Source organism: Simochromis diagramma, unplaced genomic scaffold, assembly GCF_900408965.1.
Source record: "Simochromis diagramma unplaced genomic scaffold, fSimDia1.1 OVJJ01000628.1, whole genome shotgun sequence".
NCBI lineage: Eukaryota > Metazoa > Chordata > Actinopteri > Cichliformes > Cichlidae > Simochromis > Simochromis diagramma.
This window is the reverse complement of record NW_024387431.1, coordinates 1-53,842: the sequence shown is the minus strand read 5'-3', so window position 1 is coordinate 53,842 and position 53,842 is coordinate 1. Positions and strand designations below refer to the sequence as shown.

Genomic DNA, 53,842 nt, shown 5'->3' with positions numbered 1-53,842 from the left:
AGCTGTTTTACAGAGAAATGATTCCCGAAGACAAAATTATTATATCATCTTTATTTCTCCAGGTGAAAATTTAATTGAGATAAAATGTTGTTTTCAGAGGAGACCTGGCATCATGGCAGAAAGAGTCAGAAATACATCATAATTCAAACAAATACAAAATAGGAAAACATCCTACATAAACTATAAAGTTTCATTAACAAACTTTGAACAATGGACTTCAAACTTCCCCCCAAAACAACAGAAACACATTTGAAGATAATGAATGACATTTATCCCTCTAAAGAAGGACTTAGACTACGATTAATATGAATGAGAACATGTCATAAATGGATGCAACCAAAGATTTCATCAATCCCTGATTTAGAGACAACAGAACATTTGGTTTGATTTCACAAGATAAGAATGACGACTGAGTTGGAAGATTGTTTTACGTTTAGTCAAATCTTTCCTACATAAAGTCGGATTACAAAATCATCCCCTAAGTTTGTTGTTTTATTCAAGGAATTGAAATATGAGAAAACTGTGAGAATGACTTAAAGAAAACAAACCACAAAAACTCTATGATGCTCTAAACCCCCTGGTTTAGGTCGGCTAAACTTCGCTAGAGCCGCCCCTGCACAGTTACCAGCTGTCAGCTACTTAGAAAAGGATCCTGGTGTTATTTGTCTCTCAGACACAGCTCATAACTTCCCTTCAACTCATTCATGTCACCTAAAAGGTAAACCTTTTTCTCCATCACCTGCTCAGCTCTGATGATTCATTTGTGGCTTTAATGTAGTGTTACATCCTGTTTGTTTGCTTCCATCTGTATACATGTCCAGATTCACTGTTATGTTTCTATTCTTACATTGCTGTGTGATCACTGTTCCCTCTGCTGACTGATGTGACCTTTTGTATCTCACACTGATACTTGTCATATTTGTATCTGCGCCTAAAAGATAAAAAGTTTTCCATGCTAAAACACAGCTCCACCTCCTGCAGTTCTCCCTCTGAACCACTAGATGTCTCTGTTATCTAAATGAAGACGTGCAGCACAGCAACCACAGCAGCGCTCAGATCACACGTGTCCTGTTATTATGTATAAAAGCATGAAACAGGTGAGACAGGTGGGATCAATATTAATGTTGTGGAAATAATGAAAAAGCAACAGAAGAGTGAAAACATTTCGTGTTTCTAGAAAGATCTTTCAGCTCATAGCTGCTCACAGACTGTATTTACAAGTGACAAACTGCAACTCTACAGACATCTACAGTATATATCAAATATATCTGTATTCAAATCTATTGAGTGATGTTTGAAAGTCTTTCCAGGTGAGTTTGATCCAGGAGGGTCTGAAGCCAGAGTCAGACAGAGACTGTGCAGAGACTGTAGAAGGACAGAGCAGCAGCAGAGCAGTCCAGATACACTGATGATCCTGTCAGATCCAGAGGGACACACAGGGATGATGCTGGACTCTACATTGTGTCTGACAGTGGAGCTGTTCTCAGAGCAGTTCACTCTGCAGCACTGACAGTCATCTGCACTTCTTCTCATTCTCTGTCAGTCACTGCTGGATGAGAGCTCTCCTCTCCACCTCCCAGTAACATGGCCCGTCAGAGCGTCTCTACACACAAGCTGCTGCTGCTTCAACCTCTCTGGATCATCAGGACACAGCTCCTCCTCCTCAGCACACACACCGTCCTGTTTACCATCACCAGCTCCACCTAGAGAGAAGAAGGAAGAGCAGAGGAGATAAACGAGTGTTTCCAGAGACTCTTCATCAGCTGTCAGTCGTGATGCAGCACATCCGGTAAAGAGCAGCAGGGACTTCAGTGCTGGGACTGTACTAGGACTCATTGTTGCTTCACTTTTTTCTAATCTTTGGATTTTTATTGAAGTTGATGAAAATGTTTTTCCTCCTAGTTTGAGTTTGGACTTTCATTCATTAGAAGAACCTTGTGTGTCCACTCTGAGCTCTGTAGGAACCCCAACAACAAGCCCAACAATCCAGATGGACGGTTCCAGCTGTTAACTGGAGGAATTCCATCCAAACATCTGCTCTCACTAAATTCTTCCTCACCTACAGACTGTGTTCTTCACTGCTTTAAACTTGGAAATGAATGCAGTCATTGGTCGGCGTGCTGCTTGTTCAAGAGCTGATTGGCTGTTGACAGTGTTTGAAAAACCTTCTTCTGAAACTCTTGTTACATTTCTTGTTTATTGTTTGCTGGTTTTAGAAAAATGTCATCGTCTCTGTGTGAACTTAAACTCTACATGTGGTGTCAGCTATAAACGAGCTCTAGAGTCTAATAACGATGCTTTTATTATTGTCTGGTATCCAACCTAACCCTGGGCCTCTGGCTGAATGTGAAACACCAGCAGATGTTAAAAACTGTCTGGGTTACACGTGCATCACGTCGTGTGCTTCCTAACATGGATATGATTGGAATCTGGGCTGTTCAAGCGGTGCTGGTATCATTGTTGTTTCTGAGACTTTCCAAATCTTTACTGGATAAAAACGTAGCAACTGATGGATTTAACATTTAGCACTCAGACTGTCCCAGAAAAGGCGGAGGTCTGGAAGTTTATGTGAAGGTCTGTCTTGCTGCTCAAGTCTTGTTCTCTCCATCTGCACCTCAGCCATTTGAAATCTTGGCCTTAACTATTGATCTGTTTGGAAATCAGACTGTTGTTGGCTGCTATCAGCCTCCACCTGCTTCCCCCAGCACATCACCGTCTCTGGTTCAACTTTTATCTGAGCTGCATTTTAATGACGTCTTTCAGATGGATGGTTTTCATTGGGACTGGCTTTCTTCTGTGTCTGATGATTTTAAGGCACGCTGCTTGTTTTTAAAACTGACTCAAATTATTTAAAGCCTCACACGCCTTGATCCTAAACACCCAGATAAATCTGCTCTTATTGACCTTTTTTAACTAATATGCTGTGTAAGTTTTCCACATCTGCAGTTTTTGCCAACGACCTGAGTGATCACTGCATAGTTGGTGCTGTGAGAAACACTAAAATCTCACGCTCCGAGCCCCGCATCAGTTTGAACTGGGGTCGTATTAAACAGGCTGACAATGTCAGTTTGGGAACATTTACAGGAGAGTTGTGTCTACTTTGTGGACAGACACGCCCCTTTTTGCCAGGTCAGGGTGAAAGGTCGGGACAGGCCTGGTTTGGTTCAGTACCGGCCGATCTCCTACATGAGAGAAACCAGGCCTGGGCAGGAAGTCTGGCTCTGATGCTGATTGGCTACGTTTTCATTAGCTGTGTAATCGGATTACTGCCTCCATCATCAAGATCCAATGTAACTATTTTTTACTTTAACGACTGACAGTCCAAACGACCGTAGGAGGTTTTGGCAAACTATAAAGTGTCTCTGCCAGCTGTGACTCCTCAGAGCTTCCTCCTCACTTAAATATCGACTCCACTCCTGTGTCAGACAAAACTGAAATGTTGCTTTAACAAACACTTTGTTGCTTCTTGTTCTTTGTTCAGCACAGTATCTGATGGTAAACCTCTTGCACACAACTCTGCTCGTAGTTCCTGGTTACTGATACCTTTTCCTTCACACCTGTCACAGTAGAAGAGGTTTGTAAGGCTTTGAATAGCCCCAACACCAGAAACTCGTCCTCACAATCGTTCTCCTTCCTTCTTGCACTTGGCTGCAAATATCATAGCTGAGCCAGTGTCTTATATTTTTAATCTTTCTCTACAACAGAAGGCTTTACCACAGATGTGGAAGTGTGCCTCTGTACTCCCCCACTGAAAGCTGGTGATTCTTCAACAGTTAGTAATTACAGGCCAATTTCCAAACTCTGTGTCTTATCTAAGGTTCTTCAAAGGCTGGTAAATAATCAACTTCAAAGTTATCTGGATGAAAATATGATTTTATCTCCCTTCCAGTCTGGTTTTAGGAAACTGCACAGTACTGGAACTGCTTCGATAAAAGTTCTCTCTATGAAGCGCTGGATGCAAAGAACTACTGTGCAGCTCTTTTTATTGATCTATCAAAAGCCTTTGACACTGTTGACCACAACAAAAACTCTTCTGGCACAACTTCACCTACTTCCAAGCTGCGTGGAGAGGATGAGGATCTAACAGCACAGGAACTCCAGCAACACTCAGCAGCAGCTGCTCCCAGTCCCTTGGTGTATGAGCTGAGCTGCTGACCACAGCATTTTATGTCATAGATTACTGGAAATAGGCCTTTCAGACCGAGCAGCTGGCTGCTTCTCTAATGTTCTTTTGGACATCAGCAGTGCGTTCAGCTCAATGGTCTCTCTTCCAGCTTTTTAAATGTCACTAAACGAGTGCACAGGGTTCTGTCCTGGGCTACTTATGTCAACGGTGTGGCACAAAATCTAGATGCATCTGTTCATTTTATACCATCAACATAGTTTTCAAACCATTACAGCAGCTGTTGATAGTATTCAGTCTCAGCTGGCTCAGACTGGCTTTAAATGTAGAAAAAACCAAAGTCATGTTGTTCACAAACAGAAAGAGGGTCCGGCTTTATTTCCTTCTCCTGTATCTGCTCAAAGTATTTCTATTGAAACTGTGGCCTCGTACACATACCTCGGTATTGTGACTGATGACAGTCGTTCCTATAAGCCACACATTGAACATCTAATAAAGACACTGAGGCTGAAGTTGGGCTTCTCTTCCAGGAACAGATCATGTTTCACAGGAAAAAGCTTGTTGCTGCCACCTTTTTTTTACCTGCCCTGGATTACAGTGACATGATTTATATGAATGACTCTGCTCGCTCTCTTCATCTGTTGGATTTTGTCCATCATGGGGCATTAAGATTTATAACTGTCTGTAAACCTTTAACACACCACTGTACTCTGTGTTCTCTGGTTAACTGGTCCTCATTGGTCTTACACAGGATGGTCCATTAGTATCATTTTATCTATCAATCTGTTTCTGGGTTACTGCCTCCTATTATCAGAGTACATGTTAGGCAAACAGTTTAGTCACAGCCTGCAGTCTCAGGACATCATTACATCCACTGCTCCATCAGTTCATGCAGAGCTTGGGAAGAAGGCGTTCTCCTTTTCTGCTCCGTCTTCATGGAAAACATAACCGAAGGATTTAAGGCTCTCAGTTGATTTCACTTGCAGACTTCAAAAGACGTACACATGTTTTTGTGAAACCATCTCTGGGAACTTGTTCTCGTTTTTAATGTGACTGAGTACATTACACAAACTTTTCTTTTATTGTTGTAATTTTAATATGTTTGTCTGGAACAGGTCTCTCTTGTAAATGAGACATTGAGTCTCAATGAGCCGACCTGTATAAATAAAGCTTCAATTACAAAGTCCTTTGTTTAAAAGTTCCTTCAGCTGCCAGTGGGACGTGCTGTGGCTCTATCGGTTTCTGAGCCTTTATATTGTTAGTTAGAAACTACAAATATAATGGCTCACTGTATTTCAGAATCAGAGAAACTTTATTAATCCAGGAGGGAAACTGAGTTGTCATAGCAGCAAATATACAAGAAACAACAAGCACTCATATAAAGTGAGTGTAGAAACAGTTATGATAGATAAATATTCAGATAAATAGAGAAATACAGAAATATAGGTATAAATTGTTACGAAATCAGTTTTACTCCGGTTCTTTTATTCGTCGAGGCATCCAGAGACGGCACCAGAACTAAGTAGTTATTTCACAAAACCTTTATTCATCTTCATTTAAGAATAAGAATCTTTACTCTTTAATGTCGCAAATTCCTCTTTGTATGTAACATAACAACATACATGATACAGCTGCAGCAACTGAGGCAAGGAGAGAGGCAGCAACAAGAAAACTGGAAGAAGGAGACCAACAACACCACCTGTGGAAATCTTTCCCCAATCAAGCGTCATCATATCAGCATTTCGTCAAAAGCACACATGCTCCGACCTGACAATGCAGAGGTGTGGCAAAATCATTAAAATCATTTATTAAACAAATGAGTGCATCAAAAATAAGAGTGGAGCTGCAATGAAAGAGAAGTGAACTTTCTTCAGTTAACACAAAGTTTTCCCTCACAGGTGACATTTAATTAAAGTGACTTTATTACCACACACACATTCAGAGGCAGTCTACAGGAGCAGAGCTGCAGCTATTCAGCAAATGTCTCCCTGCAATCCTCACTGCAACACCTACATGTGAAAATGAAACCACCTCTACTGTTCACACATGAAACGTCGTGTGAAGAACCAGTTTTCCTCAGATCTCTGTTTTAGTAACTCTGAAGTCTGAACTTTTGATTTTTGCATTCTGTTTGTACTGATAACTGTCAGTGGATGATTTTGATCCCAAAGAAATCTTTAACACACATGTAGTGATGGGACGTGTGCACTGAAACAATGGTTAGGAAACAGAAATCGCCTGAGAATCTGCTCATGTTTAAGATTTCTTCTTTACAAACATTTTCTATGGCTGTTCCCAGTATGACCAGTGACACAAAGCATGGGAAGTGGGGATTAGTTCATTCAGACAAATACACCTTTTAAAATGTAAAAATAAAGAAATGAATCAATAAAATAAAAAGTCAAAGAAATAAAAAATAAGGGTCTGAGGCATCTGTCTCACTGTATCCATGGCAACAATTGACTTCCTGTTCCTTCATATCAGAACCACATCTTTGAAATCAAAAACATTTAAGATTCAAATTCAACCACAGATGTGTTCAATTAAATATTACATGAAGCAGTGCAATGTTTTTATCACTATCCAAGTTTGAACTCTAAGTAGAAGATTTAAAAAAGCAACACACACACACACACACACACACACACACACACAGTATGCAGACATGATTTAGGTGATGATAATATAACGACTGCACATACCCGTGGGATGATTCATGTCCTTTTTCTTACTCATCATTCTTATGCAATGATGAACTTCTTGCTTCAGGACCTTCTTGATGAATTTGTTTTCTAATCCACAGTTTTCTACCTGATCTGTGTGTTTGAAGTAAAATGTGTTGCTTCAAATGTAAAAGTTAAACAGACAGAAAGCATCAACATGGATTTCAGTGTTTTGTGTTCATACAGGTCAGCTGTTGCACACAGAGGTCCTGGATTTACACTGTGCCCTGGTTCCTGTGTTTCTGTATGTAGTTTAGTCTAAAGTGGATCCTCCTCATGTACAGACTGAATTATCTGTTCAACAATCAGCATTTCTGATTCATGGATTTCATTTGTTTTTGCTAGTTTTGACTGAGATTTCAACATATCTGTGGTGGCATCTGTTCAGTGTTGTGGAAGTTTTACAGCACTAATCTCACTTCACTCTGTAACATAACAGTGAACAATATTACTATTAGAAAGATTATTAGAGAAGCCACAATCAGATGATCCCCTATGAGGTGTCCTTGGTTATAGTGTGAAGTCATCTGAGGGGAGAGAAGAAAGAAACACTTCAGTGTTAATGAAAAAGTCATTTTCTCTACATGTCTGTCTGAACCAGTTGGAGTCCTGCTTCCTCTCACATCAACCAGAACTTCTCTCAAACTGATTCCAGCTGCATGTCCATAAGAAATCATCAGTCCATGAGTCCACACATGTGAGATTTATGTTCAGTGTGTTTTATATGCGTAAAACCATGTTTTCTCCACATAAATAGCATAAAACTTTCTTATAAAATCTGAAAAACATTCATAAAATAACATTCAAACAATCTACTGAAAGCAGCACACGGTGACAGTGTGGAGGAAGAACAGGAAGAGACCTCCACCAGACCAAGACAGGTAACCATCCAACACGTTCTCATCCCAAAACCTGACATACCGATGCCATGTGACAAATCGATGGTATGTTACGCTTTGGGAGTGAAAATGGTCCCAACCATCTGAGGGGAAACAGAAGAGAGACAAGCCTGTTTCTGATGACTAAAACTGATTTTTCTATCATTTTTCTTTTTCTCAGGTTCTGTGTAATCTTGCAGTTTAGCAATAAAGCTGCAGAGAGTTCAGCTCTGCATCTGTGCTCTGTAGGTTTGGCTCCAGGACTCTGTCTGCCAAACATCAACACTATGAGTCCAGCTCTGTACTTTTCTCCAGAGAAGAATCATAAGTTCTGAATGTTTGATTAAAAATATATTAAATATCAATCATTATGTACAGCGGGTAAAATAAGTATTGAACATATCACCAATTTAAATATATTTCTAAATGTGCTGTTGACATGAAATTATCACTAGATGGTGGTAACACTGTCCAATCATCAAATGCAAAGAAATCAAACCACAGATGTTTATAAATGATGTGTAATACTGAGAAATGACAGAGGGAAAACGATTAAACACTTTTCAGCTTTGTGAACAGTATTTAATACTTCATACTAAATTTTCAAGACACCTCCTGTTTGGAGACACTAGTTATGTGTATTGATCAGGTGTGATTTTGGCTTGTTCTTCCTGTAGCGAGTAAAAGCCACCGAGTAACCCCTAAGGGCCTCTATACTACTTGTGCAAACTTTCAGGCCCAAAGTTCTTACAGGAACGAGCCCAGAATAAACGGGACAAGAGGGTCAATATCAGTCAGATACGTTAAAATTTATTATTTTAAAAGAACACAAAGGGTTTGCAAAAGGCCTAAAACATCAAAATGGGAAAGGTCACTAACGACCACAAGATAGTCTTATTGGTGCAACCTGCCAGCAATGCAGCTATCACCTGAGGGCTTGCTCTACCCCGGTGGTCCCAGATGCTCGCTGCTTTAAAAGAAACAAATCCACCCCAAATAAATACGAGCCCAACAGAACACTTATCGCATGCACTGAGTGTTTTAGTTCAGGCAATAATCGGTGGCACTAAAATCACTCTTAATAAAACTTATTCACTGCAAATCCACACGGAGCACCTCTAAAAAGACCTACTTCCCCTAAGGTAAGAGCCCAGCTCAGGGATTGCACACTGCCTGACTAATAATGCACCAGCCCAGTACACTGTAAAAAAAATATTCCGTAGAAAAACAGAAAATGTCCTGGTAATTTTCTGCCAGTACATTTTCTGTTTTTTTACGGAGGTTTGACGGACGTTTCTGTAAATGATAAAACGGAAAATTCTGTAGATTTACAGTATACTCTCTGTACTATTTACGGACATTTCCTTCAGCTATAAAACAGAAAATTCCGTTTATTCACAGTATATTTTCTGTATCATTAACTGATATTTTCCGTTAATAGAAAAATTGAAATTTCTGTTTATATTACTATTTCCAAGCACTTCTTTTCACTGTAACTCATTAAATATAGTTCTTTATATCCTTAAACGTACATTTCTATGCAATTACAACCTAGTACACCATGTGCTCAAAAATTCATAAATTAAAACTTAAATTAATTTGTGCTTTATACACAACAACATTGGTACAGTTAATGTTAAATATTCTTTTATTCTCCTCAACTCTAAAACTATACTAAAATATAATGACAGCATCCATCTTGTCATAAAACTACTAAACAGCTGATACATGAACAAAGTAACTCACAAACTTTCAAATTTGAGCATTTTTATTTCCTTGAAATCAGGTTGCCCTCATGTAAATGTGTTTATTTACATTCATTCAAGTGGCTACCAAGTGTTTTCTTCAAACAGGACACCTGACAAACAAAAAATTTCATATTTAACGATATGTTCACAATTAATAATATCCAGAGTACCTTTTAGTTAGAATGTTACGGATTCAAATATTGGGGATGGACACAAGAGGAAAAACCACAATAACAACACTGGTCCGGCCGGGTTAAGTCAAACGATGATTTTAATGATCACACGCGTGGGAGATGGACACTGATGCAGACAGCATCAGATCTCAAAATGGTGGAGCATTGATCAAACTTTTATAGCCTCTGGTGCCCCCACCTTATCATAAAAGCCTAAACATTCACATTCTTTCTCTCACACGGCGCCTAAGCTACGACCTTGGCTCCCTGTTTATCTGCTCCTGCTGAGATGGGGCAGAAAACTCCAGCATGTTCTGTTCTCTTCTAATCAGACAAATAAGGCGATGACTTTCTGCAAACAGTATTTCTTATAACTCAGCAGTATAATGCATCATAAAACAATATCATTCATCCACAATAAATCAGCAGTCTAATGTAATGCAAATCAGTTTAACAAATGCAATAGTTATCACCTTCTTCTAATTCAGGAGAATAATGCAAACTAAAACTACATAATAATTCACAATCTTTAATTAGGGGTATAACATGGCATAAAATAATATTATAATCTAACACTCCCCCTGATGAGCTCATTAGAATAATGAGCTCACCTACACCCTGTAATCCAGTGTGACCGGGTTCATCTCTTCTCACTCCTGAGGTCCTTTGTCCCCCTGATGGGCGAACCATATGTGAGATGACCTCTGTGTTTGCGCAGTTCAGATGCAAGAAAAACTATTATTACAACAGTAGCAGGTCCAGATGACACTCCCCAGTTCTCCCACAGCTTTATTTGGTGCTACCTTATACCCTTCAGACGTACTCAGACTAGAACCTCTGAGCTTTTAGCCTTTATTTTATTGCTGCAGCCACCAGTGTCGTCCAGTTGGGTGATACTCTGCTCTTCTTTCTTCAACCTCAGGGGTTAGACAACCCTTCAGTCGTGGCACAGATCAGGGGATTATTCTGCCCCGATTTTCGAACAACGATCTGTGTATCCTCGGGTCCTGTGTCTCCTGTGTATCCCCCAGAGAAAGGAACAGGAACTCGTCCCCCTTTTGACCAAGAGCCTCTCGAACCTCGTTGGTCTGGTGTTCCCGGATTTCCGCCAACCCCTCCATGGTTATTGCTGTGTTTATGGGATCCATCCTTTTGAGGTGACTACCCGGAGCCCAAACGCCATGACCCTTGGACCCAGTTGGTGTCTCGGCAGTCACCGTATCTGTCTCTGCTGCGAAGGATCCTCGTATCTCTGTGACCTCGTCTGGTGTCTGTTCCTTTCTCTGTAAGAGACAGAAAACCAAAACACCTCTCTGCCTAGCCCTAATAATCTAATGTTTTTCTCTACTGATCTTCTGGTGATTCAGAATTGGTCTAAAATATTCAGAATGTCCCAGGGACTTATTCTAATCATATCCTATGTGTGTGTAAGCGTGTTTGCATTTAGCCCTCTGCACTCAAAGTCAATACCTGCAATATATCAGTCCGGACCATCACGCCGAACGAAGCTTATGACCTTCAAAAGACCGAGTGCCAACTCATTATAAGCACATTTGCAAGGTGTGTCTGAAAATTATTAAAACCACTCATTTTAACAAAAGACATCAAAAACAAATTAGCCATTTATAACTCTCACATTTGCCCCCCCCCCCCCCCGTTTTCACAAAATCATGTGTTTGCTTCCGCCTACTGTCCCACGGTTTCCTCTCCAGTGTGGTACTCAGCTTCTCATGAACACAGGCATTTTATCTTCTAAACGCTATTCAGTTCATTTCAATGATCAATGCTTAAACATGGAAATAATGATCTATGCTTCTCACTGATTCTCTAAAAAAGTCCGGAAACCTTTCGGGTCACTATTAGCTTAAGCTTTACCATACCTAAGTTATTAAAGACACAAATCAAGTTATAAAATGTTCAAATAATCCTTGTTTGATGTTAAAACTCAACTTCCCCCCTTTTTGACACATTCCAATGTGTCAAATCAACAAAGTTAGAAAATTAAAAGAAAAGGTTAGACCGCTACAAGGTTTCCCAGATTGTTAAATTGATCTGCGTGTAACGTTCTGACTCAGGTATTTAATATTTTAATGAATGTCGTTTAATTAACTGCCACTACTTAAACTTAGCAAAAGACATAATTGAATAAAAGACCACAAAGAATAATATGATATCAGTGTTATGTAAGCGCGTGCGGCCTTCTATGCTCTAAGTCACTCCAGTCCATCGATCAGCCAATCATCGCGCTGACTGTAGCTTTTAACCCTTATTAACTTGAGCACAACTCTATAATGAGCAACAAACTACAATATGTATAAAAATAATCATGGTTACACCTGCAAAGAAAGATTATACAATTATCCTAACACTTGTAAATAGAAGATTAATCTGAGGTTATAACAATCACAGGAACGCAAATGTTAGTATAATATCAAAAACTTCAATAAATGATGATCAATGCAATGCTTGTTGCATGATTCTCATGCAATAATAATGCGGATGTTAAAATAACAATAAAACACCCCCTTTTATCCCGTTTAACTTGACACATAAACGTTTATAGATGGCTCTCTTAAATTTGACTTTCCCCTGGTTTTTCCTTCACTGACCACAGCAGGGGAAACTCTGCTATGAGTCAGCCATGAATGCAGCTCACCTAATTAATCACCGAGCCCCACCGTCACTGGCGTCTGACAGGGCGGCGCTGCACACTCTTCCTTTAATATGTCTATTTTCAATCTGTTAATTAGAGTGTTTAAACCTGAAGTCGACTACGTCCACAACAAGTCAATACAGCTGTAAATGTGGCCAATTATCAATCTATTACCAATCAATAACAACAGATAGCTTTTATTTTATACATGCTTTCAGTCAACCACTCACCCAGAGGACCTCCAATCCCAGAAAATTCCTTCTCCTCATTTAATGAGTCTGTCCTTCTTCCATGGCCTGGTAACTGGTCCATCCAGAGCCATATGACCTCAAAATATACATACAACAAGCCAAACCACACCTTGGTCACACCAACCCTCTTCCGCCCTGAAGATGTTCAACGCCATCTTAGTCTGGACTGCCAAAGGTGACTTTAACGCTGACTGTTCCGACAATCCATCTTATAACATTTCCTGGTCAGATTAGCCAATCTCTGCACCAGGGTTTTAATCGTTTTACCATTTTCATTAGTTTTTATTTTTATTTAGCTTCGATTCCAGATTTTCAATAGTCCTCAGTCCTCATGTTTATACCAGTTGTAATTAGTTTTTACCAATTCTTTGCTAGTTTAGTCTAGTTTTTATTTTCTGAAAATCCTTAGTTTCAGTTTACTTTTGATTAGTGTCAGTTATAGTTTTAGTTGTGTTTTGCAAAAATTAAGTGTAACCAAATCCCAGTTCCATCATATCAGTCATGCTCTTCTGGTTATCCTTGGGTATTGAGACTATTAACTCTTGCCGCACCGGGTGTTCCTAATTTTGGTTCAAGTTAATTGATAAACTTTTTGAAGGCGATTGACTCACACAATTATTTAGATGTCCCAGTCCTGTTGTCTCGGGACGCATCACGCTGCCTTATCTGGGGTTAGCTGTTTTCTGGGGACGCGGGTTGAGTGGGGGGAGCTCTTCAAGGAGGGGGAGTGTGCTCCCCCTGATGAGCTCTTCAAGGTAAGCTAGGTTAACCTTCTTGTGTGAGCTTTTCAAGTGCACTTCAAGGTTTGTGGGAATTTTCGTGTTATAAATGTCCCTCATAACCCCCTGATGACCCAGTATTTCATTTTTGTGCACTGTAGTACACATTTAGTTTTTGCTTGTAGCTCTCATAGTCTACTTGCCACTCATCTAAGTCCTGATGTTTCTTAGAGAGGACAACAGTACCTTTAACATTATATCACATGTGTGGGGGTGTGGCCTTGCCAATTGTTGTTTTTTTTTCTCTCCAAAATGCCTGGCATGCCCACAAGCACATTTTATGGAAGAAAGAAAGGTAAGCATGATATTTACATTTAAAATGTTTTTTAAACTCAGATTTTGATTAATTTTCAAAAATAAACATCTAGTAAATAATTTGAGGGGTCTTTAAGAATTAAGCTTATTTAGTTTCACAGAGGAAATGACTAATTTATTAATGTGTACTCTAGTGCACGTCGGGACTTTGTACTTATATTTATTTCACTTTTTCCTAGTAGACAACTCTTTGACAAAGGCAGAGAGAATTCTTAACAGAATAATTGAGCGAGATTCAAACATGGATTTTTCAGAAGATGAGTCATGTGAGCCAGATAGGAGAGGGTGAGAACCCAGGAGGAGCCACACAAAGATTATCGAGATGCAGTGGCAGATGTAATAGAGAAAAACACAGGGCCACCTGAAATCTGTCATCCTATCTGGTCCAAAACCAACATGTAGGAGAATCTGGAATTTTTATTTTGAGTTAAAAATAAAATATGGGTAAAATGCAGAAATGTTTTCCAGTAAAGTAAAAAATAAGAGTCGCAATTATAGCTGAATCCATGACACCTGATTGTTTCTACAAGATCACGTCGTTGCTGAACGTTATCAATCACCTGAATAATACCAGTAATGAAGAGTTCTCTCCAAAAATCAAGAAAAGGAAGCCCCAATCTGATGAGAGTGTAGCAAAATATGGTTCACTCCACTTGCCTGAAATGGTTAACAGTCCAAGGCATTTCAGTTGTAGAATGGTTGGGTGCAACAGTAAAACATATGTGAGATGTGGGAAGTGCCAAATGTTCCTTTGTGTCTCCAAATAAAAAAAAAAAATCACAGTACTTCCTCAGATATCATACATGAATTGACTTTTGTGAAATAGAAAGCCCAGTGCAATCACTTGTTCCCGAACCAATGGCTTACAGCTAGTGAAGGTGTCAGTGACTTCTAAGTTGATCCCTGATCTACACTTTTATGATATTGTTATATAAATAAGTTTTAATCTCCTGCTTACAAAAATTTCAGTGGAATATTTAATTTTCTTAAATAGCTCTTGAATGTTGTTAGTTTCACATTCGTGATCAATGAACTCCCCTTGTGCACTGTAGTGCACCTGTTGTAAAATTTAAATAAAATTAGTTAAAAACAATTTTGTTTTTGTAATGTGTTTTTTTTACCGTCCCAACACTCTTGATTTATCTGACAGAAAAGAAAAAAGAAAAAGAAAAAAAATCAAAATACTTTTTTTCTTTTTTTCTTCGTCTTCCTGGGTCTCAGGAGGACATTGTGTCTCTTTCCACTACAAGACTCTTGCTATATCTAAAAAACAGTCATATTCAAAGTAATCCCAAATTGGACTCTGGCGCTTTCTCCCGACTTTTCCTGAGATGATTCTGCGCGTGGACGGAGCAGCAACACAGACGACTCGACAAACTTACTGCGTTGACTTCTATTATAGGGCACGCACACATCAATGAAACTAAACACATTTTGCTATAAATCCAGTTAATTTTAGTTAGTTTTGTGAACATTCATTACAGTTTTAGTCAGTTTTCCTCTCTTTTTGTTTTGATTTTATTTTCCGTTAACGCAAATGTTTTTCCACTTCTAGTTTTCGTTATTTCATTTGTTTTCTCTAATAATAATAATCTTGCTCTGCACACTGGAATAAACATAATCAACATGATCAACATTTTACTGCTTGTCAATTCACCATCTTATCGATTCAAACACTCCATCCTTGTGTGGTTTGTGACATTATGTTTATCTAAATCTCCACTCTGTCTCTAAATGTTTGAAGTCAAATTTTGAGAATTTGACCATAAGTGAAAGTTATGGTGTCATCACCCCCTTTGGGGCTTACCTTTCCCAGTTTTGATGATATTCCTCCCTATTCTTTGCAAGTACCCCCTTTCGGTGGCGAGAAACTGTTGGTGTGGTCAAGTGGGTGCTGTAAAAACAAAAGCTCAGGACAGAACAGTCACCAGTCATGTACTTCATACAAAATTAGCATATATCGAACTTCATATTGATCCTCTGAGTGTAATGGTACATTTTAATTTGAATTTCTCAAAGCTAAACACAATATTTTACTTTATCTTGCTCTTGTTCTTGTGCAGCACCACCCCTCAGCACATGCCCCTGTCGGTTCTATCTTACTTTTAAATTGCTGACTATTTCAAGAAAGCACCCAAAAGGCGGGGACCAGTGTTTATCATTACATATCTCCATTTTGAGTGTGGCAAGTCTATCATTCCCCTGTTATTCATAGACCTCAGTGGAGGGGTTTTTTTTTGTTTTGTTTTTTTACCTCTATAAAAGTTAATTGACTCTTTACAGTGGCCTGCTATGGTTAATAATAACATGTTCAGTCATGAATGGAATCAAACCTTTTCTTCACTTTAGCATTTAACATTCCCAACAATATAATGTGATACATTAATCGAAACACAGCTACTAAAACACAATTTTCTTAATGCAAACATCAGTGACTCAACATTAGCAACCAAAGGGTTCAGTCTGCAGCTCACACTCATGTGAAGCTACAGCCTCCCCCTTTAGTCTCTGTCATCCTTCTGCTCCTGCAAAAACAAAGCAAGACAAAACCTCCACCCTTCTTCTACAGGCTGGGTGAATTGTTTGTAAACATTCACTAATCCTAAAGTTGGCACCGTTTTTGTCTCAGTATCAAGTCAGTCAAAGCTTTTAGTCGTCAGTCCGTCACAGTCCAGTCACATGCATACATCCACACACATTCATACCAGATATTGCTGATAATGGAGTCTCACGCGCAACCTATTCGAGGCTCCATCACCAGCAAGATGACGTCATCATTTTAAAGGAAACAGTTCCTTGTTTGTTTTTTTCCTTTTTTGGACTGGATTGACTCGCTGCAATCCTTTTGGGTTCAGGACTTCTTATGTGATCAGTGTCCCATATAAGTGAATTTCTCCCAAGCCCATTATAATCATGGAGAAAAACACTTTGCGACTGTTTCCAGTAAGAATATTTTATAGCGCTTTAAAGTTCAACCTCTCAGGCCTGGATTAAAGAGCTGATTTGTTAAATCAGGAACTCACAAAATACCAAAATATCACCACCGGTGGATCACACCTCTCTGATGTTCTTATCTCAGTGCACTGTAACAAAAGCAAAAACAAACGTAAACAATAAAACACTCAGAGATCAGCTGAGCCTCCCATCATGGGGAGGCTCGCGGCTCTCCAACGGGAGATCGAGAGACCAGTGTCAGAGTGCTAAATTCGCTGCTCGCATAAAGGAGAAACTCACACCGTTAATTCATCATTTTCACTCTGTGCCACTGCTCCTTATCAGGCTGTGTGAAGCACAATAAACAATTCAGTGGAGGCCTTAAGCCATAAACAGACATCACGCACAGACATTGTTTTCATAACCCAACTGCTTTAGACCCTGTCCCCCAAATCTACACAGATGCCCTCTGTGTGGCATGAAATGCATTTAACCAATAAACAATCAATGGGTTCTTGTTGTTGTAACAGATTCTGTATTTGGATGTTTGTGTGCAGCATTTGTTAGTAAAGCATTCTTCATTGCATCAGCGTGTGTGTGTATCACTCTTCATTGAACAAGCTTGTGAATGTGTGTGTGTGTGGATCACTTCTCAGTGAATTGAATCAGCATTTCGATTTTTTGCACGTGTGTGTGTCATTTCTCACTCAATCAACGAGTGCATATGTGTTCATATGTGTGTTTCACTTCATTCTGAGTCAGTGCATGTAGATGTGTGTGTTTGTGTTCATCACTTTCCTGTTCTGGTGTTCTGGGTAAACCACGGCCTGAAGCGTGCCCTGGGGTCCTGCCCTCCTCCTTTTCAGTCCGTTTGCATCCGTTGGTGCTGCTGCTCAAAGTTCTGTCCATACTGGTTCTGGCCCCAATTGAGGCAGTGCTTTTCTCCAGTGTCCTGCATCTTCTCCTTGTCCAGCTCCTCCTTAACTTGACCCTTTTGCTTCTGTAGCTCCTTCAGGGTTTGCTCCTGCTGTTGGAGCTTTTTCGTCAGGTTTGGCGACCTCCTGCTCCAGCAAGCTCCGGCCTGATTCCAAGTCCTGTGTCTGGGACTCCAAGCCTGACTGATGGGTTTGATTATCAGCCAGCTCCTCCTGAGCCATGCTCAGTTCCTGCTCTGATGCCTTGAGCTCTTACTGAGGGCAGAAACCTCAGAGTCTTTTCCGTACACATCAGATTGAAGTCCATTGATGTTTCCCTTGCTTTGCTCCACGGCCTTCTGCAGCTCTGCTGTTCGGCTCTTCTCAGAGGTCAGCTCCTGGCCGAGCCCCGACACCTGTGCCTTCAGCTTATTTTCTCCTGGTGCTTTTGTCCATTCTGAGGTGCCTCCTGACCTCAGTTACTCCTCCTGTCTCTGGCACGCCCTTTTTGCTGCCCGATCATCCGTGTTGGTCCGTCACTGTCCTGCACAGTTTTAATGCAGAGTTGTTAAGGTCAGCATTGTTTTGCTCGGCCTCACTTTTCCTACCGGGCTTAATGGGCGTCTCGTCACAGCTCTGTCAGCTGAAGCTGTCTGGAAATCTCCCCCGTGTAGTGAAACGGGCCTTGGATTTAACGCTCTCCGTCTCCGCTGCATGAGATCGTTTTCCTGCAGCACTGTTGACATTTTCAGGTTGTTGTTGTGGGTCCAGCTGCTGTAGCATTTGGTCAGGGTCACATCAAAGATGGTAGAGGAGAGAGCAAAGATGGTAGGGGGGAGAGCAGGAGTCCAGGGTCAGCCTCGGCTTTCCGGGCCGACAAAGCAGCCTGTAATCAAGCATAAAGAGAAAAAACAAAACAAACACAAAACAAAAACAAACGAACAGGAAAATCATGTTGTATTGGCTGTGTTATTCAGAGAGGGGAGAAACAACGGGACCAGGCCCTGTGTCAGCCTTCTCTCCCCCTTTTTTTGTTTTTTCTCACCATATAATCCACTCATGACCCGCCAAGCTGACAGGACAACACAGGTACATGTTAAAATTCTTAAGATCATGTTTAAAAGCACAAAAATGGAATTTTCTTTCATTTAGTAATTACTTGTATTAATCAATCAACAGAAAACATGTCACAGTTTGAATCTTTTAACCACTAAATTTGTCGTGTTATCACTGGTTGGTCAGACCAGTGTCTTTTTTTTTTTTTTTTTTTTTGAAGTTAAGTTGTTGTCCTGCAACCCAGAGAGTTTATTTGTTAGTAGTGAATAAACTTTATTATTTAACAACACGTGTATGTTAAGCTTCGCTGCTTTAAACTTGCTGGAAAATCTTCACGTGTTCATGAATGTGAGCTGTTTCTTCATTGCGTGTGTGTGCGTTTGTAGGTGGGTTAATTGAACTTTTTTTTTTTTCTTAAACGAGGCATTTCTCTAACACGTGCCTCTCTCTCACATTACTCTGCTTGTGTGTGTTTTTGTTTCACCTTTTTGTTGTGATGCTCCGGACGCCTTCCCAACCTCCACAAGTCTGTTGGCCCCAATTTTATGTGTTAAAACTTCTCTTAATTTCTCCTCTAATTCTCTCCTCGCTGCTGTCTGTTTCACAGCTGCTGATTCTTGCTGAGTGTGGTTTCCATTACTATAATTTTGCTTCGGCCGCTGTGCTTGTGGGGGCAGTTGGTCCAGGCCCGTAGCCACCTGTATCAACACACTGAGAGATTTATTTAATATCATTTTCATCACTGTTAAATAGACCAGCAGGCAACACGCCCACCTTTACAGTGCAGACTACATGCCAGTCTCCCAACACACTCCTCTCTCTACGTCAGTTTTAAAACCCAACATATTTCACACCACAAAACTGAAACAAATCACCCCCGTATTTATCACACAATCTTACTCTGCCGGCTGACGTGCTGGTCTAAATCATGCACGATTTGTCTCTGCTATATCAAAACCCAGCCAAACATCAAACATTCACCGTAGTCATTCAAAACCTTAATTGTAATATTATAATCAGCAAAGTCAGCGTTTTAATTACAGGCATGTATCATTGTTTGCAAACCATAATTATAAAACTCAATAAGACGCTAAACAGGAAGCAAAAATCCTCTGTGCACCTCACAGCTCATTTGCATGTTCACACACCGTCTAAAAATAGCTCGCAGCGCTGCAGCTGCACGTCACACACAGGGTCAGACAAAGCTCAGACAAAACTCTCTTATTCTATATTACAAAGACGTCTTATATTTACAAACACTGACAGGCCCGACAGCTTTAGCGCCTACACAATTTCGACAAATTTAAGTTAACGGGTCCAACCGAAGAAAGTTAACTTTTTTGTAATCAATTAACCAGTATCAGACTAACTGTATCTGGCCTAATCCCTAAAGTCCCTAACTCAATTTAACAGTGTCCAAAAAAGCACAGATACCGTTTCAAACGGTGAGGAGACTCTAACTCCTAGCTTATTCCAGGATGCCCTGTACCCCACAGTTAAGCCAAACTGAACTAACCCTGTTCGCCGACAGGTCAAGGTCGCGTGTCCACGGCCAGGAGGGAGCGTAACCTCCGGGCTATGCGCTTCTTAGCAGACTCTAACTGCCGTCCTATAATAATTTATAACACTTTGAAACAACAGTCAACACCCTAAAGCAAGAGTCTGACTAAGGCAAGTGCAACCTAGAGGTCAATGGAGCCTTTCCCTCACTTATAATCACACAGGTCCACACTTATAACCAATTTGGACTCTAACCAACAAAATGACCAATTCCCTACCAAACTACCTGAGCCTCTAACTCAATTTCTTAGCAGCCTTTAACTGCATTAAACACTTAGCAGCCTCTAACTGCATTAAACTCATGAGATTTTTTCATCAAAATCAAAACAGACACCTACCAGTAATTTCAGTGAGTAGACTTTTAATTTAATCATGTCCAATTTGGCACACTTTGGAAATAATTCAACAGGTAGTGCCTTACCTTTGTATAAGCCGGCTTATGCCCACTCACGTCAGACCACTGGCTCGTGCCTGTCCGTTCAACAACCTCGGACCGTCCAAACCTCCAACTTCCACCCCAATACCACAGGACGAGCCCCCAAACTGTTACGGATTCAAATATTGGGGATGGACACAAGAGGAAAAACCCAAAGAACAACACTGGTCCGGCCGGGTTGAGTCAAACAATGATTTTAATGATCACACGCGTGGGAGATGGACACCGTACGCAGACAGCATCAGATCTCAAAATGGTGGAGCATTGATCAAACTCTTATAGCCTCTGGTGCCTCCACCTTATCATAAAAGCCTAAACATTCACATTCTTTTCTCTCACACGGCGCCTAAGCTACGACCTTGGCTCCCTGTTTATCTGCTCCTGCTGAGATGGGGCAGAAAACTCCAGCATGTTCTGTTCTCTTCTAATCAGACAAATAAGGCGATGACTTTCTGCGAACAGTATTTCTTATAACTCAGCAGTATAATGCATTCACATTTAATAATATCCAGAGTACCTTTTAGTTAGAATCACTGCCTTGTGGTAGTTTTGCCTCAGCCAAATGGTTAAGGTGTGGTTTACATCCATGTCTGTCCACTTATGATACAGTATACACATGTAGTCAGTTATAGCCAAACACCTTTGATTACTGAATTACATTCACTTCATTAATGAAGTGAATGTAATTCACATTTGTGTGAACATTTGTCTGAGAATAACTCTTTGGGCTCTTTACCTTACAATATAACATACTTGAGTCAAAATTTGTTGACTGTTTAAGTGGTGCCACATGAATACAACTGAACAGATCTAAAGAAGATGTTCCTGAACTTTGGGTTTATTCGAACAGGACGGATGGATAACCACAGGACTTTTCCCCATATGATAACTAAAACACAAAATCAATTAAGACAGATTACTGTCCCAAACTTAAAGATAAAAGTGTATTTACTGGACTTGTTTTGTCAGTGAGGAGCAAAGTACAATTAGAAGTGCTTGTTCTGATGAAAAGTTAAACTGTAAACAGCAGCATAGTGAATAAGGATCTGTGTCCACGAATCCTCAGCAGTGACAACACTTAAACATCATAGTTCAAAATCCTTAATGCACACCTTTTTCTCCACGGTGTTCAAATGCTCTTAGCTGTTTAAGTAGAGGAAAAAGTCTGACATATTTCATGACCATTAAATGTTAGACAAGACTCTGAAAACGAGGTTATGGTTACAAACAAAAACCTCTGCTTGTGCGCACAGACCCTAAATCACAACAAATAAGACAATAGTAAGACAAATTACTACAAAGCCTTGTTACCACTCTTCATATAACAGTGTGACAAAGTCCTGAATGCAGCCTGCAAGTTAGTACATCAAGGTCCATCTGAGCTTTAAATAAACTACACTCAGCTTTTCCTTGGATTTTAAGAGTTGCTCAGTTCATACAGGAACTGCAGCAGTCGGAGTTAACGTGTCGCTGTGTTGCTCCTCCATCTCAGCCATTGAGACTAGTCGCAATTTATTCTGAGGAAAAAAAGAGAAACAACAAGACATTTTTAAAAAGTTTGTATTTTTATAATAATAATAATTATATATATATAATAATTATAATATAATAATTTTTATACAATTTTTTTTTTACCTAGAACGTAAACAAAAAAAGGATTAGGGCTGTGCGATATGACGATATATATATCAGATGAAGATATAAAAATGTCTATCGTTTCATATTATACACTATTGTTTGTTTTGTTGTGTTGCAAAATAAACTGTTTACGGCAATATTTTTGTCATGATTTTGATGGTCACTGTAGTTGCTATATTATTTCTTAAAGTTCTCTCCTTCTCTTATACTTACAATAACCACACTATGGACGGACAAGTGACTGTTTTTACACGTACTTTCGTTACCAACAATGAGGATAAAACCATCGTGTGGCTCTGCCGTCTGCTTGTTTATTTTCCACATAAACCTTTCACAATAAAGCTCAAGTTTCTGTTGAGACTTTTCAAACTAAACTGAAATGATATACATTATTCTCAAACATAAAATTTCAGAATATGCATCAAACTTTCTTTACAAATCCTACCATGTGGATTCATGGATTTTTTTTTTCACATTCTGTCTCTCACAGTTGAAGTGTACCTCTGGTGCAAATTACTGACCTCTGTCATCATTTTAGGTGGGGGAACTTGCACAATCAGTGGCTGACTAAATACTCTTAATTTTTTTTTCTCCCATGTCTCCTCCGGGGCTCTGTAAAAACGCAACAAAAAGGAGAAGGAGGAAAAAACGGTGACAAATTCACATGTCCAGCCTGCCCTCCAGCAGACAACTGTGCTTGCTGCACACCTGGCTTATCTTGGCTCATCTTCTAAAATCACTACTCGAACCTCTGCTGTAGAGGTTTAAAACAACTGTTTGTGTAGCAGACAATAGTGATGTGACGTTCTGTATCGAGGCTTCAAAGCTTGTGTCGAGTAATTGAGGGGGCGTTTCCGCGATGCGCGTATCGAGGCTTGCTTCATTTATGGGAGGAGCTGAAAATGATGACGTCCGAAGCCTCGCTTCCCGGCTGTACCACGTGACTGGTTCATGAAGTGGTTCGAACTGTGCCGCGAGATATGACAGAAATATAAACCCCTCAGACTTCATTCAAAATGTGGGTGTTTGATGGAGAGTTGCGGTTAGTGAGAGTTTGGAGACAGTTTGGAGGTTTATGAGAGTGAGGAGAAAGTCAGGAGAGAATGGAGCCAGCTAAGAAGAGGAGGATGTCCTCCCCTGTGTGGGAACATTGTGATTTTATTCCTCCCAACAAGGTATGTAAATTTCTACAGAAGATGTATTTTCATGATACTGATGGTGCAATACAATTTATGTTAAGCGGCTTTACTTTTGTACAAGGTGAAGTGTTTGCTATGTGCCAGGGAGCTGGGATATAACAACACCTCATCCATGCTTAGGCACTACAGAGCTTTGCATGAGAATAAGGGGAACACCGATTGTGGAGCAAGACCAGGTGAGCCATCAAATGTCATGATAATATAGCATGCAGTAATGTTACTAAATGATATAACAATATTATACAGCTGTAATAAGTTACGTGTGTGATATTTATATTTGTGCTTTATCTTTATTGTCTTCCCTCAGGAGAACAATCTCAAATAGATGAAAACCTGGTTAGCATGGTGATTGAGGACTCACAGCCATTTAGCATTGTGGAGGACAAAGGATTCAAAAGATTTGTTAAATCATTAAATCCTAGCTATGTTCTCCCCACTAAAGGTCATAAAAGCAGTGAAAATTTAGTTTTTACAGAATAAAATGTGAACAGGCAGGACTGAGGCTCAGTGTGTAGCTGTCCATACCTCAATGTTACAAAAGCACAACCACTGTCCACACCCCAACCACACCTCACCTCACAGTAAATGATCATTTCCATTTTAAGCATTTCCAAATGATCATTTTCCATACTGCCAGTATAAATATACACAGTATACTGCATCACTACAATATAGATGTTTTACACACTCCTTTAGTTGTTGACATTCACAGGCTGTGTGCAAAAGGCCACACTCTTCAAATTCATGCCAACTAATATTTTTACGTCCAGTAGGTGTCCTACTAGAGCAAATGAAGCTTCAAGAAGCTTTGCGCTGGGGTGAACCAATTGGAGGAAAAGCTTCAGTGCTTCATGAAGCTTCATCTGCCCATCACTAGCAGACAATTAAAACTTCTCAGGCTCTTCACCTACTTACACAACCATTGTTCACAGCTGCTCGTCAGTGGAAAAGAAGAGCACCTGCTGCTACTTCCTCTTTTATACCCTCCATTGGGTCCCCTGGGTCCTAAAGCCTTCCCCATTACATTCCTAAAGCTTCTGTGGTCTCCTTCTATGATTTCTGAGCTTTAATTCTTTCCATAGATTTTCAGTTCGATTCAGGTCAGGTGATTGGCTGGACCATTCTAGCAGCTAGCATGCTCAGATGAAGCCTCGTCTAAACCTGAAGCTTTCAATCAGATTGGTTTAATAAAGGTTTCACTTCTTAAAGCTTCATGTGCACACAAACCCACCTGCAGGTCAAAACCTTTGTTGTAAATTGCAACTATCTGTGATGGCCTCTGGACTGTCTTGCAGCACTTTCAGGATGGGAACGATCACTGCCAGGATCAGAAATAAAGACACCCTGATTTGATTTTGTGTGGCTCATTCATTCATCTAACTTATTTTTAATTGATGTATGGGTGTTGGTAATAGAGGTCTATCAAACAAAACCAACATCAAGAAGCTTATGTGTAAGTTCAAGAAGGAACATCTATGGTCTCACATCTGTCCATCCCCAGCTGTTGGAGGCTAAATCTCAGCTTCACATCACTCCCACTTTCTGACGCTGTCCAGCTGTTTGTGACATCACTGGTCTAGTCCAATCACCTTCTTCCGGCCTTCTCCAGGCCAATCAGCACTCATACCACATACGTTTAATCTCACTCTGCATCTGTCATTCTCCTTTGCAGACACCTTTGTGCAGCCCACCTTCTCCCCATCGCCATTTCTCCTCCCTCAGGCTACATTCAAGCCACCATCTTCATCTCCACCACCGTCTGGGCTCCGGGGGTTCCTGCTCTGATCCCTTTCACAGGTGGGGTTCCTTTTCACCAAGCTGGCCCATCAGAGTCTAACCGCAAAACACCTTTATCTAAATTCTGATCACCATTAAATCATGTTCATTTTTTCTAATGATCTCTCCTTATTGAAATTATTTCAGTCGATGTTTGAATAAATCCAACAGGATGTGAGAAATTAAAACTGTTGCAGTGTTTTCAAAGATGGGGCAGTGATTGTGCAACATCTTTGGATGCAAGCTGCTGTTAAAAATGACAGAAGAAGAAGTTTGCTTGATCATTCCTCAGCTCGTCTGTGTGAAGCTGAGTGTAAAGAGGCTCCTGCTGTCAGAGAAACACTCTGACTGTTTAACAGAGTCAGACATGTTCAGACTCAATCTCAGTCAGAAACTCAGCATCACACTGATGAAGCTGCAGATTAATTGTGGTTAATTTCTGATTAATTTCTTTGCTACCAGCTGAAATTTAAATGTAATTTAAAAGAAGGATTCAAGGTTATTGGGTTTTTGAACGTAGATCACATGAACGTATATGAATTGTATGATATGTCTCTTCTATTTTTCTATGATCATATTTTGATGTTGATTGTGATTGGTTTTATTTGTTTCTTCGGCGGTTGTAGTATTTTAATATTTAGTCATTTTTCCATGAATAAAAGTTACACTCAAATGCTTTCAGTGTTGCTGTGTTGAGTGTTTGCATGTTTAATGTTTGTATGGAAGACACAGAAAGACATGTGACTAAAGAAATCTGTGCTAGAGTGACATTTAAAAAAATAAATAAATAGTAGAAAACAAAACAGATGTTGAATTCTTTAGAAAATTTTCTAAAAATCTTTTTCTTTCTAAACAGAATTCAGAATATTAATGTTTGACATGGAAGCTGTTTCTACAGGATCCTGATGGACACTCAGAGGTTTACAAAATGTTCTCTTTAGTTGTTTACAGCAGAAAATCAACCGATGTGAACCAAAACAACAGAAATGCACAAGTGGTGTGTGAGACTAGAAATGATAGAATCAGTGCTACTGATTTCATTACTCTGAACTTTCAAAGGCAGGTTTTGTATCTGAGAGCAGGGACACTTGCTGTGTTCAGTGTGACTGTAAGTTCAGGCTACCCTTGATTTAGTTGCTAGATGTTTTTAAACTGTGTTTATTTTATAAGGCTCATTAAAAGCCATCTGAACTAGAGATGGACCGAGCCGATGTTGCGTATCAGTATTGGATCGTATATAAGTAATAAATAAAAAAAGATGTAATCTGATCTACTAAATATCACAAAAGCACCTCAGAAAACTTGCGACATGGCGTAACCCAACACATGACCACATAGGAGCAGTATGTGTCACGTGATAGAGCGGCTGTGGTGTGCGAGACCTGTCGGCGGTCTGGTGGAGCATTTGGAGCCTCGCGACGTGCTTCCAAACCGGCCGACGTGGTGTCTTACGGACTCATCTCAGACCCAAGACTTTGAAGGCTCGCCGGCTGTAAATCGTCTGTAATGAGACGCTTTGCATGTCTGAGCTGAAGTTTGTTATCAGTGTTTAAAAAGGCTGCATCTCTGGTGGTTGGCATTAGATCAGTGCCTATGGAATTGGCACCTTGCACATTTGGAAAGGAACCAAGACTGAATTATATACACAGGTTTTAGAGCAACATGTGCTCCCATGGAGATGATGTCTTTTACATATTTAAGGAGGATGTTGTGAAGCTGCACACTACAGCAGGGCTTTGTAGTGGAAGACCGCAAGTCCTGAACCGGCCTGTCTGTGGTGCAGATATTTGTGACATCATGAGATGAAAGTACGGCGGCAGGACTGTTGAGCAGCTCTGTCCCTTATATCAGACAAAAATGATGCTCTCCCAAAAGTCCAGCACCTGTCTCCTCAGTTCCCAGGTGTTTATAGCAAGGAGACATTGAACAGATGTTGATTTTCCATCTGAACCATCAGAATCGTCAGGATTGAAATGTCAACACAAAACCAATGTTGAAACAACATTGAAATACTGATGAAACCTGACACTGACATTGAAATAACATTGATTCACTGTTGTTCTGTCATCGTTGATTGTTGATCTATTTATAGTTGACAAGGTGACAACAATCACGTTGAAAAACCATCGATTTATTGTTGAGCGGGAAATTATAGCTGCTACCACTTGGACTATTCCATTGCACCCCCTCACAGTGGTACATCCCTCCAGGTAACCATTGTCTTGTACAGTAGAGCGGGACGTTAGATTTGACCGGAGAAGTTTCGGATAAAATGTGGGAGCCCGAAATTGTGTCTACTTTCATCTTACAATCCGGCAACAAATAAATTGCACTGCAAACAAAGTCTATCAACAAAGAAAACATTTTCGTTTCATACTTTTCCGTTATATTCCCTTACAAAGCTAGCTTTAACGCTTCGAGGGTTCCTTTGTTCTTGCCGTCGCCTCGGCGCTTGACCCAGACTTTCGCTCTGTAGTTGCTTTTTAGCATAGTAACTTTACGTTGCGCGCTCACCTAACTTTACGTTGCGCGCTCACCTAACTTTACGTTGCGCGCTCACCTACCTTGAGTTTGCACCTTTTGTCCACACGTAAACTGCGTTTTATTATTTATATATTAGTTTTTTGCCTCTCACTGCTTAAGCCATTAATCTTTCTAGAATTGTTTTTTTGTTTTTTATTTTAAACAGATGCGACCTCACAAAAGATATTAACTATGCTGTCAGACCTGACGAGAGCTGTGAACGAACTGCGTGATGAGGTCAGAGCCATCCGCAATACCAGCTGCAATGAATCATTAGATGCTGGGGTACTGCTGCTGGATTTGCCCTTGCACAACATGGAGGAGCTAAACAATGCAGAGGCAGCTCTTCAATCACAAGAGGCAAATAAGGCAATAGTAAGTATATAAAGTTTATGTACACTTTGTAACTATAAAGTGTAATAGCTGTCAGATGTGATTTAAATACATAACAACGGCCTGTTGATTAAACACACAAGCACTTGCATACACATTTAAGACATGAGACATGCTAATTCCATCTCTTAAAATGTGTCTATAGGTGAGACGCTTTGCCTTGATTGGTGCTGCGGGACCACACTGGAGGTGCGAGTCCACCGTGTAATGGCTTATGCCATTACAAACGAGCTGGCCTCGGTACTCAACTGGGCAGGGAAAAAAACCAAGGACCAGACAAAGCAAAAAAGGGCATTTAAAGATACAGCGCTCTGCAAATGCATATTTGGTAAGTTTTACTGTTTATTTGCTATATTACTTTGTCTTTCTTAATAACAAGACTTTCATGTCTGGTTAATCTGGAGATTGAGTCTTTGGTCTTTGGCTTGTTTAGTCCTCGGGTTGTAGTTTGTACAGCCCGAGGACCCCATGTTTATTTTGTTTTAAAGGATACACGGCACACTATGCTAAGACTTATCACCTTTTCCGCTCATAGCTCTTTAGGAATCAAATGCGGCAGTTTGCAGATTTACGCCTGGTGACTTTCATGTTTATCAGCCTAGGAGTTTACATACTTTCTCCCCGCTGAAGACAGTTAACAAGAGCTTATTCATGTGCTCTAATTCACTTTTTTTGTTTGTGTGTGTGTGTGTGTGTGTGTGTGTGTGTGTGTGTGTGTGTGTGTGTGTGTGTGTGTGTGTGTGTGTGTGTGTATTTTTGTCCTAGATGGCCTGACGCAGCAGTTAGGGGCAAACTCTATGTCCGAGTTTGTCTTTGCACAAGCAGTGCAAAGACAAACTCGGACATAGAGTTTGTCTTTGCACAAGCAGTGCAGAAATGGCTCCGATACGCCCCAGATCGTTTGGGTGGTGCAGGACGCACATCATGTATCCCCATCCCGGAGTAAAAAATTACAAACTCCTGTGAAACATATAAATGTAAACAGGAAACTGTCTTTTAATAAAGTATTTAGCAAACAAAACATGCCTATTGACCTTTTTTTGTTTATTTTTTCTCTGTTACATCACATGCAATGCTTTCTTATTTTAGGATATTAATATTGACATGATACATTGTGAGACATTTGGGGTTTTTTTTTATAAAGGGTGTCCAATTTGAGGAATAAGTACAATTATGTGTTTAGGTGGTTTAAGTATTGATGGAAACATGCAGTAGTTTAGTATTGGTTAAAATACCTATAAAGAAAGGTAGATTTCCAGTCATGATTTAACTGTTGTTTTAATAAAAAGCAACTGTGCGAAAGAGGTGGAAAATCAACACCATAGCTCAACAGTGTTTCAATATCAGAATCTGACATTGTTTCAATGTCAACAGTATTAGAAAATATAACGTTGTTTCAATGTCAGGTTTCAACATTGATTCAACATCAAAACCTGACGTTGTTTCAACGTTAAAAAAGGGTGCAAGAGTGACGTTAGGTCAACGTCACACTTCAACGTTGATTCAATGACATCGCCTGATATTGACTCAACATTGTTTCAATGTTTCCTTGCTATCTGGGTAATAAACAGAGCCAGTGTGACTAAGTGGAGCTTGTGAGAGTGAGTGGATTGAAGAAAGTGAGGGACTCAGATGTGTCAGTTGGTTTGTCTTTGTTTGTGAGTGTGGAGGAGAGTTAGATTGGGTTGGTTTTAAAGCTAAGTTAAGAATATTCTGAATTTCAATTCAATTTTATTTACATAGCACCAAATCACAACAACAGTCGCCTAAAGGCGCTTTATATTGTACAGTTTGATTTCCAAAACTTGCATATGATCTTCAGTTTGCAGCTGGACTATCACATAGCAGCTGGAGCAGTCTCACATGGAGGCCAGTCCACTGCTGCCACCTGTGGCCAAGTGCCATAGCCTACTACTAGATGAACTTGTGACACACATCTGCAGTAGAGGCTGAGTGGCTGCTCTCACACCTGGAGCATCCAAATCGACCCACAAACACGCTGAAAGATGCAATGCCATCAATGTGGATTGTCCAGACTGAGAGACCTCTTCCCTCTGACCCCTCCCCAAACCCTCAAACCCTCCTACCCACCTCGACATACAAACTCTGTGTGGCTTCACGTGTTCTGTTGATGTTTACATGATCGAAATAACTTGAACACAAACACAAACAAACAAAGAGGAAGACCGCACCGGAAGGAAACAACTACTGTAAGTAGAGAGGAAGTGAGTTTAGCTGAGCCTCCGTTTAGTGTGAGAGAGCAGGAGGAGAGTGAGAGCTGTGCTGAGGCAGGGTGAGTGTTAACACCGCTCTGACATTACTGTGTCTCTGTGGCGGGAACAACAGGCTCCGTCAGTGGAGGCAAAAATAAACAGACTTTGGTTTTTCAAAGGAAACAACTTTATGTCGAAAGTTCCCGCACGCTCATTGGATAACGATGTGTCAATCTCAAGGTATTAGCCAATGAGCGTGCGGATTCACAGAAAGACCCGCCTTTATCACGGGACTTTAAAAACTACAATGGCGACAGAAACTCCGTGAGTGGAGTTTCTTTTTTCTTTTTTTTCAAACTTTATTGAAATTACAAAGTGAACAGCCAGTCATTCCAGTTCAGCCTGAACAGTAGACATACAAGGCAAATACAAGTAACAATATACAGTACAATGAAATAAGAAGGATAAATAAATGAAGGAAAAAAAGAAGTGAAAAAAAGGGGGGGGGGGGATGTGACAGACTTCATAATTTAGTACTTGAAAGACATGACAGCTCATTTGTTAAACATTTCTGAATGAATTTCAATCAATGATAAACCTTTTTTATTGGAAGCTAATTTAAGAGAGTTTAAATAATATTCAATTTCAATCAAAAACAAATGATGGGGTTGAGTTTTGAAATTTACATTTATGTATATGGAATTTCCCTAATAAGATATAAAGATTGACAATGGCACATTTTTTTTCTTTAGTTTCAAAATAAGTGATAATGTTCTTCCCTTCAATTTTGATTTCGTATGTTGTCTTGCACAGTATATAATTTTCAAGCTCTCTCCAAAATGTAGCACTATATGAACAGCCATAAAACAAATGAGTAACACTTTCAAGTTCAGTTTTACAAAAGGTACATTTTCTATCAATGTCACAGAATCTTGAAATGCACATGTTGGATGGATATATGTTATGTAATATTTTCAAATGTAATTCTCTAACTTTGTTTGTAATACAAAATCTAAAAGGAACAAGCCACGCTTTATCCCAGTTGATATTATCAAAAATAGCATTCCAAAAAAACTTCCCTCTTGGAGTTATTTTCTTCGCATTATACAAACATTCTCTAATATGTTTATTGGTGCATTTCTTGCTTAAGAGATCAATACCATTTATATAAAGAGTGTTAAAGGATGCATGTGGTGTGTTCCGTTTTTTGTAGCTTTTCATCAACTCAGTCAGTCCGCTGGGAACGGACTTTATTACAGAGCTAAAATCTTTAAATTTGATAGGGAATGTTTTTTCTGTAATAAAGTCATTGTAACTAAGTAGCTGGCCTTCAGAGTCAAATAAGTCTTTGAAATAGATTATATTTTTATCAATCCAATTGTGCAAATATACTGATTTGTTCCTCTTAGTAATACATTCGTTATTCTAGATAATGGATCTATGTGGACAAAAGTTATGTGAATAACATAATTTCCAAGCCAACAATGCCTGTTGATAAAATGCAGACATTTCAACTGGTAACTTTGATATACTGTAATTACAAGACAATAGGAACTGTAAACCTCCAACATTTCTAAAAATGTTATGTGGAATGAAATGCCATAATGATCCAGGAGATTTTAAGCATTCTTTTAGCCATTTCACCTTAAATGTATAGTTCAGGTCCATGAAGTCCAGAAGGCCAAAACCACCTTTATCTTTAGGTCCACAAAGCGATGATTTTTTTAGATGATGGTGCTTATTCTTCCATACAAAGTTAACAAATAAGTTATTAACATTTTTACATGTGGAATCATACACATTAAGGGAAAGGGCTGGATACACAAATCTGGAAACACCTTCAGCTTTAGTCAAAAGGATTCTACCAAAAATTGATAGGTCTCTCTGGAGCCATCAGTTCAGTATAGTTTTAGTTTTTTCCATCCTGGGAGAAAAGTTGAGTTGTTGACGCTCTGTGTCATTCTTACAGACATGAATACCAAGGTATCTAACACAGTCTTTGACAGGAATATCGTATAAGGATTTGACATTTGATTGGTACAAACATAAAATTTCACATTTAGATTTATTTAGTTTTAATCCAGAGGCAATTGAGAAATCATTTATTAATGAAATAGCATTTTCAATCTGATCTTTGTTTTTTAAGAATAAAACAGTGTCATCTGCTAGTTGAGTCACTCTGATTTCTTTACCAAAAATAGATAAACCTTTAATGACTGGGCTATTTAAAATGTGTAATGAAAGTAGTTCAGCCACAATCAAAAATAAAAAGGGTGAAATTGGGCAACCCTGGCGAACAGCTCTCATGACTGGAAATCTTTTAGTAGTATTTGGATATAATATAACACAACTGTCAATATTTTTATAAAACATTTCGATAGTTGACACAAAGTTTGGACCAAAACCAAAGGTTTTGAGTGCTTTAAATAAGAAATAATGTTCTACCATATCGAAAGCTTTATAAAAATCAAGAAACACAATAAGGGAATCATCATCTATATTGTCAGAGTAGTCTAATAGGTCAAAAATAAGCCTTATGTTTGAACTGATATGGCGGTTGGTCATAAATCCGGTTTGCGTTTCAGCTATGATCTCATCAAGATTTTTCTTTAATCTTTTGGCATAGACCAATGAGATAATCTTATAATCTATGTTCAAAAGTGTGATAGGTCTCCAATTTTCTATAACAAGAAGATCTTTATCAGGTTTAGGAATTAAAGTTATAATACCCTGTTTCATGCTTGTGGAAATTTCTTTTCTGTCATGGTCCTGGGCCATGTGGGCCCAGTATTCTCAGTTTTTGTGTGTTTTGTATTTTATTCCCTAGTTATGCCTTGGTTCCTAGGATTATTTAGTTAAGATGTGCCTTATTTGGTTACCTCCTGTGTGCCCCTGTGTATCTGTGAGCCCTCGTCTCTCCTTGTGTTTTATTCTATGTTTTCCCCAGCCCGTTATGTCTGTGTTTTCCCCGTGCTCTTTCTCCTCCTGTCTGAACCTCTGTACTTCCTGTTTTACTTTGCCCGTCTCCCGTCAGTGTTGCGTTTACTCCTGCCGTGTCTTGTTATGATTATCAGTGTCACCTGTGTTCCCCGTGTGCTCCCACTTCCCTCGTTAACCCTCTGTGTATTTATGTCTTCGTCTCCCTCAGTTCTGTGTCGCGTTCTCCCTCATGCTGCGTGGATTTCCCTGTGTCTCTCTGCGAGTGTTAGTTTATGGTTCCCAGTTTAGTTTTGTATTTCCTGTCATCTTTTGTCAGCAATAAAGCTGCTTTTGAGTTCATCCCCTGAGTCTGTGAGTTTTGCGATTGGGTCCTCATTCTGCCTGCCACACAGCGATCCATGACACTTTTCCATCAAGGCATTCCTTAAACAATTCTAATAAAGGATCAACAATGATATCACAGAACTGTAAATAAAATTCCACTGACAAACCATCATTACCTGGAGATTTGCCCTTTTTCATTGATCGAATTGCCTCTGAAATTTCTGATTTTGTTATGGGACGTTCACAATTAGTTTTAAAGTTTTCTGAGATAGTTGGTGCAAAATTTTTAACTGACTCGATAAATCTATCACAAATATTGATATTACAATTTGATTTGTATATATCTTTGTAGAATGAACCAACATGTTTTGAGATATCTAAATGATTAGTGGTTATGTTATTATCAATCTTAAGAGCAGATATATTGTTTCTTCTTTGGTTTCGTTTCTCAAGAGCAAAAAAGTAACTAGAATTTCTTTCACCTAGTTCTAGCCATTTTGCTTTGGACCTTATAAAAGCCCCTTTAGCCATGTTAATATATGCATTATCTATTTCTTCCTTTAGTCTTTTCAATTTAATTTCTTCATCATCTGATAGAGCATCTTTCTTCATTAATATGTTTAATTCATTCATAATACTGATTTCTTCAGTGTCATTTCTTTTTTTAATTTCTTTGCTTCGCCTTATTGCCGCTTCCCATTTTAGTGTGTGATTCATATTGGTATCCCCGAATATCTGTTCTGCCGTTTTTTCCACTATACTACAAAATGTATCATCATTCAATAAATTATTATTTAGCTTCCAAAAACCACGTAGTTTACTTTGACTTTGTTTATTGCCAACTAAGTGAAATGTGATGAATTTGTGATCAGTTAATGGAGCAAAATCATGAGAAGATTCTGAAACAAAATGTAAACACGAAGAAGATATTAACCACAAATCAATTCTGGATTGTAGAGATCTATTTGCATTGCTCCAGGTAATCTCTTTTGTATCAGAGTTGAAGAATCTCCATACATCTATAACTGCAAGTTGTTCACAGAAAAATGCAGTGCTTTTAAATTTTGAGTGTTGAGATGTTCTTATTGGTACTCTATCTATAAGATCGTCTGGAGCATCATTATAATCTCCTCCAAGAATCATGTGGGCTCCCTTATATTTTGATTTTTAAAAAAATCAAGTTTCTCAGATAATTGTATGCACATAGATTTGGCCTGAGTTGTGTTATTATGACTGTATAAATTACAGACTATAAAGAAGGTGTTGTCCAATTTGAAAACCAGAATAATCAGAATCAGAATCAGAATGAGAATCAGAAAGGGGTTTATTGCCAAATGTTGAGCAGGTTTACAACATTAGGAAATTGCTGCGGTGCTTCAGTGCAAACATAGTGTCATAAAGATATAAAAATAAGAATAAGAATTAAAAGTGCTACGTAGAAAGATATGTGCATGAGATATACATGAGATATATACATGAGAATAAGAATTAAGAGTGCTACGTAGAAAGATATATACATGAGTGCAGGTGGTGATCAGTGCCAAACATGGAATGATGCAGTGAACACAGCGTAGGGTCATGTGTTAGTGGCGGGGACAGTCATATGGTTATTGTTCATGTGTCCAACAGCAGAGGGGAAGAAACTGTTCTTATGGCGAGAGGTTCTGGTGCGAATGGACCGGAGCCTCCTGCCTGAGGGGAGCAGGTCAAACAGACTGTGTCCAGGGTGAGAAGGGTCAGCTGAGATCCGAGCTGCACGCCGCAGTGTCCTGGAGGTGTACAGGTCCTGCAGGGATGGGAGTCTGCAGCCAATCACCTTCTCAGCAGAGCGCACAACACGCTGCAGTCTCTGTTTGTCCCTGATAGTGGCTCCAGCGTACCACACGGTGATGGAGGAGGTGAGGATGGACTCGATGATAGCAGTGTAGAATTGCATCATCGTCCGTGTTGGCAGGTTGAATTTCTTCAGCTGCCTCAGGAAGTACATCCTCTGCTGGGCTTTCTTGATGACGGAGGTGATGGTGGGCTCCCACTTCAGGTCCTGGGTGATGGTGGTACCCAGGAAGCGGAATGAGTCCACAGAGGTGATGGGGGTGTCAGTCAGGATGATGGGGGGGAGTGGGGCTGTGTGCTTTCTGAAGTCCACAATAATCTCCACTGTCTTCTGGGCATTCAGCACCAGGTTGTTGTGGCTGCACCAGGACACCAGGCGTTCAACCTCCCTCCTGTAGGCAGACTCATCCCCGTCCGAGATGAGCCCAATAACGGTGGTGTCATCTGCAAACTTGATTAGCTTGACAGACTGGTGGGTGGAGGTGCAGCAGTTGGTGTACAGGGAGAAGAGCAGAGGAGAAAGAACACAGCCCTGAGGGGAGCCGGTGCTGATGGTCCGGGAGTCCGAGACATTCTTTCCCAGCCTCACATGCTGCTTCCTGTCCGTCAGGAAGTCAGTGATCCACCGGCAGATGGGATCAGGCACATTCATCTGGGAAAGCTTGCCTCGGAGATGGTCTGGAAGGATGGTGTTGAAGGCAGAGCTGAAGTCCACAAACAGGATCCTGGCGTAGGTTCCTGGGGAGTCCAGATGCTGCAGGATGAAGTGTAGGGCCATGTTGATGGCGTCGTCTACAGACCTGTTGGCTCTATATGCAAACTGTAGGGGATCCAGGAGGGGGGCCGTGAGGGTCTTGAGATGGGAGAGAACTAGGCGCTCAAATGACTTCATGACCACAGATGTCAGAGCCACGGGTCTGTAGTCATTTAGTCCAGTGATCCTAGGTTTCTTGGGGACAGGGATTATGGTAGAGGACTTGAAGCAGGCAGGCACATGACATGCCTGCAGTGAGGAGTTGAAAATGCCAGAAAACACTGGGGCCAGCTCTTTTGCACAGTGTCTGAGGGTGGCAGGAGACACGCCGTCTGGGCCGGGAGCTTTCCGAGCATTCAGGTTCTTAAACTGCTTCCTCACATCTGCTTCATGAATATGAAGAGTTGTGGTGGGAGGAGGTGGTGTGAAATCCTCTTTTGTGTGGGGTGAGGAGGGGGGTGTTCATGAATATGAAGAGTTGTGGTGGGAGGAGGTGGTGTGAAATCCTCTTTTGTGTGGGGTGAGGAGGGGGGTGTTGTAGGTGAACGGTTTGAAGGTGGTGATGGCTCTATGGAGGGGGGAGAGGTGGGGGAATGAGTGTCCAAAGTGCCTCTATTGTTGGGGCCGTTGGAGGTGTGAAGGCTGCCTGATGGCTCGTCAAAACGGCAGTAGAAGTCGTTTAGGGTGTTGGCTAAGAGCAAGTCATCAGTGGAGTGGGGGGTTTTAGGCTTGTAGTTGGTGATATTCCTAAAACCTCTCCACACAGAGGCCAAGTCATTCTCTGAGATCTGCTGCTGCATCTTCTCAGAGTGCTGATGTTTAGCAATGTCCACTTCTTTAGTGAACCTGTACTTGGCCTCTCTGTAGCAGTCCCTGTCTCCGCTTCTGAACGCCTTTCTCTTTTCCAGCCACAGCTTTTTGAGTTTAGGAGTAAACCAGGGTTTGTCATTGTTATAACTCACCCTGGTGCGTGATGGCACAATGCTGTCCTCACAGAAGTGGATATAGGAGGTGACAGTGTCCGTAAACTCGTCCAAGCTGTTAGAAGCAGCCTTCATTGTGTCCCAGTCTGTGGTCTCCAAACACGTGCGAAGCTCCTCCACAGCCTCGTTGCTCCACAGTTTTTTTGTCCTCACGACAGGTTTGGAGAGCTTCAGCCTCTGTCTGTACGCGGGGATTAGGTGGATCATGGCGTGGTCAGAAAGTCCGAGTGAAGCGCGCGGCACCGCGCGATAGGCCCCGCTGATCGTGCTGTAACAGTGGTCTAATGTCCTCTCCTCTCTGGTCGGGCATTTAATATACTGCTTGTATTTGGGAAGCTCATGGCTCAGATTGGCTTTGTTAAAGTCCCCAAGAGCAATGATGAGAGAGTCCGGGTATGTCCGCTCCATGTGGAGAATCTGCTCCGCGAGTGCGCCCTGAGCTGCCTGCGCATCCGCGTCTGGCGGGATGTAAACAGCGGCCAGGATGAATGAAGCAAACTCCCGCGGAGAATAAAACGGTTTGCAGTGAATAAAAAGGTATTCCAGAGAGGGAGAGCAGTGCTGAGCAATCACTGTCACATCTGTGCACCAGCCACTATTGATGTAGAAGCAGACCCCTCCACCTTTGGACTTACCGGATAGAGCGGCCTGCCGGTCCGCGCGCAGCAGATGGAAGCCCTCCAGCTTTAGCGCGCTGTCCGGGATGTCCTCACAGAGCCACGTCTCCGTAAAACATAAGACACAGGAGGAGGCAAGGTCTCTGTTCATGCTTCTCATCAGGGCAAGTTCGTCGACCTTATTCCCGAGTGAGCGTACATTGGAAAGGAAGATCCCAGGAAGAGCCGTTCACAGTCCGCGTCTCCTCAAACGCACGAGTGCGCCGGCTCGCTTTCCTCTCTTTCGGCGTCTCGCTTTCCTGGTCAGAGTCTGCAGTAAATCTGCCGCAGATGCGACAAATATTGGAAATAAATCCACAGGCGTTGTGGTCCTGTAGTTAAGGAGCTCTTCTCTGGTGTAAGAGTATCCAGAGGAGTGCCCAGACACAGAAGAAATGCACAAAAACAAAACAAAAGTAACGCACTGAAGCACCAGGGCATCCATACGCGGCGCCATCTTGGTTACTTGGTTAATCCATCTGCCTTCATCTGAAGACAATGATTCAATAATATTACCTTTAAAGTTGTTAAGCAGAATGGCTACGCCTGCCGAATGTTGAGAGGCGTGGCAAAAATAACACTGATCACCCCACTGCGCTTTCCAGAATTTTACATCATTATCACTCGAATGAGTTTCTTGTAGAAAAATCAAATCAGCATTTTTCCGTCTACAGAAAATGAAAATTGACTTTCTTTTGGTACTGTCACGAATACCTCTAACATTAAGGGATAGTATTTTAAAGGAACTGAAATGTAAGTCTGTCATAAGAGAAGAAGGGAATGAATAAAGTGAACTGGATGTCTGTAAAATTAACTAGAAATTTATAAGGTGCTAAGGTATAAACACCTAAAGAAGATACTCTCAAACAGGAAAACTAAATGTTGAGTACCTAAGTAAAAGTCTTCAGACTCTATTTGTTTTTCTTTTCCCCATTGAAGTGACCCAAATACTTCAGCAAATTAACATTTATACACCAATAAAAGTAGGATGTTTAACTACTCACACTGTAAAACATAAACAAGTCCAAACATAACCAAAATAATGTTTGCCAAATATTGGTACAACTAACTTGGAGGTATGAAAGTTTTATAGAAAATTTAAAGAGGATATTATTGGTTGTAAACATATTACCTAATGAACCTGAGGTATTTCAAGCAAAACAAAACAAACAAAAAAATACAATATACAAGTGCCTCAAAATTATTAAATATTGAACAGTAACATTGGGAGCCTGAGGTCGTTGAAATACCTGTTACTGTTAGGTAACTTACAGAGTGAACTTAAAGTATTTCAGTCATCTTGCTGATCTTTTAATAACCTCTTATTTATGCAGTGTGTCTTACACCATCAATGATGTGTCTGTGAAGGTTCTCAGTCATCCAGGTCAAAGGAGCTTGCAAAGAAAAGCTTGCTGATTGGGACCCACACCCAGTTTCACACCTTGGCTCAGGCGATTAGAGGATCATCAGGGGGTCCTTTTGTCCCTCTGTGGGGGGTTACTCCCACTAGGTTTATATCTGGGACTCCCCACCATTTGACCTTAGAACTGAAGAAGCTCCTCGGATGAGAGGTGAAACGTCTTCAAGTAACTTAAAGAAGTCCAGACGCTTTTCTTTGCAAGCTCCTTTGACCATCAATGATGGCCACAGGACCAATCCATTTGGTCTTCTTTCCCTCGTCACGGGCTTGTTTGACAGTTGGCCACAGTTTATTTCTGCACTGTCTCTCCATGTAGGTGAGATCTTCAGCCAACCTGAGATTCTTCTCCTTCATCACATCAGAGTTGAGGGAAGCTCTCCACACTTTGTGTCGGAAGGTGCGCATGGTGAACTGTATGATGATGGGGCGTGAGCGGTTTTCATCTCTTGTTCGACCAACTCTGTGAACAGTATCTATCATGAACTCGAATTTGTTTTTTTCCTCTGGGATGATCAGGGCGATTATATCCATCACCTCTTTTCTTATATCTTCGTTACTATGCTCTGGGAGATTCAGCAAACGCAGGTTCCACCGCCGACTATATCTCTCCGTCTCCTCTTGTTTCTCTTGAAGTGCAGCAATGCGATCTTTCAGCTTCTTCACAGTAACCTCTGTCTCCTTGCTCTGTATTTCAAGACCTTTCACTTGATCCCGCACGGCAATAATCTCCGCCGTGTTTTTGTTCACCATTTGTTCGAATTTGGAGAATCTGTCATTCAGCCCATTAATAGCTTTCAAGATGTCGGCATTGGATACAGCTTCCTCTCTCACCTCATGCACTTCAATGCGGCTCTTCTTTGGGTTGGGGCTCTTTAGAGGGGTCTGAGGGAGAGGTTTGCATAAGCTTGCAAAGGTTTTATCTGGCTCCAAGTCCATTATCAGTCCTTCCTTTCTTCTTGCCTCTTTTTGGCCATGCTTATCCCGTGGCTATTAGCTAAATGTTTCTATACAAGCTAACACTTCACCGTGTCAGAATTCGGCAGGGAAAAAAAAGAAACTCAGCTCGGCCTGATGTTATAAAGATGTCCTGTACGTGTGCAAAACACAAGTGCAATGAGTCACTTCTAATAAAGGAATTATCTGAGTCCGTTTAGATCATTGAAAACGTTAGGTACTCATCAGAAATTCACGAGCTTACAGAGAAGCGTCCACACAGGTCGCCATCTTGGCTGCACCTCCAACTCCGTGAGTGGAGTTCACGCTGACGTTTTGAAACTGTGACGTTTGAGCCACTTCCTGTTCTCAGTCCCAGCGTCCTGATCACCGAGGTTTCTGTTGCTCTGATATCTGATATTGATTATATTGGTAAACAGGCTGTAGCATAAACATCAGGTCTGTTCTGAAAACTGTCTTTATTTTTTCAAAGTAAGGGAATATCTGTGGTCTGATACCGCGGGCTCATGGGCTAAGGACTTGGATTGACAAGTCAAGCGCAGATGATTGTGTTGTTTCTTATAAAGGCTTGTGTGTGTGTGCCTTCCTGTGTGTGTCCTTGTGTCAGTGGAACTGAATCAGTGTGTTAGAGAAAGTGCTCCTCTGCTGTGCCGTCATCGTGTGGATGCTTCTTTTAAAGTTGGAACTCATGTCTTTATGATCTGCTTCATTTCATTGAACCTTTATTTCTAACCATGAAGTCCCTTTGAGGTTACAGCCTCCTGGTTAGGTTTAGGCTGTTATTGTGCTTCAGGCTGAAATATGAGGAGTAAGGAGTGGGGCTGGTTAGCCCTCATGACCCTCACCATAACACATACGTCACAGGACAGTGTTTACCACAGAAACTCCATGAAATGATCAATGAGAACTTTAGAAACCCGTCAGTGTGATGCTTCCAGTACAACAGCACCTCTGAGTGTGTGTGTTTGCCTCTCAGACTAACTCCACCCTGACATCAAGAAGATGGAGGAAGAGGATGGAGCAGGATCTGCAGCATCCAGCTGTGTGTCTGTGAGGAGTGACCGGTCCAAAGGAAAACCTCCAAACTTCAGTAATGAACCTGCAGCAACAATGTAAGAGAGCTGCTGACTCATTTATTCAGTGTAAATAATGATTTTGATGCAATGGGAGAAGAAAAATGACAAAATCTGTCATGGATCGCTGTGTGGCAGGCAGGATGAGGACTGTTACTGTTAGGTAACTTACAGAGTGAACTTAAAGTATTTCAGTCATCTTGCTGATCTTTTAATAACCTCTTATTTATGCAGTGTGTCTTACACCATCAATGATGTGTCTGTGAAGGTTCTCAGTCATCCAGGTCAAAGGAGCTTGCAAAGAAAAGCTTGCTGATTGGGACCCACACCCAGTTTCACACCTTGGCTCAGGCCAAGTGTGAAACTTGGCCCAATCGCAAAACTCACAGACTCAGGGGATGAACTCAAAAAGCAGCTTTATTGCTGACAGAGGATGACAGGAAATACAAAACTAAACTGGGAAAAACTAACATAAAGCTCACCAGGGAACACAGGGGAATCACACACAGCATGAGGGAGAACGCGACGCCGAACAGAGGGAGACGAAGACAGAAATACACAGAGGGTTAACGAGGAAAGTGGGAACACACGGGGAACACAGCTGACACAGATAACCATAACGAGACAGGGCAGGGTGAACATAACACTGACGGGAGATGGGCAGAGTCAACCAGGAAGTACAGAGGTTCAGACAGGAGGAGAGAGAGCATGGGGAAAACACAGACATAACGGGCTGGGGAAACATGGAACAACCACAAAGGGAGAGACGAGGGCTCATAAATACACAGAGGGCACACAGGGGGTAAAAGCCACGAAGGGAAAACACTTAGGGAACAACACAACAGGGCAACTCAGGAAACATGGCCTAAATAGGGAACAAAATACAAACATACAAGAAAACTAAGAATACTGGGCCAACATGGCCCAGGACCATGACAAAAACAGTTTTAAAAATAAGGATTAAAATATTACAAACTATGTTTTTGAGTTTCCTGATGTAGCACAAAAATATATGAACATAACTGTATACAGTGGGGCAAAAAAGTATTTAGTCAGCCACCGATTGTGCAAGTTCCCCCACCTAAAATGATGACAGAGGTCAGTAATTTGCACCAGAGGTACACTTCAACTGTGAGAGACAGAATGTGAAAAAAAAATCCATGAATCCACATGGTAGGATTTGTAAAGAATTTATTCGTAAATCAGGGTGGAAAATAAGTATTGTGTGTATTTTAGCTTTATTTATGTCTTACACAGCATCCCAACTCTTTAGCTAACTTAATAACTTTAGCTAACGTGAATAGTTAGTCTAATTCATTAGTGCAGCATTACTGGATTCAAATTCAAATTGAACTCATTCAAATTCAGTTTCTGATGGCACAGATTTCTGCCCATAAGTTATTTACTGATTGAAACAAGCTGGATGTTTCTGTGACGATGAAGATCAGCAGCTCAGCTGATCAATGAACTGACATCTATCAGTCGTTTCATGAGATGAAGTCATCAGCAGACATTTGTTTTAACTGTGTGATAAATGTCAGAACGTCAGGGCTCTGCTTTAGTCACTGCTTGATGATCATTGGCTCATTGTTGAATCCAGGGGCCCAGTCTGACCTCTGACCCTTTGCTGCATGTCTTCTGTGTTATCTCCACTTTCATGTCTGATCTTCTGCTGTATCGTCCAAAATAAACATCTGGATCATTTCCAACACTTCAGCAGATCTTTAGTTTGGGCAGTACAGCACAAAATAACACATATTGTACTATACTGCCCACTTCCTGATCTTATTGGATCTGTGTGTGAGGTTGGTGAAGGAAACACATGTTTACTGAGTGAATCGCTGCCATTAGGAACTAGTTTTTATATCACAGACTAGAAATCACTCAGGACCATTTCTGCAAGTGAAAAGTCGTAATTGGAGGAAAATAATTGTATAGTTTGTGCGACTGTTGTTTGTAAAGGAAGAATTGTCCAAACTACATGTGCTGCTGACCTTTGACTTTTTCTTTAGGTGCACAGAGGCCAGAGGAGTCTGTGGAAACATCCAGAACTGAGGCAGTGCTACAGATGTCTTAAAATAAAGTGGTGTATTATCCATGGGTGCGTTCCATTCCTGTTCAGACCTGCTCGCTGTCAATGGGCTTCATTCCATTTCAGACTGCCGGTGGTCGGCTGGAATCTAAACTCAACATGGCTCCTGTGTTAGAAGAGCCTCTGATTTTAAAATATGCACATTGAATAGTTTCTTTCCAGCACTATGGAGCTACCAGCCCAGTATATGTAGCCCACAGTAGATGGAGTTTTCTTTTTTTTTTTTTTTTTTTTTGCCTGTCCCGTTTGGCTCTTTTGCCATCAGAATTATTGTCTAAAGGCAAAGAAAGATGCCCAACGGATTTACTTTACCAAATTGACCATCCCAGCCTTGCCGTAATGGTCCATTTGATTCACCTTTTATTGTTCATTTTATTTTCACTTACTGAATACGGGACAGACTTGACTGGGGGAAAGAAGGGGAGAAAGAAAGAGGGAAAGAGAAACAGCTGAGAAGAGGGACGGGGGAGAAGGGCAAAAGACAAAACCCAACAGAATGAGCAGGAAAAAAAAAGAAGAAAAAAAATGCATATATCAATCACCTGGATCACCTGCTGAGAAAGAAAAAAGAAAACAAGCAGAAGAGAACAAGAGTAATAGAATAAACAACATCACAATGATATATGGGAATATGACAGTAAATACTAAATATTAAACATTATTGTGCAGCACATAAGATCAACAGAACACAGTGTGCTTTGAGGTAGGAGCCAAAAAGGGTGTAGTTTGTGGGTGTGATCACCCGTGTGTACACCTGTGAGCATGGACGCGCTTGTTTGTTTGTTTTTTAAAAGGTTCCTTCATGTAATGATCTGCTAGAGGGTGTGGGGGGGCCACAGCCCCGTCCTCCAGGGCATGAAGCAGGTATGGAGGAGATCAAAACTCCAGACATCCAGAGGCCCCCAGAACACAAGAGACCAAGGAAGACCAACAGAGGGGCAGCCGCGCCACTGTCCCAGTAAGAGCTGAGGAGAATCCCAGATGAGGGCTCACTCAGCAGCCGCGGAGCAGAAGCCAGGGGGAGTTGCAGTGACGCGCCCGTGAGCTCCGCCGGCAGCCAGCCGTGCCTGAGTGACCGAGCCCCAGGCCGAGAGGCCGGGGGCACCCCACCTCCGAAGTGGCCCGAGCGAGCCCCAGGCTCCAGGCCCCGATAAGCGGCCGCCAAGGAGTGAGCCGGTGTGTACCTGGACGCCCATCCCCGGACACAAAGAACCACCAACGCACCGATGTCTGAGGGAGTCCGCCACTGGCAGGGGAAGTGGTGGTAGGGGGAGATAGGTCTCCAAACCTTGGAGGGCCTAAGATGTCCCCAGAGAGGTGGCGCCTGACACCCAACCTGACATATAGACACAGAAATACAGGCACACACATATACAAACATTGAGGCAGAGGCAGCCAGAAGGGGACGGGGGGGGTAGCCTCCTCTGCACCCTGGTGACATACAGGTCCTGCATGTGTGGGTGGTTGTGGTGGAGCGGGAAGAGGGAGGCAGCTGGAGATGGGGAGGGAAGGAAGGGAGGGGCAAGTGACCCCTCCCTGGGGCCAGCTCCCCCGCTGACCCCAGTAGGCACCCCCATACTCCGCGACCCGCCAGGGAAAGGGGGCCCAGGCCCATCCAGACCGGGGCCCAGCGCAGCAGCGCCTCCCAGCCCCACAGAGCCCGGGACAGTCCACCCAACCCCACCACAGAGAAAACTGCACCCACCCCACCATCCACTCTTCTTCCAGACTACATAAGACAATAAACACCCAGGCTGAGATCTTCCTCCACCTCTCCTGTATCTCCCCCTCCTGCAGAGAGTTCCTGAGGGGAGGAAAGCTCCTGCAAGATGTGACCATCTCCCCAACCAGTTGAAGAGCCCCCCAGGTGGCTCGATGCACCAGCGGCACCCTGCTCCAGGGCTGGGCCCCCATGCACCCACCCGCCCACAACCCCGGCAACACACCAACCAGGACCCGAGCCCCCGAGGCCCGGCCCGGGCCCCAGCCCAGAGACGGAGCGCCCCCAGAACCTCACGCCCATCCCGGACCCACCCAGGGGCAGCCAGGCTACCAGGTCAGTAACCCACATCCGTCAGCACAGACCCTCCCCTAGCCCCGCTACATGCAGCCGCGAGGAAACAGTCACCCGAGAGCCAACAGAGCCCCTAACCGGACATGACCGCTACCCCGGGTTGAGCCCCCCAAGGAAGATGCCTCCGGGGACCCCCCCGACGCCCTAAGCCTGTCCCTACCCCCACACCAATCACAACAGTGAAGGCGGGACCAAACTATGACCCCCCCACCCCCACTAGGTGATGGAGCTGATCAAAGGAGCCCAGAGCAATTGATCTGATGTGGTGGCAGAGGCTGTATCAAGACTAATGTAATCTAATAGATAATTTCTATATTGGTTAGAATTAAGATTATTTTTATTTTTCCAGTTCAAGAGGACAGTTTTCTTGGCTATGCATAGGGCAGTGAAAACCATATGGGCGATATTCTTTTCTGTAGTGACATTATCTAAGCTGCCCAACAAACACACTAAGGGGGAAGTTGGAATGTTACATTTCAGACACTTCGATAAGTCTTCACATATCTCGCGCCAAAACTTCTGAACTGGTGGACAGAACCAAAGAGCGTGGATATAATTGTCCGGTGAATTGGTTTGGCAGTGTGAGCAGTTGTTGGTAGACATAAAGCCCATCTTGAACATCCGATGACCTGTATAGTGCACTCTATGTAATATTTTGTATTGAATTAATTGAAGACTGGGATTTCTAATTAGATGAAAGGTTTTTAAGCAAATCTGAGACCAGAAGTTTAGGTCTAAGTTAACTGATAAATCCGCTTCCCATTTTGCAATAGGAAGTGATATTGATTCATCTGTTTTAGAAAGCATTCTGTATATTTTGGATAGTAATTTGGGGGTTTTAAGAGTAAGAAATTGAACCACACTTGGTGGTGTTTGTAGTTCAACTTGACCTGGTTTAAATTTCTTTTTTACTATGGATTTAATTTGTTGATATTCTAAAAATCTTTTCTTGTTGATCCCATATTGTGTAACTAGTCCGTCAAATGAGATAAATTCTGTTCCTTCTAGTATATGTTCTAAATATTTGATTCCTTTACCACTCCAATCTGAAAAGTTTATCATATTATTGTTTTGTAATATGTCAGGGTTGTTCCAGATAGGTGTACGTTTGCATGGGATTAACGAAGACGCCGTCAATTTTAGAAACTCCCACCATGCTGTCAGAGAAGAGCTGATGTTGATGCTTTTAAAGCATTCATGTCGTTGGATGTTTGAGCTGATAAATGGTAGGTCTGAGATCTCTAGATTATTGCAAAGTGCTTGTTCTACATCTAGCCAAGGTTCATCTAAGAGGGTATGTTTTAGCCATCCTGAGATAAACTGAAGCCTGTTGGCTAAGAAGTAGTGCTGAAAGTTAGGCAGTTCTAGTCCTCCTTTATCCTTGGTCTTTTGTAGTGTTTTTAAGCTTATACGTGGGGGTTTATTTTTCCAAAGGAATTTGGACATACATGAATCTAGAGATCTGAACCAATCTTGTGGCGGTTTAGTTGGGATCATTGAGAATAAATAATTTATTTTTGGTAAGACCATCATTTTTATAACGGCAAGCCTTCCCATGAGTGATATGGGTAGACATTTCCATCTAGCCAGATCATCTTCTACCTTCTTTAAAAGTGGGATATGGTTTAATTTAGTTAGATCTGCAAGCTTGGGAGAAACATTAATACCTAAATATTTTATATTTCCCGATTGCAGTGGTGTAGAAGAGGAATTATGGAGGGAGCAATTAATCGGTAGGACTGTAGATTTTGACCAGTTAATTGAGTAATCTGATATTCTTGCAAAAGAGTTTATCAATTCAATCACCCCAGAGATATTGGTTTGTGAATTTTGGAGAAAGAGTAACACATCATCCGCATAAAGGCTGATTTTATGTTCCACGTTCTTGCATTTTATGCCCTTAATTACTGAATTCTGTCTAATTGCTGCTGCTAGTGGTTCAATAAAAATTGCAAACAGTGAAGGGGAGAGTGGGCATCCCTGCCTGGTGCCCCTCAAGAGACAGAAGCTGGAGGATGTCTGGTCATTTGTTCTGACACAAGCTGTTGGGGAATTATATAATATTTTTAACCAGTTTATGAAAGAGGATCCAAAACCAAATTTGTGTAAAGTTGCAAATAGAAATTTCCAGTTAACTCTGTCAAATGCTTTTTCTGCGTCTAAAGAGAATATTGTAGTTTCTAGGTTTTTACTGTATGAGTAGTCTATCAAATTAAGTAATCTACGTGTATTTGTTGATGAGTGCCTACCTTTTATGAAACCAGTTTGGTCAGGATGAATTAAGAGGGGGGTTATTTTCTCCAGTCTCTTTGAGAGAGCTTTGCAGATTATTTTAAGGTCTACATTTATAAGGGATATTGGACGATAGCTTGAGGGATATACAGGGTCTTTGCCTGGTTTTAGCAGGAGATTAATGTTTGCAGAATTCATATTTGATGGAAGTCTGCCCTTTTCTTTAATTTCCAACAACGTTCTGTAGAAAACTGGTGCTAGAATCGACCAGAATTCTTTGTAGAATTCTGCAGGAAAGCCGTCTGGACCTGGAGCCTTATTATTGGGCATACTTATCAGGGCTTCCTGGAGTTCACCTGGTGTCAGTGGTGAATCCAGTGCCATTGCTTGAGTGTCCAATAATTTTGGAAGAGTTATGTTGTCCAAAAACTGATCAATTTCTTTTTTAGATGGGTTTATTTGTGGTGAATACAACGTTTTATAGAAATCCCTGAAAATGTTGTTTATTTGTATCGGATCATATATTGTGTTCCCAGATGAATCTTGAACAGCACATATAGTTGTTTTTTCTTTATTTATTTTTAGCTGGTTTGCTAGAAATTGACCGGATTTATTACCATGTTCATAATTTTGTAGGCGTAGTCTTTGTACTAAGAATTTTGTTTTTTTATCAATTATCTCATTTAATTCTAGTTTTGTTTTGCGTATTTTGTTCAATGTTTCCTGATCTTGGTGGGACGCGTAGGCTTCTTCTAGTGATTTGATGTTTTTTTTCTAATTCCTGAATATTTTTGTTTTCTTTTTTCTTTTTATGTGATGAGAAAGAAATTATTTTACCTCTCATCACAGCTTTCCCTGCTTCCCATAGAACAGAAGCTGATGTTTCGGGAGTGTCATTATAGTCCAAATATGAAGTCCACTCTTTTTTTAAATATTTAATAAAGTCTTCATCTTTAAGTAGTGATATATTAAATCTCCAGTTTTTTCTTGGCGTAGTGTTATTCTTGTGCATTAGTGTTAAAGATACAGGACCATGATCGCTGACAGCTATGGGATGAATCTCAGTGTCTGAAATGTCGTTCAGCAGTGAGCTGCTGACCAAAAAATAATCCAGACGAGAGTAGGAGTGATGGACATGTGAGAAAAAAGTATATTCCTTACTGGTGGGGTGAAGGGTTGGAGTTTTCAAGCTGGACTGACAAACATCAGGACTCATGTGATCCCTACATGTGGACCTTTCACAGATGGATCCAAGTGCAGATTCAACTCTGCATTACATTTGACTTCAGCTGTTACACACTTTCATTTTCTAGCTGTGTCACTTCCTGCTTTTTGGATCAGATAGTTTATCCATGTCCACAAATGTTTGGCTGCATATTTTTATCATCCATATTTTCCAGTCTTCATGCAGCCGATATTTCATGTGAACTCCAATCATCCACCTGCCATCACGTTTTCAGGGTTAGTTCAGTGTTGGAAATGTAGGACAAACAGCAGCACATGTTCTCTAAATGTTTGCAGTCATTTTTAAATGACGCTGATACTACATGAGACATTTTCCATATTTACTGTCTTTGAACAGAGAATAATAAAGCCATCAAACATATACAGGCTTCTGCAAATACAAACTTCTGTGGTGCATTTGATGACCTGCAGAGGAGAACAAGTCGGGCTTTTCAGCCCTAACACAACCTCTTTGTTCTCAATACTACAAAACCTTAAAAGGCTGATATGCAAGTTTGCATGAATCACCAACACAGTTGTGTTTGTTTCTAGTATAGTTATAAATAAGGTGATCAAATATCTGCTGACTGATTAGATCCAGTATCTATTACAGATGAACTGGATATCACAGCATGTTGTTGATCCGTCATATCAAACTAAACAGTGTTGCTGGTGTAAATATCCTCCAATAAAGTCAGATGGGCTGAGGGCTGCTGTTGCCAGGTAACGATGATGTCACACTGGATCTTCTGATCTTTAGCATCGTAGCGCTCGGAGTCTGATGTTGGCTCATGTGTTGTCATCAGTGTTGGTCAAGTTACTTGAAAAAAGTAATCAGTAACTAATTACTGATTACTTCCCCAAAAAAGTAATCCCATTACTTTACTGATTACTTATTTTCAAAAGTAATTAATTACTTAGTTACTTAGTTACATTTTAAAAACACGATTTACAACCTGAAGAGGTGATAAAGCGATAGATCTTTCAGCCCAATTCTACTTTTTCTGCATAATCCATCATACAAAATGTAATCAAATGGAAAAGTCTCTTTTTAAAACGTGTTTTATCAGTTTTAATCTTTTAACTTTATCCATCAAGCAAAAATTTAATTATATGCAACATTCTCTGAGTTGAATAAATTAGTTTAACATTTAAACCTATTTTCTGCACATTCCAGCACATAAAATAAAATATTTGTTGTGTTTACACTCAGTCTTTCAAATAGATGCAAGTAAAGCACAGCAGAAAATAAATAAAGTCAAAGACTCAGCGGTCCTGTTGCTCTATTTTCACCTGTAAAGCAGGAGTGCGGTAGGCGGAGGTTTACCCTGGTGCAGGTGTGCCGCGGTCAGTTGAAGAATCCGCGAGTTTCTCTGTGAATTTCCCATTACGTCGTTGCGCACTCAGTACTTGCTTGGAAGTTTAGGGGGTTTTTTCGCTGTAAAAAGAAGTTTTCTTCCCACGCACAATGGACACTAATGTTTTTGTCACTTTTTATGGAATCAAACTCAAAGTAAGGTCAGTACTTCCACGCTTTAAACGCTGCACGCTCATACTCTCTCCTGCACTCGATATATGATCCACTGTTGATCTGCACACAGCTGTTGTCACTAACGGCGCACTCGCTTACGTCACTGTCATGAGACATTCTCGCAAAGAAATCACGGTTTTAGTAACGCAGTAACGCAGTGTTCCTACGGGAAAGTAACTGTCACGGCGGGGTGCGCCAATGTGTGTGGAAACAGGACCCAAAAGCAGATGATGACGAGTAGTTGAAAGTTTGAGCAGAAAAGTGATCCTTTATTTGATGACGGCAGAAATAAACCAGGAAACCAAAGTAAACTGACAAAATACTAAGAAACAAAACACTAAACGGTACTGAGACCAAAACCTAAACTATGACTGTGATGGAAAATAACCAGCAAATACTATGACTAAGACTAATGATGAATAACAGAAGAAAACTATAACTGAGACCGAGGTCAAAATAAACAGAACCAGGCTAGAACTATGGGCAGAATAAACAGACGACCCGACAATGGCATGCAGAAAACAAAGGGCTTAAATACAGACATGAGGTGAATCAGGGGAAGTGGAAACATATGGGGAAACAGCTGACAGCCATAAACCTAATGACAGGACCAGGAGAGAAAAGCTAAATACAATTAACAGAGAACACATGACATTGTCAGAATAAAACAGGAAATACTAAAACTAAACATGACAACACAACTTAACAGACCTAATACGTGATGAATAAATACCAAACCCCAAAACATAGAAAACCCAGGAACAATAACCAATAACTGCCTAAACTAAAGGCAAAATAGGAAATAACACAAAAACTAATAACATATCAAAAAATACAAAGAAAAACTCAGAGTGCTGGGTCGGAGACCCAGCCTGTGACAGTAACGGTAATCTAATTACCGTTTTTGCAATAGTAATGCCTTACTTTACTCGTTACTCGAAAAAAGTAATCAGATTACAGTAACGCGTTACAAGTAACGCGTTACTGCCCATCTCTGGTTGTCATACACCAACATGACGTTCTACTAGTCAAGGCCTCACCTTCACCCACTGATGCTGATCACACAGACCCACTAATAGAACTGTTTTATCAGGTTTATGCAGCATCACCATTAATGTCACATTTAATCAGAACACATTTACATTACAAGCCCACTACAACCATTATCAACATGTTAAATTACATTATACATCTGCACTGATTTAAAGCACCACTATTTTAACCTGATTCATTTCTTCACCTTAACAGTTCATTCCTCAAATGAAGCAAAACAATGTACCAACAAATAATTTAATATTTATTTTCCAACTTTTACAAGTGAAATCAAACAAGTGTATTTAACAGTGAAACCAGAGTGGAAGCTGCTCATATAGAGTCCAACCCAGGATAAAAGTAAGTTGAGTAGAGCAGCACCATCAAAGTGTCGGCTCTCTGAACACGGTGCAAGATCGCCATCTGCAGGACAAAACTAGTTTTTCTCATCCTCCTCGTCAACATCAAGATGATGTCATCGTACAACAAAACATGCAGATCAGGTGACATGACTGTCTGAGAGGCGGAGTTAAACTGTGGCAGGTAAGCATGTGGAGGAGGAGCAACAACTGCAGCATGACGCTGGAGCATCATCATTGCATTATACAGTTTCCTCTCTAACTGGATGATGCTGTGAACAAGAACAGCTGTGGAACCATTGGCCATTTGCCATAGTGTAGCTGAGTCAAAACAGCCCAAGTGCTGAGAGGGAAAACATGATGATTTATGTAAAGTCATAACTGGCTGCAGCAGCTGAGCTTTGACCTGTGAGCTGCAGCTTAAGCTTCTTTTATGGTTCAGTGTTTAATGTTTAAACTGTTTATGGCTGCACACACGCCCACAGTCAGGTTGTATACATATTGAAATATTATATACAGTGTGGCAGCTGACCTTTGACCTTTGACCTGCGAGCTTCAGACTCATTGCTGGTGTGAGGTGTTTAATACTATTGAAGCTTGCAGACACACCCACATCCTCTGATTTGTTCTCAGGGTTGTTCAGTGTGTTGGAGTTGGAGCAGAAACCTGCTGCAGGTTAATTATTGATCAAACAATATCACACAAGGTGCAGCAGCTGACCTTTGACCTTTGAGCTTCAGACTCTTTGCTGGTGTGAGGTGTTTAATGTGACTTCAGCCTGCAGACACAGAGGACTGATGAAGCAGAAGATTGTCTTTGTTTCTACACAGACCTGGTCCAGACAGCAGAGCTGCAGAGGGAAGACGTTCATGGGAAGAAGCTGAGTAAGTGCAACGTCCTCTTTGAATCCTGGATCAGGAAGTGAAGCCGGTGAATATTTGGTGTTTAAATAAGGTTTCTGTCTTTGACTCAGTCTGCTGTCACTTTGTTTCAGAGAGAAAAAGAGATTTCAGATTAACTGCATTATATGCTGAGTAACTAAATGCTGCTAGTCTGTGGTGTCACTCCCAGCAGCATCACGTCATTTCTTTACTCTGACCTTTAACATCAGTTAACTTAGCTAGCAGAGCAGCTAGAGTTAGAGTATGAACTCTGTGTCAGCAGTCAGCTTGGTCCTGGTGGTCACCTGGTTTCATGTTTGCTGATGATCCAGATGTGTCCACATAATTATTTATTTCTGTAAATGTAAAGACTTTACAGATAAACAACAGCAGCCCTCTGGCTGGACTCTAACCTGTGAGTTTCCTGTGATTGAAACCACAAGCTGACATTTTCCTTCTGAAGCAGCTGAATGGATGTTTGAGTTTACCTGCATACATGGTGCAAATAAACCCGCTTTGGCTGGTTTGGAGGCGGAGCCCAAAGCAGGACAGGATTCTAATGTGATTGGTCACTTTTAAGAAGGGGGCTGTAACTCAGGTGGTCGAGCAGGTCACCTGCTAACCAGAAGGTTGGTGGTTTAATGCCAGTCTGCATGATGTCCTTGGGTAAGATACTAACCCCATGTTGCTCTCCGATGCAGACGCAGGTTCTGCAGCCTCTGCAGCCTCTGCAGCCTCTGCACTGCTGTGCCCATCAGTCTGTTGGACAGTATTTGATAGATTTCAGGGAAAAAAATGAAGGAACATGAACAACTGGTCAGAAACACTTATACTTTATACATCATGCTTTTCTTATGCAACATCCACACGTGATCATGAAACTTTAACATTTAAAGGATCGTTAGCTCTGTTGCTAAATTTTCTGGACTCTTGTTTTAATGGTAATAGTCAAAGTGTGATCGGTGAATTGTGAGCAGCAGAAAGGATGAAAGCACTAATGCTGGCACAAGGGGCCACAAGCCAGTGTACTACCAAGTGCCAGCCTGGGTAAATGGGGAGTGTTGCATCAGTAAGGGCCTTCTGAACTAAAGCTTTTACCAAATAAAATGCGTGGATCATAAATGAATAAGACTGTATGCTACTGATGGCTGAAAGAAAAGGAAGAGGAGGAAGGCTAGGCATGTTAGTAGTAGGG

The 53,842-nt window shown here is 41.1% G+C and overlaps 4 long non-coding RNA genes across 4 annotated transcripts; 2 read left to right on the top strand and 2 right to left on the bottom strand.

Annotated features, from left to right (window-relative positions):
* The first annotated feature begins 10,501 nt into the window (after positions 1 to 10,501).
* Positions 10,502 to 14,423, top strand: LOC120722416. Its single transcript, XR_005693443.1, has 2 exons — positions 10,502 to 10,863; positions 13,923 to 14,423. It is a non-coding gene; the product is annotated as an uncharacterized LOC120722416 (long non-coding RNA).
* Positions 11,722 to 13,924, bottom strand: LOC120722415. Its single transcript, XR_005693442.1, has 3 exons — positions 13,641 to 13,924; positions 12,324 to 13,571; positions 11,722 to 12,270 (listed from the first exon to the last, which is right to left on the bottom strand). It is a non-coding gene; the product is annotated as an uncharacterized LOC120722415 (long non-coding RNA).
* A 2,835-nt stretch (positions 14,424 to 17,258) lies between the features above and the next one.
* On the bottom strand, positions 17,259 to 19,904 carry LOC120722413. The gene is made up of 2 exons (XR_005693441.1): positions 19,032 to 19,904; positions 17,259 to 18,377 (listed from the first exon to the last, which is right to left on the bottom strand). It is a non-coding gene; the product is annotated as an uncharacterized LOC120722413 (long non-coding RNA).
* Positions 19,905 to 40,419: 20,515 nt separating this feature from the next.
* LOC120722417 lies at positions 40,420 to 41,321 on the top strand. The gene is made up of 2 exons (XR_005693444.1): positions 40,420 to 40,587; positions 41,126 to 41,321. It is a non-coding gene; the product is annotated as an uncharacterized LOC120722417 (long non-coding RNA).
* Positions 41,322 to 53,842: the final 12,521 nt, after the last annotated feature.